Source organism: Zea mays, chromosome 10 (genome assembly GCF_902167145.1).
Source record: "Zea mays cultivar B73 chromosome 10, Zm-B73-REFERENCE-NAM-5.0, whole genome shotgun sequence".
Taxonomy (NCBI): domain Eukaryota; kingdom Viridiplantae; phylum Streptophyta; class Magnoliopsida; order Poales; family Poaceae; genus Zea; species Zea mays.
Window position 1 is genome coordinate 94,732,543 of NC_050105.1, and position 72,089 is coordinate 94,804,631.

Genomic DNA, 72,089 nt, shown 5'->3' on the forward strand with positions numbered 1-72,089 from the left:
GATGGGTCAACATTGAGCGAGTGTTCAATAACATCCCTGTTAACTCCGCAAAGATCATTGGCTGACCATGCAAAAACATCTTTGTTGTTGAACAAAAACCTTATCAAGGTTTTCTCCTGTTCTTCGGATAATTGAGAGCCCAACAGCACCTTCTGCTCTGCTATGTCCTCACATAAGAGCATGGGCTTCGGCTGATCTGCTGAAGCTGCTTTCTCCCTTCTGAATTTGTACTGTTCACAAGCTTCAGCTCCATCTATGTTATGGATTGCTTTTGAGTCAGTCCAGTTTCCCTCGGCCCTTCTGGCAGCTTCCTGACTTCCATGAATAGCAATGGGTCCTTGATCCGAAGGTATCTTCATGCAAAGGTAAGCAGGATGAAGAATTGCTTCGAAAGCATTGAGGGTGCCACGACCAATAATTGCATTGTAAGGGTATTCCATGTCAACAATGTCAAACACAACTTGCTCGGTTCTGGTGTTGTTGATGAAGCCGAAGGTCACTAGCATGGTGATCTTGCCCAGTGCTACAATCTGTCTTCCTCCGAAGCCACAGAGAGGGTGTGTAGCATCATGAATCTTGTCTTCTGGCTCTTGCATTTGTCTGAAGGCCTTAGCAAATATAACATCAGCTGCACTGCCTGTATCAACCAAAACATTGTGGACCAGAAATCCTTTGATAACGCAAGAAATAACCATAGCATCGTTATGAGGAAAATCCTTGAGCTGAAGATCCTCTTGGGAGAAGGTGATTGGAATGTGTGACCATCTTGACTTGATGAAGGGTCCCTGCACTCCAACATGTTGTACCCTTCTCTGCGCCTCTTTCTTCTGCTTTTTGTTGGCTGGTTCTGAGCACGAACCACCTGTTATCGGGAACACCAGCTTCGGGGCCGAAGCAGCTCCATCTTGATCGTTAATCGAAGCCATCAGCTCAAAAAGTGGAAGTGAGTTGACCGGAGGTGGGCGCCAATGTTGGGGACTTGCTCTCAAATGCTATGAATTAAGAACAAGGCAACATAAAATGTTAAATGTTAATGTCCTTCGTCCAACGAAGCATTATTCCTTTGGGGATTAATGGATCTTGGACGAAGGTTGATGACAATACGATTACGAAGGTTAAATCTTCGTAATTGAATTTTAATAGATTGTATAAGATAACATAAAATATAGAATATCAAAGATAAATGAGTCATAAACGAATCATATTATATCTACTCAGTATATTTAATCATTGAATACAGTTATACCTTTGCCTTGGCAAAGATTGGTTCCCGAATCATGCGATTGCAAATACAGGAATGCGTGAACAGTAAAGGAATACTGTTCACTATTTATAGGCACAGGACACAGCCTGTGGGGAATTACAATTATGCCCCTTATAAGGGATTACAACAGCGACCCAAACATTTATGGACTAAAAGGTCATTCTACTTTTAAGTCGGTTTATAATTCCGAAGCTTCATGAATAGGATCCTTCGGTCATCTCATGCGGACAGCTTCAGCCGAAGCTGCTTCTTCCTACAAGACCTTCGGCGACGAAGCGTAGTCCCAACAGCCATCTTGCCCACAGACTTAGAATACGGTTCCCCAAGGACGAGGGCCTACGACGACCGACGCAACCAGACCAACCGAGAAGACTCACTGGACCAGCTGGAAGAGGCTCGAGACGTGGCCTTACTACACTCGGCGCGGTATCAGCAATCCCTGCGATGCTACCACGCCCGAGGGGTTTGGTCCCGAGACCTCCAGGTGGGCGACTTGGTGCTTCGACTATGACAAGACGCCCGAGGGCGGCACAAGCCCACGCCTCCCTGGGAAGGGTCATTCGTCATCGCCAAGGTTTTGAAGCCCGGGACGTACAAGCTGGCCAACAGTCAAGGCGAGGTCTACAACAACGCTTGGAATATCCGACAGCTACGTCGCTTCTACCATTAAGATGTTTTCAAGCCGTTCATATACCTCGTTTACATATGAAGTCTAACCATCAAGGAAGGGTCAGCCTTGCCTCGGCAAAGCCCGACCCTCCCTCGGGGGCTAGAAGGGGGGAACCCCCTCCGCGTCAAAATTTTCCTCGAAAAAAGTCTTTCTGCCAGAATATCTTTCGTGCTTTTCGACTACTTCGGTAGTGGGATCATGAAAACGATAGAGTACACGTAAGCAGGCAAGGCCGACCGAGCCGAGGGACTCCTACGCCTCCGGGATACGGATACCTCACTCATCTCCTTCTGAGAGAAGTAACTCGCGTTCGGATGAGCGATCCTGCTGACCGAACAAGCCTTAACGCTCAAAAGACTTTCTGCCGAAACGGTTTTTCGGGTTTTCTCGGCTACGTCGATAATAGAATCCCGCGGACGAGCAAGAGTACACGTAAGCGGCAAGGCCGACCGAGCCGAGGGATTCCTACGCCTCCGGGATACGGATACCTCACTCATCACTTTCCGTGAGAAGTAACTCTAGCTCGGATAAACGATTCTGCTACCGACGAGCAAGCCCTGATACTCGAAACAAGAGGAAAAGAAACGCAGCTTTACAAAGCGACGACAGTATGTTTGGGCCTCGGTGGCCGCAAAAAACATATGCATACTACAGGCGAACTGATCCTGCAGGCTCATACTACGATGGAGGGGGAGCAGCAGCACCCTCGGCGTCAACTCCACCTTCGGCGAAGTCCGACCAAGCCTCGGACGGCAACACGGGCGAAGGATCTCCGCTCCGAAGGACGACGTCAGCACCACGCCCGGGCCATCGCCGCCAGGGTCTCCTCCAGGAACCCGGCCCGAGCAGACAACTCGGCCGGCCGCCCCGAAGCCTCAGCCAGCTGTCCCCCGAGGACACCAGCCCGGCTCATGGCCTCGGCAACCCGACTCCGGCGCTGGTCCCGCCAGTGGACGACCCGGTCAGGCTCCGGCCGACGAAGTCTTCTTTTTGAGCCAACTCTGCCTCTGTCCATGCTGACATCGCTGCCTCTGGCTCCGGCTCATCGCAGAGCGGCCGAGGGTTCCTTTAACTAAGCAAGAGAAGCCTCGGGCGGCAAGGCCGACCGAGCCGATGGACTCCTACGCCTCCGGGATACGGATACCTCACTCGTCACCTTCGCACGAGGCAACTCACACTTGGTTAAGCTGTTCAGTTAGCCGACAGGCGAGTCCTAGTGCTCGAAATGAGGAAAAAACACGGTATTACACCCAAAAAACCTACATGTTCAGGCCCCGATAGCCACAATGAATAAACACCGGCACTCAAGGTGCCATTACAAACGGAACTCCGGTTCCACCCACGCAGGTACGAACAACCCCCCACATTGGAGGACCTGCGGGGCGACAAAACCCCAGATGGCTCAACGATGCCCGCTCCTGCAGCAGCGACAACGACCTCCGCTCCGGGCGACCAAACAGCAGCAGCGATGAGCTCAGGGCAGACGCTGCTGCGACAAGGCCCTCGCCCACGTCCCCACTCGAGGGGCGAGGACAAGCTACCAAGGCCGTAGAGCTGGAGGTCAGTCCGCGGGTGGCACCGACTATCTCGTCGGCGGAGAAACCTCTTCTGGCTGCCTCGGTGGGAGGTGGCACCGGAGCAGCGCCGAAGCCGCTCAGGCCGGAGAGCCAGACACGCGGCAGCTGCCAGCGCCACGGACGGCGAACGCCCTTCCCCCCGATCACTGAGGGAAGGAGCGGGCCGCTGCCCGCGCGGAGACAGGCCCCAACTCGGCGCACTCCCCTCCCCAGCACTGATGATGAACATCCTTGAAGCTGAGGGAGGGGCAGAGGCCGCAGCCTGGCTCGCTTCTCCCCACCATCGAACTGGTGGTCACCGCCTTGGGTGACCACCGGCGAGGGGATGCAGCCGGGCTGCCTGATGAAAATCCTTGAAGCCGAGCGATGGCTGAAAGGTACCAACTTCCGCGAAGTTGCGTTCCTCCAACGACAGCAAGACGAAAGCGACGCGAGCGCTCCCCATCCGGGGGCTCGGAAGGTGGAAGGACGCGATACATGTGTAGGATCTAGGACACCGGCTAGAGGGGGGGTGAATAGACGATTTTGACTAAAAACAACAATACTAAATAAATTTAATCAATACAACAAGAGGAATAAATCATCTAGTGTCAATAAGTAAACAATGTATGAAAGACAACTACGGAGATTGAATACTTGAAGGACAATAAGCAAAGCACTAATCAATTGCAAGGCAATAAGTAATGCTAGAAGAAATAGACACCGAAATTTATCCCGTGGTATCGGTGATTTGCCGATCACCCCTAATCCACGTTGAGGTGGACTTCAAGCTCTCACTTGCTCCTCTATCAAGACACGACTTGATCTTTGAGCCAAGTGGACAAGAAATCACTCAATACCTCGATTCCACTAATGTCACCTTTGCCGCTCCGGCGAGGTAGGCGCGAACCCCTCACAATCCACACCGCGGCTTCTCCACAACCTTCTTGGAGAGCTCGACGGAGACAATCACCCGAGCCGTCTAGGAGGCGGCAACCTCCAAGAGTAACAAGCCAACGACGCTTGCTCGGTGTACCACCTAGTGCCTCAAGAATCACCAAATGATGCAAATGCACTAGGAACCCTCAATCTCTCACTAGAATGCAATCTCAAGCAAAGAGTGTGAGAGAGTGAGTTGGAGGATCACAAATGAGCTCAATGTGTGCAAGGAATGGCCAAGAGTCACCTCTCACACGAGCTACCCTTCTATTTATAGTCCCCCATCTAAAATCAACCGTTATGTGCAAAAAGGTGGCAGTCTGCGCACACGCGGACCGTCCGCGCCCTAGGGCCGGACGGTCCGCCGTACATATAACGGCTATAAAGACCGTTTGAAAACATGTCAGAGCTGACTCAAAAGGTGGGTCCGGACAGTCCGCCCTTCAAGGCCGGACCGTCCGCGACCTGGCAGAATGAAACACCCGAGTCTCGGATCAAAAGAGGTTAACACACGCGGACCGTCCGGCTATAAATCCCGGACCGTCCGTGACCTGAGACAGTACTGTCCGGACTGGCCCCCCCCCGGACAGTCCGTAGTACAAATCTATAAAAACACACAGTCCCTGTCCAAAAACGAGTTTTACACTTGCGGACCGTCCGCCCCTTACAGGCGGACCGTCCGCCTATAATTCAGGGACAGACCCGAAGCCACCCTTCTCTGGTCATGACTGCGGACGGTCCGGCCCTAAGGCCCGGACGGTCCGCAGTGCAATAGAACAAAGTGTCCACACAAATGGTCAGACTTCGGACCTCTCTAGAGGATCGCGGACGGTCCGCCCCCAAGGGCCAGACAGTCCGCGCGACCAAGACTTTGCAATTTCAAGCATGTTTTTTTTGAATGAACTTTTAACTCACGAAATGAGAAGCGTTGTTAGTCCTCATGCAAATGCAACTACTTGATGCTCTGTGAGGCACTAAGTTTTACAGATCTGAGTCATTGACCCCTCTTAATAGTACGGCTATCTAGCCTACTAATCCGGTCAGATATCTTCTCTAAACTCCTCAAGACCGGCAAAAGTGAAACCTATATTATACCTTTCCCTTCATTTGATCCACAACCAATGCGTATGATTCTTCAACATTTCCTGTTCTATGTGGTCCAACCCTGCATTCTTATTTCTCCAAGAATCGTTAGTCCACAAGCAGTTGTCATTAATTACCAAAACATTACCAAAGGGGCCTAGATGATTCACAATCTCCCCCTTTTTGGTAATTGATGACAACACCGCATAGTATATTAAAGAGAAGTTTAGTTTCTCCAAATCTCTCTCATACCTAAGGTATAAGATAGATCTTGGAGATGAGTTTCATAAGACTTATCTTGATTTGAAGTTCTGTCCAAGAGATAGATAAATCCCAATGAAAACTCAATATGTAAGAAGGGCTCCCCCTAAGTGTGTGCAGGATTATTTGAAGCTGAAGATATAACACACATAATATATTGGAGTTTGATGGAGACTTTCCTACAATCATGGTTATCGAGGCATACAAGAGATAATCCGTAGAGTGAGCGCATCAATTATAATCACACCTCGATTAACCACACACAGAGTAATTTGAACTAAAACATAGTTCATCCCACAGAATATTACAGATAATAGTCCACAGACATACGACATAGAGTTAACAGATCAAACTAGAGCGTAAGACATAAACTAATGCAAGCGTCATGAAAAGGTAAAATGTCACGAAAAGGTAAAATGTCATGAAAAAGTAAAATGCATATGCATGGTCTTAATGTCCACATAAAACCACCAACTCCCCCTGAAGGAGACGCCAGACAACTTCTCTTCCACTTCTCTCCCCCTTTGGCATCAATTGCCACAAAGGAGAAGCCTCACTGATCACCCGGCGGAGGATGCATGTTGTAATAATGAGTGCTGAAGGTGTCAAACAGGGAGGAGAACTGGCTAAAATCCTGCTGGAGCTGCTGCTGCCTCTGACTTATATCATGCATGTTGTCATTTGTAGAAAGATTGTCAAATTGACTGGAGAGAGCACCCATGTTATCTTGAAAACTCTGTTGCATATTATTCAGCCTGGACATGATGGGATCAGTGACATTAGTGTGAATTTGATCGCGAAAATCAGAAAATTCAGAGTTGAGTGCATCCCAGTTACTGTCAAATCGAGACTGCATGTCATCGAGGCGGTGATCCACATGTGTCATTAGGCCCTCAAAGCGAGTATCAATGTGAGTCTCAAGCCCTTGCTGCAGATTGTGAAAATAAGGATCAAAGTATCCTGGAGCAGGCTCCCAATAGTGCTGAGGCTGAGGAGGAGGTGGAGGAGGAGGCATCTGCTGGCCCTCAACATTAGGAGCGGCTCCACCCTCATAGCCAGGGTCTTCCTCATCATCTGGAAAGGGAGTGAGTGGCCTGGTGAGAAACCCTATCTCATCCTTAAAAGGCCTGAATGGTGTGTGAACAATCTCACATGGGCCCTCAAATCTTGTCTTGGATTTGATGAGAGCCATAATGTAAGGAGCATATGCTAAATTTTGATTTTTGTCCATTTTCAAATCATTAAGCTGCCTCATCATGAAAAGAACAATATTCATGACTTCACCATTTATGATGTGCTGGATGATGTTCCAGAACTTATCCCGTATTTTACTCTTATCACCACTCTTGGGAAGAATGGTGACTCTGGCAATCTTGTTGATTACAGCAGGATGATGTCTGAGTCCTGCTGTCTCTCCAAACCTCCTGGGTATACCAAGCCTGGCTGGCTCATAAAACTGCACAAAATCCTCAAAATTATCTTTAGTATAAAGATCCAGCCCAGCAGAAATGGTGCCATAGTTCAGACTGTTTGCAGCGGCAAATTCAGCAAAGGAAGCAGAATAGCGCTTGAAGCCAGTCATCCAGGTGATAGATTCTGCTTCAATATCAATCTCTGAAGTAGCCAAGAATTGCTTAACAGCCATTTCATTGAAATCTGTGCGTTGGCCCATAAACTGATATAATCCACATGTTTCAAACTTAGGGATGAGACCCTCCATGACTGATTGACTGAGCAAGAAGGACCAATCAATCACCTGATGCTTGTGAAAATTGGTATCCACCAGGGTGCCCCAAAAGACATCAAACTGCAGCTGAGTGTGGAAAAACTGGATATTTGTATCAGATGGCAGAGTGTACTGGTTCACAGTCCGCCTAGAGCAGTACTCAGCCATAGAGAACCTGCGCTTTGGAAAGGTCCATCCAGAAATGTCAATGGGATAGTCAGGATGAACATGGGGAAGGTCCTCAGTATCCATAGAATCAGTGCCCCCAGCTGAGGATTGGGCCTCTGAATCAGTGGTCGGTGTATAATCATCATCACCTCCACGAGGACGCTTTGATTTGAAGCGACCTGCAAGTTTCTTGCGGAGACCACCAAAACCACAGCAATAATGTGACAAACATCCATGACTAAATAGTTGATATCAATCACCATTATAAGAGGAATGGAATTGTAATGCTCTGCCAGGGTCCGGACGGTCCGCGCTAGGAGGCCGGACTGTCCGCGTCAGAGGCCCGGACTGTCCGCGCCAACTAGGCGGACGGTCCGCGACCGACCAGTGGCGACCCAAGGAACCCTAGCCGCCACAAATGTTGAAGTGAAGATTGTGCAGAGAATACCCATTCAACTGAGTTCAAAATTTTGCACAGCATTCATAGGGAGTAATACTATCAATTCCATCAATTAGATATGAAAAACCACTGCTTAATTTCAGATCAGAGAAGAAACCCAAATAATCTCAAAACTGAAGAGATTTGATGAAATCCACAAGATTTGAAAATACCGTGATGAAGACATGTTGATGAAATGTTGCCACAAGCTATCGGACTGTCCGCGCGCAACTTTACTTCACCGTCCGCGCACACTCGACACAGGAGAGTATTGGGTGAGTGGAGAGCAAGAGAGAACAAGCGAATGAACGCAACTGACAAGTCTGCTGCCACTGTCCGTTTTTACTGCCCTGTCGCGGACGGTCCGCGCTGGGGCGGCGGACGGTCCACGCCCTGATGATTTCAGACTGTCTGCGAGGCTGATCGGACTGTCTGGTTCCTGATGATGTGGACGGTCCGCGGTCCATGGGCGGACGGTCCGCGGCCTGATACTCATTTTTCCAATTGCTGTCCACTTGCTGATTTTGAATTTCAAATCCGAATTGGTGCTCATATATGGACATTTTGACCAATCCAAGAGTTAGTATGCATGCATATACATATGATGTAATTGAGTAATGCAAAATTTGTGAATTAAACTATCTAGAGCAATTCGGAATGAAAAATGCACCAAAAATACCAAATAAATAGCATAAAGAGCATATTTAGACCCGAGATGCAATACGACTCATGTGTGATCAACTTCAAGCCACATTTGAGAGATCGATCACATTCATTTCACTTCTTAGAGAACAAAATCTTGTTTCATCCAAAGGCTTTGTAAAAATGTCTGCTAATTGATCATCCGTGCCAATGGAATAAATAGAGATATCTCCCTTGCCAACATGATCCCTTAAGAAGTGATGTCGTATATCAATATGTTTGGTTCGTGAGTGTTGGACCGGATTGGTAGCCAATTTTACCGCACTCTCATTATCACACATGAGAGGCACATTCTTGAAAATAATTCCATAATCCAATAAGGTTTGTTTCATCCATAATAGTTGAGCACAACAATTTCCGGTCGATATATATTCCGCCTCGGCGGTAGATAGAGCAACCGAATTTTGTTTCTTAGAAGACCATGAGACAAGAGATATACCAAGAAATTGACAACAACCGGAGGTGCTTTTTCTATCAACTTTGCACCCCGCATAGTCTGAATCCGAATATCCAATTAATTCAAAGTGAGCACCTTTGGGATACCATAGACCAATATTGGGAGTATACTTCAAATATCTTAGAATTCTTTTAGCGGCCTTCAAGTGAATCTCTCTAGGTGAAGCTTGGAATCGAGCACACATGCATACACTAAACATAACATCGGGCCTAGATGCGGTAATATAAAGCAAACTACCAATTATTGAACGATAAAGTTTTTGATCAACCATAGTACCTCCTTCATCTAAGTCTAGATGACCATTTGTTGCCATTGGAGTCTTGATAGGCTTAGCATTTTCTAAACCAAACTTCTTGAGCATGTCCTTCAAATATTTTGATTGACTTATAAAAATTCCACCTTTCAATTGTTTGATTTGAAGGCCAAGAAAGAAGCTCAATTCTCCTATCATAGACATTTCAAATTCTTTTGACATCATTTTTCCGAACTCCTCACAAAATAATTCATTAGTAGATCCAAAAATAATATCATCAATGTAGATTTGACAAACAAATAAGTCTTTGCCAATTCTTTTAGTGAATAGAGTAGTGTCAACCTTCCCAATTTTGAAGTCTTTGGAAAGCAAGAAATCCCTAAGCCTTTCATACCAAGCACGTGGAGCTTGCTTAAGCCCATAGAGAGCTTTAGAAAGCTTGAACACATGGTTAGGTCTTTTGGGGTCCTCAAAACCGGGAGGTTGTTCAACATACACTAGTTCACTAATCTTACCATTTAGGAAGGCACTCTTTACATCCATTTGGTAGAGCTTGATATTATGTGCACAAGCATAAGCAAGTAGAATCCGGATTGCTTCTAATCTTGCTACGGGAGCGAATGTCTCCCCAAAATCCAATCCTTCAATTTGAGTATATCCTTGTGCAACTAATCTTGCCTTGTTTCTTACTACCACACCATCTTCATTGTGCTTGTTGCGAAACACCCATTTTGTACCAATAACGTTGTGGTTCTTTGATCTCTCAACAAGCTCCCAAACTTCATTTCGAGTGAAGTTATTTAATTCTTCATGCATTGCATTCACCCAATCAACATCAAGTAGAGCTTCATCTACACGGTTAGGTTCCATACAAGATACAAAAGAGAAATGTTCACAAAACGAAGCTATGCGAGAGCGAGTTTGAACACCCTTACTAATATCACCCACAATTTGATCAACCGGGTGATCCTTCACAAGGGAATGATGAATTCTTGATACCGTTTGATAATTGCTTGATGAAGCATTAGGAGGAACCGAAGGTCTTGAAGTACCTTGATCATGAGTATCCATGGTTTCATTAAGTTGTTGGCTTTGGTGGTCTTCCTCATTTATAGTTAAGGATGAAGGAATGACAACCACACTATCTTCATCATCATCTTCCTTTGGTTTTATTTCACCAATGGCCATTGTTTTCATTGCATTTATCAATTGAGTCCCCCCAACATCATCGAGATTATCACTCTCATCTTGAGACCCATTTGTTTCATCGAACTCAACATCATATGCTTCCTCAATAATACCATGAGTTTTGTTGAAGACTCTATAAGCCTTACTATTTGATGAATATCCAAGAAGAAAACCCTCATCACATTTCTTCTCAAATTTAGAAAGTCGGCTCCCCTTTCTCAAAATATAACATTTGCAACCGAATACCCTAAAATATGAGATATTTGGCTTTCTACCAATTAGCAATTCATATGGAGTTTTCTTCAAGAGCTTGTGACAATATAGTCTATTTGATGAATGACAAGAGGTATTTATTGCCTCGGCCCAATAAGAATCCGATATATTATATTCCGCTAACATAGACCTTGCCATATCAATAAGAGTTCTATTCTTTCTTTCAACAATACCATTTTGTTTTGGGGTATATTTGGAAGAGAATTCATGTTTGATACCCTTGTCATCACAATATTGATCAATTCTTGCATTTTTGAATTCCGACCCATTATCACTTCTAACCTTTTTGATGTCGAAATCAAATTGATTTTGAGCCAATATAGCAAATGACTTGAATGTTTCAAACACATTGGATTTGTCTCGTAGAAAATAAACCCAAGTAAATCTTGAATAGTCATCCACAATCACAAGACAATAAGAATTACCACCAATACTTACAAAAGATGTGGGCCCAAATAAATCCATGTGAAGTAATTCCAAAGGTCGATGAGTGGACATTTGACTTTTATTTGGATGAGTGTTTGCCACTTGCTTACCGGCTTGACAAGAGCTACACAATTTGTTCTTTTCAAACTTCACATCTTTTAAGCCTCGAACTAAGTCATGCTTGGTTAACCGATTGAGTTGCTTCATCCCAACATGACCAAGTCTTCTATGCCATAACCAACCTAGTGAAGCTTTTGAAAATAGGCAAGTTGTGAGCTTTGCCTCATTAGATGAGAAATCAACAAGATAAAGATTTTCATGTCTAAAACCTTTAAACTTAAGATTGCTACCATCAACACTAGAGATAATAACATCTTCAACCGTGAAATTGCAACAAAATCCTAAATCACATAATTGAGCTACGGAAAGTAGATTAAAATTCAAAGACTCAACCAATAGCACATTTGATATAGAATGATCATTTGAGATAGCAATTTTACCCAAACCTTTAACCTTTCCTTTACGATTATCTCCAAATGTGATACTATCATAATTTGAGCAATCTTCCTCACTCATTTGGGTAAACATTTTCATATCCCCGGTCATGTGTTGAGTACATCCACTATCCAACACCCAATGATTCCCTCCCGCCTTGTAGTTCACCTACAAAAGGAAATCAATCTCTTTTAGGTACCCAAACTTGCTTGGGTCCTTGGATGTTAGTGACCAAGGTCTTTGGTACCCAAATAGCTTTCTTTTTGTTTCCAACAATTGAAGTACCAACAAATTTAGCATGAACACCTTTTGCATTATGAGAAAGAACATAACAATGCTCAAAACAAGTGGAGGATACATGTTTGATCTTGGGACAATTTTTCTTAACATGTCCCTTTTTGTGACACTTGTGACACACTTTGTCACATTCTTTCACAAACAATGTCTTTTGCTTTACAAAAGCATTCTTTCCTTTCTTGGGAACATATCCAAGACCTTCACGGTTAAGAGAGCATCGTTGACTTCCCAATATGAAATCCAATTTAGTCTTACCACCATATGCCTTTTCTAGGTCATGAGTTAGAGTATTTATTCTATCTACTAACACTTCATTCTCAACAATAATTTTTGATTCATCAAGAGCAATGTTATCATTGAGAGAAATTTTGCATTTATCACAAATAGAGTTAGTAGGTAGTGGTTCACTTGTAAGACTATCAAGTAAGTCACAAGTGACTCCAACATCCTTAGTGACCACCTCAACTTCATGCACAATAGATGATTTTTGAGCATCCGCAAGCTTCTCACAATTTTCTTTGAGGTCATTGTGAGAGGTCTTGAGCTCCTCAAAAGACACTTGGAGGTTTTTATACAATTCCTTCAAGGTCTTAAATTTTTCTTTTTCTTTCTGCATGTAGTCATCGGCCTCACCTAACATTCTAACAAGATCATCATATGAATAGCCATCATCATCAACATCATCGATATCATCATCATCTTTTATATCATTTAAATCGGTGATGATTTTTACCTTAGCATCTCCCTTTGCCATGAGACAATGGGGGGATGAGAAGAGTGAGGGAGCTTCCTTGATGGCAATTCCGGCATTAAGCTTGGATGAGGTGTCATCATCATCATCATCCGAGCTATCATCCGAGTCCCATTCAACTAAGTAGGCTTTGCCATCTTTCTTCTTGTTATAGTATTTCTTTTTCTTCTTGTCACTTTCATCTTTGCCCTTCTTCTTCTTGCTTGGGCAATTCATGGCAATGTGACCGGGTTCCCCACACTCAAAACATTTTCTATCATTGAAAGCATTTCTTCTAGATGTTTGACCTCTTCTAGGTTGACCTCTTTTCATCTTCATGAATTTATTGAATTTCCTTACAAATAAAGCCATGTCACCATCACTCTCACTTTCATTTTCTTCATCATTGCTATCTTCTTTTTCAATTGCCTTTGATGCCTTGGCTTTGAGAGCAATAGATTCATTTTTCACCTTCTTTGCCAAACTTAAAGCATCGGCTTGTGACTTCTTAAATATATCTTGAGTGAGAATTTCTCCCAATACTTCGGTTGGAGAAGTTGTAGATAGATCACTCCTTACTAGCATTGTCACAATAGTCTCATATTTCTCCGGAAGTGATCTAAGGAACTTGTGTGTGAAATCCACATCCGGTACATTAAAACCAAGTCCTTTGAGTTCATTTACTATCTCATTCAACCGATTGAACATGTCGGATACACTCTCATCTTCTTTCATAATAAATTGCTCAAACTTCCCTTTGCACACATATAGTTTGGCACTCTTCACAATTGTAGTTCCTTCATGAATTTCCATTAGTTTTATCCAAATCTCATGAGCGGTTGTGAGATTCTTGATACGATTGAACTCATTTATATCAAGAGCATCATAAAAGACATTCATAGCTTGATCATTTGTGAGAATATTCTCATTATCACTAACGGATGGTTCATCTTCCTTCAACACAACAAATCCATCCCTAACAATTGGCCAATTTTTTCCACCCATTGCTCTAAGATGCATTGACATTCTTATTTTCCAATAATCATAATTGTTTCCATCAAAGTGCGGTGGCTTCCCAATGTGCACATTGTTGTTACTAGCCATTTTGTCCCACTCCGGGATGATTAGATCCACAAACAATGGAGTCCTTGGCTCTGATACCACTTGTAGGATCTAGGACACCGGCTACAAGGGGGGTGAATAGACGGTTTTGACTAAAAACAACAATACTAAATAAATTTAATCAATACAACAAGAGGAATAAATCATCTAGTGTCAATAAGTAAACAATGTATGAAAGACAACTACGGAGATTGAATACTTGAAGGACAATAAGCAAAGCACTAATCAATTGCAAGGCAATAAGTAATGCTAGAAGAAATAGACACCGAAATTTATCCCGTGGTATCGGTGATTTGCCGATCACCCCTAATCCACGTTGAGGTGGACTTCAAGCTCTCACTTGCTCCTCTATCAAGACACGACTTGATCTTTGAGCCAAGTGGACAAGAAATCACTCAATACCTCGATTCCACTAATGTCACCTTTGCCGCTCCGGCGAGGTAGGCGCGAACCCCTCACAATCCACACCGCGGCTTCTCCACAACCTTCTTGGAGAGCTCGACGGAGACAATCACCCGAGCCGTCTAGGAGGCGGCAACCTCCAAGAGTAACAAGCCAACGACGCTTGCTCGGTGTACCACCTAGTGCCTCAAGAATCACCAAATGATGCAAATGCACTAGGAACCCTCAATCTCTCACTAGAATGCAATCTCAAGCAAAGAGTGTGAGAGAGTGAGTTGGAGGATCACAAATGAGCTCAATGTGTGCAAGGAATGGCCAAGAGTCACCTCTCACACGAGCTACCCTTCTATTTATAGTCCCCCATCTAAAATCAACCGTTATGTGCAAAAAGGTGGCAGTCTGCGCACACGCGGACCGTCCGCGCCCTAGGGCCGGACGGTCCGCCGTACATATAACGGCTATAAAGACCGTTTGAAAACATGTCAGAGCTGACTCAAAAGGTGGGTCCGGACAGTCCGCCCTTCAAGGCCGGACCGTCCGCGACCTGGCAGAATGAAACACCCGAGTCTCGGATCAAAAGAGGTTAACACACGCGGACCGTCCGGCTATAAATCCCGGACCGTCCGCGACCTGAGACAGTACTGTCCGGACTGGCCCCCCCGGACAGTTCGTAGTACAAATCTATAAAAACACACAGTCTCTGTCCAAAAACGAGTTTTACACTTGCGGACCGTCCGCCCCTTACAGGCGGACCGTCCGCCTATAATTCAGGGACAGACTCGAAGCCACCCTTCTCTGGTCATGACTGCGGACGGTCCGGCCCTAAGGCCCGGACGGTCCGCAGTGCAATAGAACAAAGTGTCCACACAAATGGTCAGACTTCGGACCTCTCTAGAGGATCGCGGACGGTCCGCCCCCAAGGGCCGGACAGTCCGCGCGACCAAGACTTTGCAATTTTCAAGCATGTTTTTTTGAATGAACTTTTAACTCACGAAATGAGAAGCGCTGTTAGTCCTCATGCAAATGCAACTACTTGATGCTCTGTGAGGCACTAAGTTTTACACAGATCTGAGTCATTGACCCCTCTTAATAGTACGGCTATCTAGCCTACTAATCCGGTCAGATATCTTCTCTAAACTCCTCAAGACCGGCAAAAGTGAAACCTATATTATACCTTTCCCTTCATTTGATCCACAACCAATGCGTATGATTCTTCAACATTTCCTGTTCTATGTGGTCCAACCCTGCATTCTTATTTCTCCAAGAATCGTTAGTCCACAAGCAGTTGTCATTAATTACCAAAACATTACCAAAGGGGCCTAGATGATTCACAACATGGAGTGCGAAGACATGGTTGCTATCCAAGGGGTCACCCTCCTTTTAAAGGCGACTCTCCTCACTTGCGTCCTCAGCCGGCGCGGACTGAGTCTTCTCCAACATGCTCCAAGGTCCTCCCCCTATGACACGGGGGCTGGGTCCCACGCGTCATGCAAGCTGGCCCAGGACAGAAGAAGCCGATCCGCCGTGCGCGAAACGCACAATAGCCCAGCGGTTACAAGCATCCCTCCACTATCGCCCGGACCAGCGGGTGAAAGGGCGGACCGCCATGCAGGCGGCATGCAACCGCACCAAGGGGGCGCACCCTTTCGACTTCGACGCGTCCAGCATGGAGGCCTAGGCCCACACGTCATGTAACCGGCGCGCCGGTTACTACGTGCGAGAAACTGCACCGCCACTCGCGCCAGTACCGCGCCTCCTCAACTGCGGAACCGGTGCCGCGACTCGAGGCCACCCTGCGCATGACCCGACATTGCCAACCGAGCACATCGGTCATGGGTCAGTCAGCCGCAGGAGAAGGCGCGACGGTCGATACGGCCAGAAATGGGCCGACAGTAATGGCGGTGGCAGGCGGGCGGAAGTAGCAGTCAAGTCGTTAGCAAGCTCACGCCCCCTCCTGGGACAGCGAGAGAACCCTCTCCCATGGCGTGAAGACGACACGCCCGCGTTCCGTTCCTCGAACGGCTCACGCACGCACAACGGCTGCCCCGCGAACCACTCGTCCCGTCGCATTAACTCTGCGGCAGGACAGGCGGCACCTTTGGCAGGCGAAGCAGGCGACGCTTCACCTCCGCCATAATGATCGTGTCAAAAAAGGTGTGCCACGTCATTCGATTTCGTATCCTTTTCCACTTCCTCTTTCTCTCTCTTGCTACAGGGACCGGGAAAGGGGACACTCCGAAAGGGATCCTTCTCCGCGAAGGAAGCGGGCCCCGAGCCCCCCTACTGATCAGAGGTTCGAAGGCTGGCCCCTCGGAAGGGTTCAACAGCCGCCTCAGAGCACTCGGGCTCCGTGCCCACTACTAGTCAGAGGTTCGAAGGCTGGCCCCTCGGAAGGGTTCAACGGCTGCCTCAGGCCACTCGGGCTCCGCGCCCACTACTGATCAGGGGTTCGTAGGCTGGCCCCCGTGTAGGATTACGGGGAGGCTACGCTAGCGCAAAACAAAATTTTCATCCCCATAATACCAAGAACTACTGCGGTTATAGGTCATGGAATTACCACTAGACGCGCAGAGCAGCGGAAGACGTCTCGATGTAGACGAACGCGTCGAGCAGTGCCGTGCAGTCGCCGGCGTCCTTCACGTCCTCGCACGGTTCGCCCAAGTGCTCCAGATGTAGCACCTCCGAGGTATCCACACGTACAGGGAGGAAGCGCCGCGTACCGAACTGCTAGGTTCGCGACGGCGGCTTGGCGAGGGCGAGAGGTGGGCGGCGGCTGTTAGTTCGCTGGTGGCGAATTAGGGTTATCTTAACCGCGCCCCCGCCCCTCAATATATAGGCATTATGGTGGGCTTCTGACGCCGAGGCCCATCATTAACCCTAAAGCCCAGTCTAATTTCAGATCTAATCCGAATTAGGCTTCCTTCCCCTTAAGTGTGTGACCCTATAGGTTCACGTACAAATAGACATAGCCCGAGTACTCTTACTTGGCCCAATAATTGACAGCGGCCTCTAGCAAGACATGTCAACTCCTATGTGTACGTAAAGATCATATCAGACGAACCATTGCGACATTAAGCACATGCTGTTCCCTTTGTCTCACGATATTTGGTCTGGCTCTAAGCTGACCTCTCTTTCTCGATACTGTGAATTGGAATCCTTTCAATGGTTAACTCTTAACCCTAGCACGGCCATGCATTTCTTGATCCAATCACTCGAGGGGCCCAGAGATATCTCTCTCACAAAGAGAGGGACAAATTCCATCTTGACTGACCATGCCTCATAGCATGCTTCCTGACAAACCCAAAACTACCTTTATAACTACCCAGTTACGGGATAGCGTTTGATAGTCCCTAAGTAAGTCAATTCACATCTTGAGAACATGCGACAATCTCAGGTCTAAGGATACAGTATTCATGTTGCAAGAAGAGAACTTTATTACAATATCTCACGTTGGGTCGGTCCAGCCTCATGTCATACATGCGCCCACATTATTAGTTTAACATCTCCATGTTCATGACTTGTGAAATGTAGTCATCAACTAATACATGTGCTAGTCATCGACTCTGACTAGGGACATCATTTAGAATAACCATATAAGTAAAGAATCTCACAAACAATTCACATAATTGCTAATCAATACAAGGTGCCTTCCATGGATATTCAATTAAGCAATATATATATCATGGATACAAAGAAATATGCTCATCTCTATGATTATCTCTAGGGCATATTTCTAACACCCCGAAGGGTTCGACAGCCGCCTCAGAGCACGCAGAGCGAGGGATGACCCTGGGTATGTTCGATACATAACCAAGGCTCGGGCTACGCCCCTGAGGTACCCTAGGACATTTCCGAGACCGACGGGAACGATTTGTAACGGAATCCCACCAGAGGGAGGCATCGAGCCCTCAGACCCCGTCAAAAGGGGACCGGGTCCGGCGAATCACCCGCAGGTACTTTTGGAGCGCGCCTCCGGGCCACTAGCCGACCCCTAACGAATGGGGCATGGACGTCCACTCGGATTACCCGTTAGCAACTCACTGGAGACACCATGTTCGGCGCCCTCCGAGGGCAACATGGTGCTTTCCCCCCTCCTTGCGGAAAGGCGACGCAGGGGCATATGAAAAAAGCCGAGTCTGTCCTTGACCGTCCTCTCGCTCTGTGCGGAGGCTCGGGGGCTGCTCTCGCAAACCCGGCTCCGGCCAAACCGTTGACAGTGTCAACATACCAGCCCGAGAACTTGGGACTCGACTATGCACCCGGGCTACGGTCAGTTCGCATGAGGGAACAACCAGACCGGCCGAAGCATCACGAAACACGCTAAGACCTCGAAGGAGTCAAAACACTCCTCCGAGGCCTCGGGGGCTACACCCGGCGGGTGCGCTCGCGCGCACCCACCGGAACGAAATGCAACCGAGAAAGGCCGGTCCCCTTGCAAAAAAGTGTGACAAAAGCCTCCAAGCGAGTGCCAACACTCCCTTTGAGGCTCGGGGGCTACTGTCGGGGACCATAATTAGGGGTATCCCCAAGACTCCTAATCTCAGCTGGTAACCCCCATCAGCACAAAGCCGCAAAGGCCTGATGGGCGTGATTAAGGTCAAGGCTCAGTCCACTCAAGGGACACGATCTCGCCTCGCCCGAGCCCAGCCTCGGGCAAAGGCAGCCGACCCCGGAGGATTTACGTCTCGCCCGGGGGCCCCCTCAAGCAACGGACACACCTTCGGCTCGCCCGAGGCCCAGTCTTCGCAGAGAAGCAACCTTGGCCAGATCGCCACGCCAACTGACCGTATTGCAGGAGCATTTAATGCAAGGATCGCCTGACACCTTATCCTGACGCGCGCTCTTCAGTCGACAGAGCCGAAGTGACCGCAGTCACTTCGCCGCTCCACTGACCGACCTGACAAGAAAACAACACCGCCTGTGTCGCTCCGACTGCTGTGCCACTCGACAGAGTGAGGCTGACAACAGCTAAGTCCAGCCTTGGGCGCCATAGGAAGCTCCGCCTCGCCCGACCCCAGGGCTCAGGCTCAACCTCGACGCTGGACGACGGACACCGCCTCGCCCGACCCCAGGGCTCGGACACAGCCTCAGCCTCGGAAGACGGACTCCGCCTCGCCCGACCCAGGGCTCGGACTCAGCCTCGGCCTCGGAAGACGGTCTCCGCCTCGCCCGACCCAGGGCTCGGACTCAACCTCGACCTCGGAAGACGGACTCCGCCTCGCCCGACCCCAGGGCTCGGACTCAGCCTCGACCTCAGAAGACGGACTCGACCTCGACCTCGGAAGACGGACTCGACCTCGACCTCGGAGGAGCCTCCGCCTCGCCCGACCTAGGGCTCGGACCGACCACGTCACAGGGGGGGCCATCATTACCCTACCCATAGCTAGCTCAGGCTACGGGAACAAGACCGGCGTCCCATCTGGCTCGCCCCGGTAAACAAATAATGATGGCGCCCCGCGTGCTCCATGACGACGGCAGCTCTCAGCCCCTTACGAAAGCAAGGAGACGTCAGCAAGGATTCGACAGCTCCGACATCTGTCCTTCCACAGGGCCCAAGCGCTCCTCCGACGGCCACGACATCACATGAACAGGGTGCCAAAACCTCTCCGACTGCCACGACGGCATGTACTTAGGGCTCTAGCTCCTCTCTGCTAGACATGTTAGCACACTGCTACACCCCCCATTGTACACCTGGACCCTCTCCTTACGCCTATAAAAGGAAGGTCCAGGGCTCTCGTACGAGAAGGTTGGCCACGCGGGAGAACGGACCGACGCATAAGGCTCTCGCTCTCTCCCACGCGAACGCTTGTAACCCCCTACTGCAAGCGCATCCATCCGCCCTGGGCGCAGGACAACACGAAGGCCGCGGGTTCCCCTTACTGTTCTCCCCCTTTGTGTCCCGTCTCGCGCCGACCCATCTGGGCTGGGACACGCAACGACAATTTACTCGTCGGTCCAGGGACCCCCCGGGGTCGAAACGCCGACAGGGAGGAATGCCGCGGTCAAAAGCAGAGAGCGAGGGGGATGGGAAATGGAGGAGACGAAAGGGCGGGTCAGGACGCCGGAGAAATGGAGCAGAGCATACCTGCGAAGACGACGACACGGCCTCAGCGAATGATGGCAGCGGAGGGTGGGGTTGAAACCCTAAATGGCAGCGCGAGTGGCCACGGGATGCCGATGACTTCTTCAAGATGAGGGGGCTTCGGCCGCTTCTTTCAAACCGTTGTGGGACAACTTCACCCGAAGCGCGGCCCACGGAAGCGCCCTAAGAAGCTGGACGTTTAGGGATGCTGGACAGCTTTTGACGACAATAACTAGTTACACACAGTTGGCCCGGACCGTCCTGCGAAAACTGATCCAGCGAGAACTAGAAGCAGAGGCCTCGAGTCTGCACATCGCGTATGCCCAAAAAAACGCCAATAGTAAAAAAAGAATAATGAGTATAAAAGCCGTTTGAAAATTAATGTACGTGGATGAGTCTTATAGGACGGAAGATTCAATTTGTGAGCCCAAGAGGATTGGATGTCAATGGTTAAATATTTTTACAATTTTTTTAGGAAAAAAAATTCTGTTTACAATTCTCGAAAAAAAAGAAAAAGAAAACTCAGCGATTTAAACCCGCACATACATCGGTGTGTTGCGGTGAGAGCCGGAATATACCCGGTTGCTCCCCCTTGGATCCTTGTTTGCTTCCTGCTGCCTGGCCTTCTCTCCTCCCCAAAATCAATCGCCCACAAAGGAGAGCCAGGCAGCCAGCCAAATCTTCCACCTCCTCCATTTCCAGCCCCGTCCCCACACCAGCTCGCGTAACCTCCTGCCCATGGCTGGAGGCGGCGGCGCAGGCGCGGGCTCGTCGTCCGGCGGCGGCGGAGGGGGCGGCAGGGAGGGCGACTGGGACTGCGGCAGCTGCGGCAACCGCAACTACGCCTTCCGCTCGCTCTGCAACCGCTGCAAGCAGCCGCGCCTCCTCGTCGACCCCAACACCCCGCGCGACTCCAAGTGGCTACCCCGCGCCGGGGACTGGATCTGCACCGGTAACACCTCTCCTGCCACGCTACCCTTCATTATTACCCAGCCCTGAATCACCCGTCACTTGTTGTAGATGCTGGCTCTCATCCATCCCTATGCAGCGCATTGATAGTCTAGTGAATCTAGCATTTCTCCTTCATCCCTTGTGTTCGCTCTAGGTTTAGTATGTTGGCATAGCCCTGGTTATTATTGTAGACTTCTTAGCTAGACTTTGGGTCTGTTTGGATTCAAGATCTAATTACTAGCTAGCTAAAATTAGCTAAAATTGATTCTAGTGCATCCAAACAAGAGGGCTAATAGACGTGATAATTTTTTAGCCAAGTTTTTAACTAGCTGTTAGCCAACTAGCTAGCCAAACTCAGCTAGATTTTAACCCATCTAGTAGCCCTAACTCATCCAAACATGATCTTTTCTAGTCATGCAGACAACATTTTAATAAGGTAAGTTAGTTGCATTTTAAATGATGAGTGTTTATTTTTTAAAACAGAACAGGTGTAAATAAAGGAACTAGAAACTTCATTCAAACTAAGAAAGGAAACTCTACAAATTATTTGACCACCGCTCCTTAAGCTTTCCATGCAAATCAGTTCATTCACCCTCTTTGATCTATATTTTTTTTTGACCAAACTGTATACCTCTCTTATAAGCACGGTAATCAGGGTATTTAGTACTACTATATGTTCTGAAAGTATCTTGGATGATCTTTGTTTGTGTTTTAATTGTTGCTACTACCTATTAGAAATATTTTCATTATTCCTTCTGTTTATTTTGTTCATTGAATGCTGCTATATGTAGATAATATTAGAAAAAAAACTTTACCAATGAGTGTGCTAAGTAATGACTAGTGTGCGTGTGTCTATTCCTTTCTATGGGTTTGTGCGTGATGGCTGGTCATGGTGGTGGTGGGTGTGGGTGTGCTTCGGTGCGTTTTGCTGCCTACTGTGCTGGTGGGTTTATGCGGCAAATGGATGAATAGGTTGCAGTAACAATAATTATGCATCCAGAAAGAACTGCAAAAAGTGTGGCTTGCCCAAGGAGGAAGCAGCAATGCCAGCATTGCAAATGGCAGGGATGACTATGCCAACTTATGCAACTTATATTGCAAGACTACAAAGCCTTGCTGCTTCTGCTTCTGCCTATAAGATGAACTTTGGGATGGCTGCCAATTCACCTTTGCAGCAGCAACTACTTGCAAATGCAAACTGGCCCTATGGGATGGCTGGTAGATATGGGATGCAATCTTCTGGTTGGCCATTTGGCAACGGCAACCCAAATCAGTTTTTAGGTGTTCCAAAGGATTGGCGTAATGGAGATTGGCTCTGCAGCTGTGGATTTCATAACTATTCATCTCGTACTCAGGTAATTATAAACTACGCTAATCTGGTCCAGTTGAAATCATAGATAGCCTTAACAAATGTTTCTCAATTTGGCTGTGCACTCTGACCTTTAATGTGTTCTTGGTTCAACTTTTTTCTGTAATGCATTAATGCTCTCCTTAATCTCTCTTTTTCAGTGCAAAGAGTGTGGTGCACCTGTACCATCGGGCATTCCCTCCACAACAATGAAAGCTACATCTGATGCCTCTTCCAGTAAGACAATAAGTTCCTCAGTTTTTACAATGTTCTTTTATTTTAACCCATACAAAATACCTACTACTCTTTTGGAATAATCGCTGCATGTTTACCACTCCAATAGTGTGCATGCTGTGATTGCTTTGCCAGGTGTGGTTTAGTCACTCTAATTGTCAAGGTTAATAGCTGACTACTGCTTTCACATCTGTTGGGGTTTTCTGCCAACTTCTACCGAGTTACACTGGTTAGACTGTTGGAGAAACTCTCATCATCAGTCTGTACAAAAACGGGTACGCTATGGACTAGCATATCTACCACGTTCAACCAAGATAACATATAAGTAGAGAATCATTGATCGTTACCATTTGACGTGTAGCGCAGCAGAAGAAGAGCACAACGATGTAGTGTAAGTAGTCGTATGTTCTCGTACTCGTATACCAGGAGTAGCAACACGTTCACTGCTTCTTACGTTCGTTGTCGATCAACATAGCAACAAAAACAACAATATCACCATGCATGCGGGGACGAGAAGTCGCGACGACGGTGTGCTAGGCTGCTAGCACAACACACACAACGAAAAGAAGGGCAGGTGTGGTGACCTCTAGGGACAGAGGCGATGGTGGCTAGGATGTGTCTCCTAGCACTTCAGCCCCTTCTTGTGTGTGTCTATATATATAGGTATATTAGGAGCCCTGGGCTAGGGACAAAGGCGATGGTGGCTAGGATGTGTCTCCTAGCACTTTAGCCCCTTCGTGTGTATATATATATATATATATATATATATATATATATATATATATATATATATATATATATATATATATATATATATATATATATATATATATATATATATATATATATATATATATATATATATATATATATATATATGACCCCAGACCGACCACCCTGCGACCTGGTCCAGCCTGGCGTGCCCACTGCACCCACTCGTCAAACCAGGCTGTCGGGTGCGCCCCCACCCCACGTCTGTGCATGCAAAAAATAGGAAGACATGCATGAGTCAAACACGTTTCCCTGCATGCGCGTAAATTTAGGAAAGAGATATGTGACAATTTCTATTTTTAAATGCTTGATTTCCTCCATAAATATAGGATCGCTGCAACAGACATGCAACTAGACTCGTCAGGACCAATTTATGATATATACCGATACTAATTATGCTACACAATGTTGATATTTATGCAATTTAGTATACTACGTAAAAATCTGTTACATGCTGCATGCACAAAATTAGGATGACAAAAATGTATGATGAAAGGAAATGGATTCACATGTATGGAAATAAAAAATCGTATTTAATGCTTTATTTCCTCTATAAATATAGGATCGCTTCAACAACTATGTAGCTAGGCTCGTCAGGATCAGTTTATGATATATACTGATACTAATTATACTACACGGTGTAGATATTTATGCAATTCGGTACACTGCGTAAAAATCTGTTACCTGCTGCATGTGCACAAAATTAGGATGACAAAAATGTACGATGAAAGGAAATAGATTGGTATGCATGGAAACAAAAAATCATATTTAATGCTTTATTTCCTCTATAAATATAGGATCGCTCCAACAGCCATGCAACTAGACTCGTTAGAACCAGTTTATGATATATACTTATACAAATTATGTTACACGGTGTAGGTATTTATGCAATGCTGTACACTGCATAAAAAATCTGGCAAGTGGTTCACTGGTGGACACATCTCCAGGTTCGAGCGTAAAAATCTTAAATTTTGAGCATAAAACCCCTCAGTTATAAGCGTAAATACCGAGCCAATGTGAGAGGTTCATATCTCTGGTGAGTTGTATTCACGATCCTATTTTTATGGTAGTTCCGAAAATATGGGAGTCGCATCCATGGGGTTTCTATTTTTATGCAAATCCAAAAATTATGGTAGATTGTTGGAGTTTCCATTGCATGCGCGAAAATTTTGGATGATATTTTCGTTTCCACAACACACATGCAAAAAAATAGGATGACATGGTTCACGCAGAGCATAAATTCATATACAAAGTCGCATAAATACATACACTGTGTAGCATAATTGATAAAAAACCTAATATCGATTCAACTAACAGCCCCCGCGGGAATTAGGGACAGTTTTATGGCAACATAAAATTGTATTTATCGTCGTAAAAATCATCACTAGAGTGCATATAGTGTAAGTAGCAGGCATAAAACATAATCATTGATGACATAAACATGGATCGGATAGTTCGTCGCCGGAGGACGATCCCGAGGCCGCTAGATCAAAGGACGCCGCCGAAGCCGCTAGATTGGAGGAGTTGGTCGTCGAAGGACGCTAGAGCCACCCACGCCTCGCGTGGCCGCCATCGCCAGAGACAACCGCGTCTCGCGCGACCGCCAGAGCGACCCGCGTACCTCGTGGCCACTGTCGACGCCTACCGCGCCTTGCACAACCGCCGTTGCCATCGGGCCTAGGGTGCGCCGCCGCCGCCTGTCCGCTTCGGGAGCGCCGTCACCGCTTGCCCGCCTGCCTCGGGAGCGTCGCCGTCGGTCGCCCGCTTCGGGGTGGCACCACCTCTGGCCCCCAGGATCGCCGCCGTTCGCACGCCCGAGGGAACCGCCGCCGCTGCTAAAACCTAATCCCTGGCGGCGTGGGGGTGTTTCTATAGCAGTCCGGACTTGGTCCGGCTCGACCGGATTGCACCGTCTGACCTAGGCTTCCTGTAGTTATTGGAAGCCCAGGGCTCGTAATATACAATCTATATATCTATATATATATATATATATAGAAAAAATGAGAAAAGAAATAAAATCAGGGTTCAAACTGTGACTGGCTAGTTCAAAACACAACACTTAGACCACTAAGCTAACTGCTCTTTTGTGTTCTTATTGTGTGCCGTGACACATATGGATTATGGACTACCCACTGGGTCCACCCCTGTGTAGATCATGATTGTGTCTGGGCATATAAACAACACAAGTCAATGTTTCAAGAATGACACAAACTGCTTAAGAACAGAATAAGGGGTCTGCCATCCCTTGGTTGAGGTTTATGTGGCTATGGGTATTTTGGTGGTGGTGGTGCCGGCAAGTCTGTGTGTGTGTGTGGGGGGGGTTGCTGTCGTGTGGGGCCACACCTACACCGCAGGGCGATCGAGCAGGCAGGCCAGGTGCCAACAGCCAGGGGCTGATTAGCCGGCTGGGATAAGGCTAGAGAATAAGATTGAGATGAGAGATTTGTGGAGAGTTGGTTAGCAGCAGATAAGTCCAAGAAAGTAGGATTAGTTGAGAGTTTGTAGGAGAAGTTGGTTAGCCCTAGGGCTATTTATAAGCCGCATGGTAGCAGGGAATAAATCAAGCAATTTGTTATCTATCCAATCTCCTCTCTCCAATTCCAGCAAGCCTGGTGCAGGGTGCTTCCCTTGCCGGAGAAGACAGACCGAGACTACTATCTTCATAGTCGAGGGCCAGCTACCCTAGGGGCCGACGCCCTTGACAACTTGGTATCGCGATCCTGGTGATCCTACTCCGCTAGCTCTTCCTCTCCATCACCAACCGCTGCTACACCGCCTCCGGCCGCCGCCCTCTCTCCACCGTCCGCCACTTTGGCGACATCACCGGCCACCACTAGTACCACAGGGGACGACATCAAGTCCACTTTGGAGGCACTCATGGCCAATATGCAGACCCTACAATCCGCCGTCCAGGCCAACGCCGCAGCGATCCAGGCTCTGACCGATCGCTCGTCGTCGTCCTCCAACGGACCTCGCCCGAGCACGAGCAAACACCATAACGATCGTCCGTCGAGATTTCAGAAGATGGATTTTCCCCGTTACGACGGCAAGTCCGACCCTCTCATCTTCATCAACCGCTGCGAGTTGTACTTCCACCAGCATCGCATCATGGAGGAAGAAAATGTTTGGATGGCCTCATACAACCTGGAAGACGACGCCCAGTTGTGGTACATCCAAATCCAGGAGGACGAGGGCGGCATTCCCACATGGCGCCGTTTCAAGGACCTCCTCAACCTTCGCTACGGGCCACCGCTTCGCTCCGCCCCGCTGTTCGAGCTCGCCGACTGCCGGCGCACAGGCACGGTCACCGAGTACCAGGACCGTTTCCAGGCGCTCCTGCCTCGCGCCGGTCAGCTGCAGTTGATCCAGCGGGTGCAGCTGTTCACGGGCGGGCTGGGGCCTCCGCTCAGTCACGCCGTGCGCATCCACAATCCACAGTTGCTCGCAGCCGCCATGAGTCTGGCGCGACAGATCGAGCAGATGGAGCTGTCTACGCCGGCGGCTACCAAACCGACACATTGCGGCCTCCTGCCGACTCCAGCACCGCGTCTCGCCCTCCCTGTGGGCCCAGGAGACCGGGCGGCTACACTGCGGGCCACGGAGGGCTAGCCAGTGAAGCGCCTATCGCGCCTGGAGCAGGAGGAGCGTCGTTGGTTAGGCCTGTGCTTCAACTGCGACGAGAAATATACGCGGGGGCACAACCGCACCTGCAAGCGACTCTTCTACGTCCATGGAGTGGACATCGACGACGGTGACGACACCACGGAGGCGGAGACTCCCGTCTTCTCCCTGCACGCCCTCGCAGGCGTCCGCTTCAGCAACACGATGCAGGTTGTCGTCACGTTGGGAGCCTCCCCTCTTCTGGCGCTACTCGACTTCGGGTCGACACATGACTTCATATCCGAGTCCGCGGCCAGACGCACCGGGCTGCCTCTCCAAAGCCGTTTGCGGCTTACGGCGGCAGTGGCGAACGACGAACGCGTCACCTGCGTGGGCGTCCTCCGGTAGGCCGCATTCACTATCCACGACGCCACCTTTCACGCCGACCTGTTTGTAATGCCACTTGCAGGTTTCGACATGGTGTTGGCCACTCGCTGGCTGGCCACGTTGGGGCCGGTCCTCTGGGATTTCGGCGCTTGGAAACTAACATTCTATCGGTAGGGCCAACCAATCTGCTGGCATGGCGTCCAGGGGCCTATGGCGCCCACCCTCCACACCACCTCGGCGTCACCATCCCTACTAGACGAGCTACTCGCGTCTTTCGCCGGCGTCTTCTCCGAACCACGGGGGCTCCCACCGCCACGCTCCCGCGATCACGGCTCGGAGCCTGTCGCAGTGCGCCCCTACCGCTATCCAGCGTCCCACAAGGACGAGCTGGAGCGACAGTGCGCCACCATGCTCGAGCAAGGGCTCGTCCGCCGGAGTTCCTCGGCGTTCTCCTCGCCCATCCTCCTCGTCAAGAAACCTGATGGCTCGTGGCGGTTCTGCGTCGACTACCGCGCCTTGAACGCCATCACCATCAAGGATGCCTTCCCCATCCCCGTAGTGGACGAGCTGATCGACGAGCTCCACGGCGCCAAGTTCTTCACCAAACTCGACCTACGCTCGGGCTATCATCAAGTCCGCATGCGTTCAGCCGACATCGACAAAACGACGTTCCGTACCCACGACGGCTTCTACGAATTCCTGGTGATGCCGTTTGGCTTATGCAATGCACTGGCGACATTCCAGTCACTGATGAATGATGTGCTACGGCCGTTCCTACGCCGTTTCGTGCTGGTATTTTTTGACGACATTTTGATCTACAGTGCGTCATGGGTGGACCATCTTTGGCATCTTCGGCCCGTCCTCACGGTGCTGCAGCAGCACTGTCTCTTCGCCAAACGCTCCAAATGCGCGTTTGGCGAGCGCTCCATCGCTTACCTGGGGCATGTCATCTCCGACGCTGGAGTTGCCATGGATCCCGCCAAGGTGCAGGCGGTGGCTGATTGGCCCAAACCCCGGTCCGCGCGAGCCGTACGTGGGTTCTTGGGTCTTGCGGGCTACTACCGCAAATTCGTCAACGACTACGGCGCTATTGCGGCCCCTCTGACCGCGCTATTGAAGAAGGACGGCTTCACGTGGAACGACGATGCTGCCGCGACCTTCCAAGCCCTCAAAACCGTGGTGACCTCAGCTCCGATCTTGGCGCTCTCGAACTTCACGCGCCCGTTCGTGGTGGAGTGCGACACATCGACCTACGACTTTGGGGCGGTGTTGCTCCAGGATAAACACCCCATTGCATACTTCAGCCGGCTGATAGCTCCCCGACACCGCTCCCTAGCTGCATATGAGCGAGAACTCATCGGCCTTGTGCAGACCATTCGACATTGGAGGTCGTACCTTTGGGGCCGACGTTTCACAGTACGGACAGACCACTACAACCTTAAATTTCTACTGGATCAACGTCTCGCCACAATCCCGAAGCATCATTGGGTCGGCAAGCTCCTCGGCTTTGACTTCGCCGTCGAATATAAGCCGGGCGCCCTCAACACGGTGGCGGATGCCCTCTCCCGCCGCGACACAGAGGAGACTAACGGCAGCGCGGTTCTAGCTGTCTCCGCGTCGCGCTTCGACTTCATCACACGTCTCCATGACGTTCAGGCCACCGACCCGGCGCTGGTAGCTCTCCGCGAGGAGTTGGCTGCTGGATCTCGAGCGGCTCCATGGGCCCTCACCGACGATTTGGTGACCTACGACGGGCGGCTGTACGTGCCACCAGCATCTCCGCTCCTGCAGGAGCTGGTGGCGGCGGTACATGAGGATGGCCACGAAGGGGTGCAGCGCACCTTGCACCGGCTTCGCCGGGACTTTCACTTTCCCGACATGCGTCGCATCGTTCAGGATTTGGTGCGCGCCTGCGCCACATGCCAAAGATACAAATAAGAACACCTACATCCGGCGGGCTTTCTTCATCCATTACTTGTCCCGACAGCTGTCTGGGCGGACATTGGCCTGGACTCCGTGGAGGCGCTGCCACGGGTTCGCGACAAGTCAGTAATCCTCACGGTGGTGGATCGCTTCAGCAAGTACTGCCACTTCATTCCGCTCGCCCATCCTTATTCGGCGGAATCTGTGGCCCAGGCGTTCTTTACCGAAATTGTCCGCCTACACGGGGTGCCGCAGTCCATGGTGTCCGACCGGGACCCCGTGTTCACCTCTACATTTTGGAAGGAGTTGATGCGGCTCATGAATGTCAAGCTGCACATGACGCCGGCATTCCATCCACAATCCGACGGGCAGACGAAGGCTGCTAACCGTGTTATTATCATGTAACTCCGCTGTTTTACAGGTGATCGCCCCCGCCAATGGCTTCGATGGTTACCATGGGCAAAGTACACCTACAACACTGCCTATTAGTCGTCCCTACGCGACACGCCATTTTGAGTGGTCTATGGCCGGGATCCTCCGTCCATCCGGTCATATGAGCCTGGGGATACGCGCGTAGCCGCTGTGGCCAAGACAATGGAAGAACGGGAAGAGTTCTTGGCGGATGTGTGGTATAGATTTGAGCAAGCACAAGCTGTTCAGAAGCTCCACTATAACAAACACCACCGCCAGGTCTCCTACGAAGTGGGTGACTGGGTCCTGCTCCGCCTTCGACACTGCCTAGTTGCATCCCTGTCCCCGGCGGTCCAAGGCAAGCTGCAGCCACGGTACTTCGGGCCCTACCGCATCTCCGAGCTCGTCAACAATGTCGCTGTTAGCCTGGAGCTTCCCCCTCGCGCCAAGCTCCATGACGTCTTTCATGTGGGCCTCTTGAAGAAGTGGGTGGGCACCCCCCAGCAGCTCCGCCACTGCCGCCCAACATTCATCATGGCGCGGTGGAGCCGGAACCAGACCAGGTCGTACGCGCCCGCATGGCTCGCGGCATCCGTCAAGTGCTTGTCCATTGGAAGGGCCAATCTGCTGCATCCGCAACGTGGGAGGACTTGGACTCATTCCGCGGCAAGTACCCCGACTTTCAGCTCGAGGACGAGCTGGGTCTCGAGGGGGGGAGAGATGTCATGTGGGGCCGCACCTACAGCAGGCGCAGGCGCGCCCGCGACGTGCGCAGGGTGACCGAGCAGGCAGGCTAGGCGCCAACAGCCAGGGGCTGATTAGCCGGCTAGGATAAGGCTAGAGAATAAGATTTAGATGAGAGAATTGTGGAGAGTTGGTTAGCAGTAGATAAGTCCAAGAAAGTAGGATTAGTTGAGAGTTTGTAGGAGAAGTTGGTTAGCCCTAGGGCTATTTATAAGCCGCATGGCAGCAGGAAATCAAGCAATTTGTTATCTATCCAATCTCCTCTCTCCAATTCCAGCAAGCCTGCGGCAGGGTGCTCCCCTTGCCGGAGAAGATGGACCGAGACTACAATCTCCGTAGTCGAGGGCCAGCTACCCTAGGGGCCAACGCCCTTGACAGTTGCATAGAACTTATCTTCCCGTGAAGGTGATAGTAAATCTAGATCCATGCTTCATTCAGGGGCTGCAGATATTCTCTGTTGTTATTCTTTGTTATGCTTAATGTAACATTACAGTTACTGTTCCTGTTAATTTTAGGTTTGATGTCAACAGATTATTTCTTCTTCATTCTCAATCTTGCTTGTTTCAGCATTAGGAACTAAGCGGTTGGCTTCAGAGGACCTGGCCAATGACTGGGATAATAAAAGGCTAAATCCAGGAAATGACAATTATCCACTTTCAGTATGTATTTGTAGCCCTCTTTAACTGATGTGACTAATTGAATAAATGCTTTCTGGTATTGATTTTCTTGTTTAATTTGATTGCAGACAGGAGCTGCAAATAATTTATTTTTGGGTATTGAGCAAGGAGCTGGAAGCAGCAATGGCCAGTCTGCCTTTCCCAAGTTTGACAACGGGAGCTCAATGGCATTACCATCTGGGCAGGGAATGTCTGGTCTTATGGGAAAAGGGTACAGCTTCAACCTAAATCGAAGATACTTTAGTTGCAAATTAAATATAGTTATGAATTCTAATCTTGTGTCAACTTCATCAAATTGTTGAGAATGTTATGATTTAAGGGCCAACAGTCAAGTGATACCAAGCACTTGTGTTTGATGTTCATCATCACATTAGATGTTCTTATAAATTTTATTATTTTCAAAGATAGGGATCAGGGTAGAAAAAGACTGAGAATAAACGTAACATTATACGTCATAGACTCTGTATGGGCGGTGCAGGGGTCTGGGGGTTTTCTTGACCTGCATGAGATCTTAGCAAAATGCCTGGGTGCTGTCTTAGTCCTCACATGTCTAGTTTTTTTAATACTCCCTCCGTCCCAAAATAGTAGGTGTTCTAGCACTTGGTTTTTATGTCTATATTCAAATGAATGTTGATGAATCTAGACACATACAAAACACATGCTTCAAGAATTGTATGAACCCACTAATCCCGTAAAACGACTACTATTTTGAGACGGAGGGAGTACATTATAGGAAATAGCTAAGTGGAGTTGGCTTAAAAGTTTTGAACTGCAAATAGTTTTGAGTAGGTATAGTTGCAGTAGAGAAAGGAAACTGAAAACAAAGTTAATGAGCCCATGACTGATCAACATTTAAGGAAACTGTACAAAATGCATGTGCAGTCCTTGAATTTGGCATGATGTGTCACTTGGTTCCTGAACTCCTAAAATCAGGAAAACAAGTACTGGAACTTAGCCGACCCATTTAAAATCGAGTTTGAGCATTCACGTCAGTGGTATTTGGATGGGCCAAACCTGGATTCGGATGGGCCGGTCAAGTTTAAGTACCCGTTTTCATGGTTTTGAGAGTTCGGGGACGCAAGTGACATAGCATGCCAAGTTTGAGAACCACGGATGCATTTTACTCTCTAAATAAATCTGTTGGAGCATTTTGAGAAAAGTAGGGGCAGTGAGGGAATGACTTATAGATGTGATTATGTTAGTACATTATTTGAAATGGGCATTTTTACTATATATACCCCATTTTAGGAAACATCGCAATAAGTTATAAATTTTAAGTTCCATAACTCACGATCAAGATTCTACCATAGTTCAATGGGCACTTCATGAAAATTTCTGGGTTTTACAAATATGTTTCACCAGCATAGCACATGATTTGCATAATTAGTTTACTACCATCTGACAGAATATGGGTTAGCTAATTGTATCACGTATGCTCTTGCATCCTGCTAGGGCAAAATGGCGTGACGGGGACTGGTTGTGCAACAACTGCAACAATCACAACTATGCATCTCGTGCGTTTTGCAACAGGTATACATTAAGGCATCTTTTTGTTTAACCTCACTGCAGTGCATTGTGTCAGTAACTCAGCGTTTAATAACTGAATATACAAGTCTCCCTGGATTGTCGTTTTCTTAGTCAAGTGCAGTGTTTAGGTCTAGGATTTTTGCATGGGGTATGCCAGATAAAGATTTTCATATCTAAACTGGTAAAAACTATTTAGCAATTCAACAAAGTACCATAACAATTGCTCCATAATTTGGTATACAGATACTAAATATCATAATGATAAATCTTAAATTAGTAAATAGAGTAATCAACCAGTACGTCCTGACTAATTTCTACAAATCCTACATCCCGGCTAATTTCTATCCTACAATCAAAACACATGCATAAGTAATCAACCAATACATCTACAATTCTACTACGCACATGTGGTTGCATCTATATCAAATTAGATCAGAGAAAACTGGGTTAGAGCTGTCTCACTGAGAAAGTTAGGGCAGATCTGGTGCATTGGGTCATTAGATTGCGGGTTCGAAGTCTCTCCGCATTTACTGGGAGAAGGCTTGCCTTGTTTATTCCTTCCCTAGACCCCACTCATGTGCGAGTCTCTAGCACTGGGTCTGCACTTTTTAAAGTTTGGGTTCGAGATTTTGAGACCCTGCAACAAAGAAGAGAATGGAGAGGAGGGGACTTCCTAGTTCTCACCAGAATGCCAGATGTCTTGTCGAACCTCAATTTCTCACTCCGTTGGATAGTGGCTCGCGGTACCAGAGCAGAGTTGGAGACGGTGGCACGGGACTGGGACGACTGCTGGCTGAGCTGGTGGTGGCATGCCAATACCGCAGGGGCTGGCTCCTGTGGTTCCGCGAGCGCTGACTGTGCGGTGGTGGCGAGTTGCGGTGATCTGGAGTTTTGAGACAACGACACATGGACTGAGGGTGGTCGTGGGCCTGGCTGGGGGCAGCCCACTGGCACCAAACTGCCACAGATCTGACTTGCCCTGTTGGGAGGTTCCTCGAGTACCCTTAGCGCAGTCGCGTGGAAGAAGACAGGTGGATACTGGCTACTGTTATTCTTTTTACAGATTATTACTATTGTTGGGATTTCGATGCAGCCTCTCCAAAATTGCATGGGGGAAGGCTTGCCTCGGTTTATACTTCCCAATATCCCACTCATGTGGGAGCCGTCAGCACTAGGTCTTTTTTGAATTAGTATTGTTGTGCTGGACCTAGGGTATCCCATCCCATACCATACCTGTGTAGCCCACTGGATCTGCCACTAGTCAGGTGTACCAGTTAGTACCATACTATCCATAGTCACGCTATATCTTATTATCTTGTGCGAGGGGCATCCTTGTGACTTTTGAGGTCCATAGTAATGCATAGTGAAGCTACCATAATGGAGAAAATTAAGTGACACATGATTTGTTCAATATTTTTTGCCATTATGCTCATGTAAATGTTGAGGTGTTCCTATTAGTTAAATAGTCTTCGATATTGTAGCAAAACCATAATATTTCTACCAAAAGGTGTATCATCTGAATAGCTCTATTCTTAATCTTAATGAACTTTGGCAAGACAATCAATACAATAGTGCAAAACTATTTTCTTGAATATGCAGGAGAGCTGTGTATCATTTCATTAAAAGGAGAAGAGAAACAAGTACAACAAAACATGAACACACCCCCAAAATAGAAATTGAGATTACATTCATGCCAGTTTATAAGACAAAGGACGACCACCCATGCATCTGTGTGCATGTATGTGTCGTGTGTTTTTAGGGGTGTTGTACTTTAAGTTCTCTTAATGCAATGATATACAACTCTCCTGTGTATCTGAGAGAAGAAAAAAAGGTACCCCAAAACCAAAATAGGAAATATAATTTGTCTCTGTTTATGACTTAAGATTTGCATTTCGTTTTCTGTTCTTTTCACAAAATTTGCAATTTGTTTCTTGGTTTCTCATACTATTTGAAGAAGCCCTAATCAAATATATGGTCTTGTATTGCTTACTGTTGAAATTCTTAAATTCTTGTTTAGATTGAGGAAAACAAATTCCTTGTATATAGCATTGGTTTTGATCAATTATTTTTGGTCAGCTAGGTCCATACCTTGTAGAGCCACATCTAGGTTGGATTAATATGAATTGTAGATGGGATCTTGTCCCGACTAGTAATTCACGATGTCCCTGGTCATATTTGGGAATGAAATTTATTCTTCCTGCAAAAGAAATCTGTCTCACTGCAATTATTCACTAATAGGATATTGTCGTGTGGCAATGACTAACATTGTTTCTCTATTTACACTGCTTACTGTTTGCTACCTATTTTCCAAATGAATCAAATTGTTCACTGGTGCTGACTGCAATTACCTGTGTTTCAGGTGCAAAACTCAGAAAGAATCTGCAGTTCACCCTGGTGTGTTATAGCTTGCTGTTGGATTATTTTGTTCCAGGATATGTTGCTGCCTGTTCTAGCTCCTTCCTCAAGACTGCGGTTTGAGTTTTTTCGATTCTGCAGTGTTTTTGCTGCTCTCAAATGTTTGTCTCGATATTTCATTAGTGCTTGTTGAAGTTCCCCCATTTGTTTATGGTATAAGCGCTTGAATAAAATGTTTCTGGAAAGTACCGGCCTACAATCTGGATTTTGGCAAAATAATTGAATTAGTTGTTGTACAATGAAGCAAATTGTCTTACGTTGTACTTTATGAACTCTGGAGTATTATCACTCGTCGGGTTGAAAAGGGGAACTATACAATGTAATTTCAGTACAGATTATTATTTTTTCCTGAGACTCCAGTTGTGCTGTTATGCGAGTTTTGCCCATTCAGAATACTTTTGATGCATTCATCAGAATTCGGCTGTTACCTTTTCATCTTTTATGCCCCTTTGCATCTACTAAATTGCCCTTAGGCTATCTCCACCATATCCATATTCAAACTCTACTCTGCGAACAATACAATCTATAGTGTAGAACGGTATAAAACAGTATTTTTAGATAAACTTTGGGTAGATTGCTGCTGACGGCCTTAGAGTAGTAGAGATAAAAGATGTATTGAAAAAAATGTACAAAACTGCACGGTTTTAACTCGTAAGTTCAGGCCAGGAAAGACGTGATGATATTTTAGAAACTGAAAAAAGACATGGTAGAATCATTTTACCTTGGTGTTTGAGTATAGATAAGGCCTTGCTCTGAGTAAAAATGGAACAACTAAAATCAGACGTGATGGTATTTTAGAAACTGAAAAAAAGACATGGTAGAATCATTTTACCTTGGTGTTTGAGTATAGATAAGGCCTTGCTCTGAGTAAAAATGGAACACCTAAAATCTGTGCAATTCGTCGAAACTAATTTCCAGGCCTCCCGAATTTGCTCTGAGGTAATATAGTTTTTGTTCGTCAACAGAAGGGGATGGTTTAGATACAGGGTGTTTCGTTTGAAGAATCAATCCATACTAGAGTTTGGTTTGAAGAATCAATCCATTTGGTTTAAAGAATCAATCCATACTGGTAGATGTGGTGTTGCATCATGAGTCCATATAAATTTTGTGGAATAAGTTTATTTCTCATATTATTACTAATTATTAACTTATGATAAATGAAAAGAAGTGAGGAGTGAGAAGATGAAATATTTTAATTTACAACCAAACACCATAATAATGTTTTATGATAAAAGTAAAGTTTTTTATTTGCTTATTTAAAGGCTAGTTTGGGACCATATTTTCTCAAGAGATTTCAATTTTTCCAAAGAAAATTAGTTTTTTTAATTGAAATCTCTTGAAAAAATAGAGTTCTCAAACTAGGCCTAAGTTTTTTTTCCAGTGGCTTGGTGAACTTGTAGTTACACATGTTACGTTGTAGCATATGAATTTTGTAAAGTTGCTTGACTGTAAGCCATCATAGTATAGCTAGCAAGAACATATATAGCGGTAAGTGCAGCCATGTAATACATAGACATTGTTTATTTTTCTTTTCAATATATTTATAGTAAACACATAGGATAGATTTAACTTTGTGTATGTTATCTCCACATAGCAGGTTCCAAGTCTTGGTAAAGGAGAGCTATCATAGGCTTTGAAAGCATATAGATCTTTAGTTGGCTTTCATAATTAATGATAATATAAGATTATTGTGACTAACATATATTTTGCAGTGTTGGACAGATGTCTTAGCTGAAGGTCCTCAGACTAACAAGTTTTAACATGCTTCATAATTCACTTTCCGAGAGCACCCGTAGGGGGGGATAGGTGATCCTGCAAAAATATAACTCGAAACACAAACTTGGTTTAAAATTAGGAGTTAGCGCATAACTAAACCAAGTTTGAAGTGAGAAGAAGAGAGAAAGTCCTCTTTACTAGATTGCTCTTTTACGATATAAATTACACTAAGAAAAATATCACAAGTGAAATAGGAGAACTTAGGAAGGGGAAGAAAAATCACAACCTAAAATAAGGACGCAAGACACGGTGATTTTTCGGTGTTTCCGTCAAGCCTAAAATGCTTGCCTACTCCACGTTGTCGTGTCCCAACGGATAAGGGTTGTACTCAACCATTCTCAAGTGATCAAAGATCCAACTTGAGTGCCACAGTCTTCCTTATATCACTTATATCCTCATTCGCAAGGGATATTTACAATTTGGAGTCTCTTATAGTCGTACACAAGAATCAAAGTTACAATGTGAATCAAAACACAAGAGAGGGGAGAGTATACACATAAGAGCCAAAACCAGCAATACAACATGAGAACAAGATCGCAAGAGCGCAAAACACACAAAGTTACAAGAACAGCTCAAACATACATTTAGATCTCTCTAGAATTGCAGAAACGTGTTGTGGCAGAGTGTTGGAGTGTAGAGAGGTTTTTGGTATGCTTGTGTACTAAAGAGATGCATCATGGGGGTCCTTTTATAGCCCCAAGGCTCCATGTCGTTGTCCCTTCCATAAAAACTTGCTGAAAAATCTGCTGTTCCTATAGGCACCAGACCGGTCCGGTGCACCACCGGACTGGGTCCTTGTGCACTTACTTCGAGATCTAACAAATGCCTTCCTTCTGGGGGAGCATCAGACCGGGTCCGTGCACCTCTAGACCACCACGTGTCACTTTCCCGTGATGTAGTCGTTGGCGCCAGGAGCTAGCCGCTATTGGGCGGTCTGGTGCGTCACTAGACCGTGTACAGTACCGGTCCGATGAATTTTATAATTAAAATTCTGGAGATCTCACTGTTCAGTTGTACAAGTGGTCTAGTACACACGGACCCTGTCCAGTGCTGTCTAGACCAGAGCAGCTAAATCCCTTACTTGCAAACTTAGTTGGTTCGACTTGGACTTTCTTATGAGCCTTTCCAACACTAAGATAAACATAATTAATACATAATCCAATTGAATATAACTGTAGATAACTCATCATTTCACCATAAGTTGACCAGGATTTGCATTATCACTCAATCTAAGTCCTATAAGCACTTTTCTCACATAATTGAGTTAGAGATAAAACAAAAGTGCTAGAAACATATTATTAGGCATATGCAACTTATCTAAGTATTCAAACCTCATGGTTTTACCATTTTACCCAAAGTTGCACTTTCTGTCCTCCACTTTAGCTCTTTAGGACTTGGTACCTTCAAATTGCCTTCAAGTGGATCCGTGCTCATACTTATATCAAACTAGTTAGTCCATGTTGGTGTGTTGAACACTTAATATTTTGGTAGAAATGGCTATCTATCACATTTTCCTTTCAATATCTCCCTTTTTGGTGATTTATGCCAACACACCTAAAGAAACTCAAATATGACTTAACTTAAACAATATGAGTCAAAATATGCAATTTGAAGTTCAGACTCAAACAAATTAAGTATCCAATGGATTTGGCATATTTGGATCATTTAGCCACCACTTGTTTTTTTTATTTTGCAATCAAAGCCATTTTCAACCTTTTCTTACTACTAAGTCAAAAACACTTGGGTTTTGCCAATCAAACCAGTTTTCAAGACTTGTTTTGATCAAACACCAATTCCCCCCCCCCCTTCACATAAAATAAAATTCCCCCCATAATAGAACAATTCTGGCAATAAGAGGGCTCCTCTTTGCTATCAAGAGGGTTTAGATCAAAAGAAAAGTTCAAAGCTTAAACCACTTCTAAAACTCAAGTAGTTGTTGATCCATTTGCTTTGACCTCTAATTTCTCCCCCTTTGACATTAAGCACCAAAAATGAGAAACTAAGTGCCCTAACCCCATTGCCTCACCAAAAATAGCAAATGAAAATTCCAATGGCAATGAAGAACCAAAGAAATTGAAACAAGGAACCTTGATAACATTATGTAGTGGAAGCACTCTTCCTTATCCAGTTTCTCCATTTCCCTTTCAAGCCCCTTTGAGACTACACATTATCAACTCGTGATGCTTATCCCTGGGTGGTGGTGGTGGTGGTGGATGCTGCTGATTATGGTGGAGTTGAGCTTGCATATCTGTCATGGAGTTGGACATCTCTTGCCGCAGCTGAATTTGGGCAGCGAAAAAGGCTTCTTCTCCAGCAGACGAAGGGTTTGGGGATAAACCTCCGGTTCTGGATTAGCTACTACCCTCCTTCGGCGAATGCGTGCAGGTAGATCGACACCGCGTCCCTTCCTGGTATTGACCATCTGAGTTAGAGATATATAGTAAGATAGATTTGTAGATAAGAAAACGACCAAATAGGTTACGATCTTTTGGGTCACAATAGCTCAGTAAATTAGAGTGTCTCCTACCTAACATTATTACACTACATCTATGGTGGTACATGCTAGAATGTAACAACTATACTAGGTATTATGGTGTATATAGTCCCACAAATATTTCAATCAATCAAAGAAGCGAATGAAGCAGTTATTATCACACCCGGATTTAAGGGATAAAGCCGGGTGCGTCTCATATGTGCGCCAAAGAAGAACATCACATATAATGACAATGTGTATAGAGATAAATGTCACAAATATCATTATTACATAGCAGAAGTCTTACCAAAAATAAATGAGAACAATAAAGCAAACTAAAGATTAATCCTTAGCGCCCTAAAGCTGACTAGGAGACGCCACCTAGATGAGCTCGTACTCTTCGTTGTAGAGCTCCTCCTGGACCACCTGTTCTTCTACTGTGGGGGGTTATATATCACAAGGGTGAGCTCACAAAAGATCATAGCTCAACAAGTTGTGGGGAATAATATGCATGAACTCACCAAAGGTGGGAACTCATGTGAAGTGTAAGGCTAAGGCTGATCAACAAATAAGGGTTAAAGCTGAGCATTGCTTTTAATAAGTTGATCAAGTTTTATTAACATTTACTAAATGTAAGTAGATACCAAACCAGAGTAATAATAGATCAAAATTAAGAATAAACCACAATGCGATGCAAAATGACAAATTAATTTAATTCCATAAGTTAATCATGCGAGAGTCCTGACCTGCTCATGATCGCGAGCACGACTAGTATACCAATTTTACACTCTACAGAGGTTATACCTGTCGGCGTTTCGACCCCGGGGGGTCCCTGGACCGACGAGTAAATTTGTCGCTGCGCGTCCCAGCCCAGATGGGTTGGCGCGAGATGGAACATAAGGGGGAAAACGCGACTCGTGTTATCCCGCGCCAGGGGGGTGTGCTCGTAGTAGGGGTTACAAGCGTACGCGAGGGAGAGAGAGTGAGCCTGTTCGTCAGCTCGTTCCCCGCGCGACCTTCCCGCATGAAGGCCCTGGACCTCCCTTTTATAGATGCAAGGAGAGGGTCCAGATGTACAGTGGGGGTGTAGCTAGGCGCTAACGTGTCTGGCAGGGAAGTGCCTCAGCCCTGTGTACATGTCAACGTGGCTGTCGGAGAAGTGCTTGAGCCCTGCGTAGGCGATAACGTGGCCGTCGGAGAAGTGCTTGAGCCCTGTAGAAGCACAGCTGTCGGTGCTGCTGGGATCTTGCTGACGTCTCCTTGCTTCCGTAGGGGGCTGAGAACCACCGTCGTCATGGACGCACGCGGGGAGCCATCATTACTTGTTACCGGGGCGAGCCAGATGGGACGCCGGTCTTGTTCCCCCGTATCCTGAGCTAGCTAGGGGTAGGTTAATGATGTATCCCCGTGGCGCGGTCGGTCCGAGCCCAAGGTCGGGCGAGGCGGAGACTCCTCCTGAGGCCGAGGCCGGGGTCGGGCGAGGACGCGATTGCTCCCGAGGCCGAGGTTGAGGCCGAGCCCTGGGGTCGGGCGAGGCGGAGACCTCCTCCCGAGGCTGAGGCCCAAGGTCGGGCGAGGCGGAGCTTCCTGTTGCGCCTGAGGCTGAACTTGGTTGTTGTCAGCCTCACCCTGGTGGGTGGCACAACAGTCGGAGTGGGGCGAGCGACGCTGTTTTCCTGTCAGGTCGGTCAGTGAAAGGGCGAAGTGACTGCGGTCACTTCGACCTTGTCGACTGAGGCACGTGTGTCAGGATAAGGTGTCAGGCGATCCTCGCATTGAATGCGCCTGCGATATGGTCGGTTGGAGAGGCGATTTGGCCAAGGTTGTTTCTCGATGAAGCCTGCCCGAGTTGGGCCTCGGGCGTGCCGAGGGTGCGCCCACTGCCTGAAGAGGTCCTCGGGCGAGACGTAACTTCGTCCGGGACTACAGTTCCCGCCCGAGGCTGGGCTCGGGCGAGGCGAGATCGCGTCCCTTGGGTAGACGAAGCCTTGACTTGAATCGTGCCCATCAGTCTCTGCAGCTTGTGCTGATGGTGGTTACCAGCCGTGTTTAGGAGTGTTGGGGGTACCCCTAATTACGGTACCCGACAGTAGCCCCCAAGCCTCAAAGGGAGTGTTGGTACTCGCTTGGAGGCTTTTGCCGCACTTTTTTGCGAGGGGACCGACCTTTCTCGGTTACACTTTGTTCCGGTGGGTGCGCGCGAGCGCACCCGCTGGGTGTAGCCCCCGAGGCCTCGGAGGAGTGGTTTGACTCCTCTGAGGTCTTAACGCCTTTCGTGATGCCTTGGCTGGCCTGGTTGCTCCCTCATGCGACCTGATTGTAGCCCAGGTGCATGGTCAGGTTCCAAGTTTTTAGGCTGGTTTGTTGACGCTGTCAACGGTTTGGCCGTAGCCGGGTTGCGAGAGCAGCCCCTGAGCCTCTGCACGGAGCGAGAGGACGATCAAGGACTGTCTTGACTTTTATTATACGCCCCTTCGTCGCCTTTTCGCAAGGAGGAAAGGGGGGGGGGGAAGCGCCATGTTGCCCTCGGAGGGCGCCGAACATGGTGTCTCCAGTGAGTTGGTAACGGGTGATCCGAGTGGACGCCCGTGCCCCATTCGATAAGGGTCGGCTAGTGGCCCAGAGGCGCGCTCCAAAAGTACCTGCAGGTGATTTGCCGGACCCGGACCCGTTCGATAGGGTCCGAGGGCTCGATGCCTCCCTCTGATGGGATTCCGTTACAAAATCGCTCCTGCTGGTCTCGGAAATGTCCTAAGGTACCTCGGGAGCGTAGCCCGAGCCTCAGCCATGTAACGGACGTACCCAGAGTCATCCCTCACTCTGCATGCTCTGGGGCGGCTGTCGAACCCTTCTGAGGGGCCAGCCTTCGAACCCCTGATCAGTAGTGGGCGCGGAGCCCGAGTGCTCTGGGGCAGTTGTCGAACCCTTCCGAGGGGCCAGCCTTCGAACCCCTGATCAGTAATAAGCTTGAAGCCCGAGTGCTCTGGGACGGCTGTCGAACCCTTCCGAGGGGCCAGCCTTCGAACCCCTGATCAGTAGGAGGGCTCGGGGCCCGCTTCCTTTGCGGAGAAGGATCCCTTTAGAAATATCCCCTTTCTCGGTCCCTGTAGCAAGAGAGAGAAAGGGGAAGAGGAAAAGGATATGAATTTAAATGGTGTGGCGCACCTTTTTTGACGCGGTCATCATGGCAGAGGTGAAACGACGCCCGCTTCGCCTGCCAAAGGTGTCGCTTGCCCTGGTGAGGAGTTAATGCGACAGGACGGGCGATTCGTGGGGCGACCGTTGCGCGTGCGCGAGTCGTTCGAGGAACGGAACACGGGCGTGTCATCTTCACGCCGTGGAAGAGGGCTCCCCTGCCGCTTCAGGAGGGGACGCGAGCCTGCAGACGATTTGACCGCGGCTTCCGCTCGTCTGCTGCCGCCATTACTGCCGGTCCACTTTCGGCCATATCAACCGTCACGCCTCCTCCCGCGGCTGACTGACCCGTGATCATTGTGCTCGATTGGCACTGTTGGGCCATGCGCAGGGTTACCTCGAGTCGCGGCACCGGTTCCGCAGTCAAGAAGGCACGGCATTGGCGCAAGTGGCGGTGCGGTTTCTTGCACGTAGTAACTGGCGTGCCGGTTACATGACGTGTGGGCCTGGGCCTCCATGCTGGATGCAATGAAGCCGAAGGGGTGCGCCCCCACGGTGCGGTTGCACGCCACCTGCATGGCGGTCCGCCCTTTCGACCGCAGGTTTCGGCGAGGATGGAGGAGTGCTTGTAACCGCGGGGCGGTTACACGCTCCGCGTGCGGCGGTTTGGCTTCTTCCGTTTCGGGCCAGCTTGCATGACGTGTGGGACCCATCCCCCGTGTTGTAGGAAGAGGACCCTGGAGCACGTCGGTGAAGACTTTGCCCGTGACGCTCGAGGATGCGAGTGGGGAGAGTCGCCTTTAAAAATGGATCGATCCCCCGGGCGGTAGCCATGCCTTCGCACTCCCCTCATGCATCGCGCCCTTCCACCTTCTGAGCCCTCGGATGGGGAGCGCCCGCGTTGCCTTCGTCTTGCTGCTGTTGGAGGAGCACGACCTTGCGGGGGTTGGCGCCCTTCAGCCATCGCTCGGCTTCAAGGATTTTCATCATGCAGCCCGGCTGCATTCCCTCACCAATGGTCATCCAGGATGATGACCACCAGTTTGGTGGTGGGGAGAAGCAAGCCGGGCTGTGGCCTCCGCCCCGCCCTCAGCTTCAAGAATCTTCATCACCCGTGCTGGGGAGGAGGGCGGGGCGAGTCGGGGCCCTACCTCCGCGTGGGCTAGCAACCTGCTTCTTCCTCCGGCATTCAGGGGAGAAGGGCATACTCCAGCTCTGCGGAGGAGGCGTCCTCCAGCCATGCGGGGGAAGGCGAACTGCTGCTTCCTGGACAGGGTGCAACTGTCCGTCCTCCACCCGGGTGACGGCCGTGCCGCGTGCGAGCCGGCTGCGTCCAGGTCCTCCCTGTGCCGTCGGCTGCACAACACGTCGTACGCCGCGAGGGCGGTACTCGTGTTCTGGGATGGTCCCGTTCTCGTTCTCGTGGCGAGGATGGGAGTGAGGACCTGCCGGTGCGCTTTAGGGCGGTCGCCGCTCGCTGGTGCGGTGTTGGTGGGCAGGTGACCGCTGTCGTCGGTGCTGAGGTGGTGGCAGCCAGAGAAGGTTTCTCCACTGACGAGACCGTCAGCACCTCCTGCGGTCGGACCTCCGGCTCTTCGACTTTGACGGCTTGTCCTCGCCCCTTGTGTGGGGACGTGGGCGAGGGCCTTTCCACAGCAGCGTCTGCCCTGAGGTCATCGCTGCTGCTGTTTAGCCGCCCGAAGCGAAGGTCGTTGTCGCTGCTGGTGCAGTGGTCGCCGGCGAGCCACCTGGAGTTTGTTGTCCCGCAGGCCCTCTAGTGTGGAGGTAGTTCATACCCGCGGGAGTGGAACCGGAGTTCCGTTTGTAATGGCACCCTGAGTATGGGTGTTTGTTCATTGTGGCTGTCGAGGCCTGAACATCTGGGTATTTGGGCGTGAAGCCGTGTTTCTTCCTCATTTCGAGCACTAGGACTCGTCTGTCGGCTAGCTGAACCGCTTAACCGAGTGTGAGTTGCCTCGCGCGGAAGGTGACGAGTGAGGTATCCGTATCTCGGAGGCGTAGGAGTCCCTCGGCTCGGTCGACCTTGCCGCTTACGTGCACTCTTACTCGTTCGTAGGATTCTGTTATCGATATAGTCGAGAAGGCACGAAAATCGTTCTGGCAGAAAAGTTCTCGAGCGTTAGGACTTGTTCGGTAGCAGAATCGCTTATCCGAGCATGAGTTACTTATCGCGGAAGGTGATGAGTGAGGTATCCGTATCCCGGAGGCGTAGGAGTCCCTCGGCTCGGTCGGCCTTGCCGCTTACGTGTACTCTCGTCGTTTTCAGGATCCCGCTATCGAAGTAGTCGAAAAGCGCGAAAGACGTTCTGGCAAAAAGACTTTTTCCGAGGAAAATTTTGACGCAGAGGGGGTTCCCCCCTTATAGCCCCCGAGGGAGGGTCGGGCTTTGCCGAGGCAAGGCTGACCCTTCCTTGACAATTAGACTTTATTTATGTATGTAAAGAGAAAACAAGGTATATGAACGACTTGAAACATCTTAAGGGTAGAAGCAACGTAGCTGTTGGATGTTCCAAGCGTTGCTGTAGACCTCGCCTTGATCGTTGGCCAGCTTGTATGTCCCGGGCTTCAAAATCTTGGCGATGATGAACGACCCTTCCCAGGGAGGAGTAAGCTTGTGGCACCCTCGGGCGTCTTGCCGCAGCCGAAGTACCAAGTCTCCCACCTAGAAGCCTCGGGCCGAACCCCTCGGGCGTGGTAGCGTCGCAGAGACAGCTGATACCGCGCCGAGTGTAGTAAGGCCACGTCCCGAGCCTCTTCGGGCTGGTCCAGTGAGTCTTCTCGGCTGGCCTGGTTGCTTCGGTCGTCGTACGCCTTTGTCCTCGGGGAACCGTATTCTAAGTCTGTGGGTAAGATAGCCTCGGCCCCATAGACTAGAAAGAATGACGAGAAACCCGTGGCTCGGCTTGGCGTCGTCCTTAGACTCCAGACCACCGAGGGTAGCTCTTTCATCCATCGCTTGCCAAACTTGTTGAGGTCGTTGTAGATCCTCGGTTTAAGTCCCTGCAAAATCATACCGTTGGCACGCTCCACCTACCCATTCGTCATGGGGTGAGCTACGGCGGCCCAGTCCACACGAATGTGGTGGTCCTCGCAGAAGTCCAGGAACTTCTTCCCAGTGAACTGCGTGCCATTGTCGGTGATGATGGACTTCGGGACCCCAAAGCGATGGATGATGTTGGTGTAGAACGCCACCGCCTGCTCGGTCCTGATGCTGGTTAGGGGTCGGACCTCGATCCACTTGGAGAATTTGTCGATGGCGACCAGCAGGTGTGAGAAGCCCCCGGGTGCCTTCTGCAAGGGACCGACGAGGTCCAGACCCCACACAGCAAACGACCAGGTGATGGGCATTGTCTGTAGGGCCTGAGCGGGCAGGTGCGTCTGTCTTGCGTAGAATTGACACCCTTGGCAAGAGCGTACAATCCTAGTGGCGTCGGCCACCGCGGTCGTCCAGTAGAAGCCTTGTCGGAAGGCGTTCCCCACGAGGGCTCGAGGTGCTGCATGGTGACCGCAAGCCCCCGAGTGTATTTCTTGCAATAGCTCCTGTCCTTCGGCGACGGATATGCATCATTGGAGAATGCCTAAGGGGTTGCGGTGGTAGAGCTCCTTTTCATCACCCAGTAAGATGAACGACTTGGCGCGCCGCGCCAGTCGCCGAGCTTCGGCCTTGTCGAGGGGTAGCTCTCCTCGGAGGAGATATTCCAGGTACGGGGCCTGCCAGTTTGGGTTAGGCGTGACCCCATTCCGCTCTCCCTCGACACGCAGTGCCTCACCCTCGGTGGCCGAGGCCTCCTCGGGCTGGGCCGAGGCCTCCTCGGGCTCGGGCGTGTCGTCGGTCTTGACGGAGGGTCGATGTATGTCTTTGGAGAAGACGTCCGGGGGAACCGTTGTCCGCCCCGAGGCTATTTTAGCTAGCTCATCCGCAGTCTCATTGTACCGTCGAGCGATATGGTTGAGTTCAAGCCCATAGAACTTGTCTTCCAGGCGCCGAACTTCGTCGCAGTAGGCCTCCATCTTCCGGTCGCGGCAGTGGGAGTTCTTCATGACTTGGTCAATGACAAGCTGCGAGTCGTCACGAGCATCGAGGCGCCGAACCCTTAGCTCGATGGCGATGCGCAACTCGTTAACCAGAGCCTCGTACTTGGCCACGTTGTTTGACGCCGGGAAATGGAGGCGCAGCACGTAGCGGAGATGTTTCCCAAGGGGTGAGATGAAGAGCAGGCCAACACCTGCTCCTGTTTTCATCAGCGACCCATCGAAGTACATGGTCCAGAGTTCCGGTTGGGTCGGAGTTGTTGGCAATTGGGTGTCGACCCATTCCGCCAGGAAATCCGCCAAGACTTGGGATTTTATGGCCTTCCAAGGGACGAATGAGAGTGTTTCGCCCATGAGCTCCACTGCCCACTTTGCTATCCTACCCGAGGCCTCTCGGCACTGGATGATCTCCCCCAGGGGGAAGGATGACACCACAGTCACCGGATGAGACTCGAAGTAGTGTCGCAACTTTCGTCGCGTCAGAATTACTGCGTATAGTAGCTTCTGAATTTGCGGGTAGCGGATCTTGGTCCCAGATATCACTTCACTGATGAAGTAGACCGGCCTCTAGACGAACAATGTATGCCCTTCTTCTCGTCTCTCGACTACGATCGCGGCGCTGACCACCTGAGTGGTTGCGGCTATGTAGATCAAGAGGGCTTCTCCTGCAGCGGGGGGCACCAAGATGGGCGCATTTGTAAGGAGCGCCTTTGAGTTCCCGAGGGCTTCCTCGGCCTCGGGGGTCCAAGTGAAGCGCTCAGTCTTCCTTAAGAGGCGGTACAAGGGTAGGCCTTTTTCGCCGAGGCGCGAGATGAAGCGGCTTAGAGCCGCAAGGCATCCCATGACCCTCTGTACTCCTTTTAAATCTTTGATAGGCCCCATGTTGGTGATGGCCGCAATTTTCTCCGGGTTGGCCTCGATGCCCCGCTCGGAGACGATGAACCCTAGGAGCATGCCTCGGGGGACTCCGAAGACACACTTCTCGGGATTGAGCTTCACGCCCTTTGCTCTCAGACACTTGAATGTCGTTTCAAGGTCAGGGAGGAGGTCGAAGGCTTTCCTCGTCTTGACAACAATGTCATCGACGTAAGCCTCGTCCGTTCGGCCGATGTGCTCTCCAAACACGTGGTTCATGCACCTTTGGTATGTCGCACCTGCATTCCTCAAGCCAAATGGCATAGTAGTATAGCAGTACATGCCAAAAGGTGTGATGAAAGAAGTCGCGAGCTGGTCGGACTCTTTCATCTTGATTTGGTGATAACCTGAATAGGCGTCGAGGAATGACAGGGTTTTGCACCCAGCAGTGGAGTCCACGATTTGATCGATGCAAGGCAGAGGGTAGGGAAACTTCGGACATGCCTTGTTTAGACCAGTGTAGTCTATGCACATCCTCCACTTCCCACCTTTCTTCTTTACAAGCACAGGGTTAGCTAGCCATTCGGGATGGAATACCTCTTTGATGAACCCTACGACCATCAGCTTGTGCACCTCCTCGCCTATGGCCCTGCGCTTCTCTTTGTCAAAGCGGCGCAGGTGCTGCTTCACGGGTCAGGCTCCAGCTTAGATATCCAGCGAGTGCTCGGCGACATCCCTCGGTGGTGGATGGCTCCGACATCACTTGGAGTAGTATTGCTGCAGCAGCCAGATTCTGGCCGACCCCGCTGGAGGCCGGGGGCAGCCTTGCCCTGGCATCGTCAACGATACGGCGCTGGACGTCCCGGGCCTGATGACGCGCTTCCCCGGCGAGTGCTCGGCCTGCCCACTCCTGCTCGATGTTTTGCCGGAGCTGCACAAGTTGCCCTGCTTCCTCGTCGAGCTTGGCCTGCATCTCGCGGATTTGCTCGAGCTATGTGTCCTGACCCCCCGCAGGGACTGGGACCACAGCTAGCTCCCGCGGGATGTCAACGCGAGAAGCAGGCCCAGGGGGATCGTCATCCTCCAGCATACCAAGGTGGTTGCCTTCGTCGTGACCCCCCTGATCGACATGGAAACATTCGCGACTTGGGTCACAACCTTCGTCGTCAAGGCTGTGACCGTCATTGGAGCAATCGGAGAGGCAGTAGTCACATGCGGTCATGAAGTCCCGCACGGCACTAGGATCGCGGAGCCCGGAGAAATCCCAACCGGAGTCGGGACCGTCCTCTTCCTCGGAACCCGGGGGCCCGTAGGTCGAGACGGCTGCCAGTCGGTCCCAAGATGACCACATATGGTACCCCGGAAGGTTAGGATATGCCTTTATGAAAGCGCTCACCGAAGCGGGGTCGCTTGGTGGATCAGAGCTGAATCTAAAAGGCACAGGGTGGAAAACAGACGGTACCTCTTGATCGATGGACGGTGACGAAGTCGCGTCGGGGACGGACTGCACCGTTATCTCAGGTACGAGGATAACGCCCAGCAAGTCTTCCGCGAGAGTGCTGGCGTCATCTGTCCGCTTGGGGTTGGCATGTTGCGGGGAAACGACACTCGTCATTGTCTCAGGCGTGAGGACAACGCCCGACATGTCCCCCGCTGGGGTGCCGGCGTCGTCGACTCGCTCGACAGCCGACGAGGTGCCGCCTCCTGCCTGACCACGGTTGCCCCATCTCCTCCTCCTGCGGCGAGGAGGGTGGCGGGACAAACCCGGATGCTGCTCTTCCGCCACGGGGGAAAGACGTTGTCGAGTTCGCCACCGACGAGCGAGCTGACAGCCGTCGTTGTCGCTATCGCGCTGCGGGGGGAGGAGTACCATGTCGTAGCTGCCATCGAGGGACATGAACTCGAGGCTCCCGAAGCGGAGCAGCGTCCCGGGCTGAAGAGGTTGCTGGAGACTACCCATCTGGAACTCAACGGGAAGTTGTTCGTTAACACGCAGCAGGCCCCTACCTGGCGCGCCAACTGTCGGCGTTTCAACCCCGGGGGGTCCCTGGACCGACGAGTAAATTTGTCGCTGCGCGTCCCAGCCCAGATGGGTTGGCGCGAGATGGAACATAAGGGGGAAAACGCGACTCATGTTATCCCGCGCCAGGGGGGTGTGCTCGTAGTAGGGGTTACAAGCGTACGCGAGGGAGAGAGAGAGTGAGCCTGTTCGTCAGCTCGTTCCCCGCGCGACCTTCCCGCATGAAGGCCCTGGACCTCCCTTTTATAGATGCAAGGAGAGGGTCCAGATGTACAGTGGGGGGTGTAGCTAGGCGCTAACGTGTCTGGCAGGGAAGTGCCTCAACCCTGTGTACATGCCAACGTGGCTGTCGGAGAAGTGCTTGAGCCCTGCGTAGGCGATAACGTGGCCGTCGGAGAAGTGCTTGAGCCATGTAGAAGCACAGCTGTCGGTGCTGCTGGGATCTTGCTGACGTCTCCTTGCTTTCGTAGGGGGCTGAGAACCACCGTCGTCATGGACGCACGCGGGGAGCCTTCATTACTTGTTACCGGGGTGAGCCAGATGGGACGCCGGTCTTGTTCCCCCGTAGCCTGAGCTAGCTATGGGTAGGGTAATGATGTATCCCCCGTGGCGCGGTCGGTCCGAGCCCAAGGTCGGGCGAGGCGGAGACTCCTCCTGAGGCCGAGGCCGGGGTCGGACGAGGACGCGATTCCTCCCGAGGCCGAGGTTGAGGCCGAGCCCAGGGGTCGGGCGAGGCAGAGACCACCTTCTGAGGCCGAGGTTGAGGCCGAGCCCTGGGGTCGGGCGAGGCAGAGACCTCCTCCCGAGGCAGAGGCCCAAGGTCGAGCGAGACGGAGCTTCCTGTTGCGCCTGAGGCTGAACTTGGCTGTTGTCAGCCTCACCCTGGTGGGTGGCACAGCAGTCGGAGCGGGGCGAGCGACGTTGTTTTCCTGTCAGGTTGGTCAGTGAAAGGGCGAAGTGACTGTGGTCACTTCGACCTTGCCGACTGAGGCACGTGTGTCAGGATAAGGTGTCAGGCGATCCTCGCATTGAATGCGCCTGCGATACGGTCGGTTGGAGAGGCGATTTGGCCATGGTTGCTTCTCGACGAAGCTTGCCCGAGTTGGGCCTCGGGCGTGCCGAGGGTGCGCCCACTGCCTGAGGAGGTCCTCGGGCGAGACGTAACTTCGTCCGGGACTACAGTTCCCGCCCGAGGCTGGGCTCGGGCGAGGCGAGATCGCGTCCCTTGGGTAGATGAAGCCTTGACCTGAATCATGCCCATCAGTCTCTGCAGCTTGTGCTGATGGTGGTTACCAGCCGTGTTTAGGAGTGTTGGGGGTACCCCTAATTACGGTACCCGACAATACCCTTTATCCACAAGTCATGTTACCCATCTGCCACGGGGTTGTACGGGCCCCATACACCTCTACCAAGGTAGCGAGGCAGGATAACACTACGAGGCCTTTACAAAGTTCCACTAGTTTCAGAAAACCCGCTACAGTTTCTAGGGATCGCAATGCGGGAATCCCCCGTCTTACCGCCATCGCAGCAAAATCAACATGAGAACCCCCCTACATGCCAACTCCCCTACTGCCCTTGCCCCTTTCGGGTAAGGTAGACCTCCACTAGCTTTCCTAATTAGTTAGCCAAGGGCGTCCCATTCCACCCTTATGGTGGCACATGCTTCTCAAGTTAAGCTCCATGTTCTAATTAACATAATATTCTTATCATGAACAGAAATAGAACAATAATAATAAAGAATGGCCATGTGTAATAGTTATCTCAACACCCAAAACCATATATAGCAATAGCAAAGACTACGCAAAAGTTCAGGGGCAAACAAGGTGTAAAGATGACCAAACTAGGGTGACCTATTGGGCCCCATCAAAATTAAGCCTATGCATGCCAAGCCTATGCATGCCAAAATGATTATAGAGAACATTATTGGGTAAATAAAAGTTGTCAAGGGAACAACGTGCCTTGAATGAGCTCCTGCTCAACAACTTCTACCTGCTGAACACCTGGATCCTCGGTGACTGGCTCGTCTACTCGAAGCAATACAAACAAACATGGTATAAGAGAAATTAACATCAAACCAAACATGAATATATAATACATAATAAAAATCTAAGCATCGAAACGAGATCATAGGAACAAGAATCACTAAATTCAGAGTTACAGATAATAAGTTATGATTTTCCGAAGGTTTGATATGTACGGTACAAAAATAACTAAGTGATAAATTGTAATATAGATTTCATGCTAAAACAGAGGTACTAAGTGATAAATAATATTAATACAAAAATATAGAAACTGGAATGGGTTTAAAAGGAGTTAAAATAAATTTTCTAGGGATAAACAAGTTCCTGCAATTATTTTGACACTAAAAATCATTTTCCAAATGAATTTCTATGATTTGCTCGATGTCTGGACAGCGCGCAATATTACTGAGAAGTGCAGGGTGTATTTTGTAAGAATTCTGGGTCTATGCTTAATTACTTTATACAGGACTAGGATCGCGGGTTGGTTTTAGGAAACCATAGGGAACCATAGGGGTTCTTTTGCAAAGCGGACTCGGTCGAAGGGGTATGGAGCAACCCCGACCGTACGATCAAACACTAGCGGCCCAGATTAGATCTACTACGTGGATAATTGATGCGTGCCCCGGGACGTTCATATCCCGATCCTACGGTCCAAATGGACCCAACACCTATCCGAGCTCCAACCCTTCGATCCAAGATCTACAACTAACACCAGCCTCGGCCGAAACGTTACGATCGACTTAATCTCCGTCGTTCCTGATCGATCTAACGGTGCACATGCGTCGCCCCTTTCCTCTGCGGTCACAAACAGCGGTGGGGCATCGCCGGCGAAGTCAGAGACGACTCTTTCCTGGGCTAAAATGGACGTTGAGAAGTGCTATACCTAGCCTAGGAGGTACCAGACACAAAGGTGGGTGGCACCCTGGGATCCAAGCAATGAGAACCCCCAATTCCAGTGCGCGGTGGCCGACACAAAGTGTATGACCGCGGTGAGATCCAATTCCCAGACCCGACGCAACAATACTCTCCCCCTTAATCTACACGTGGCATATGGAATTTAGCGGATCAAGGGCGGAGCACCGTACCTACGATGCGGACGGTGATGGCGCCGATGGCTTCCCTCGCGCGTCTTCTACAGCGGCATGCAATTGCTGCCGAACACGACCTCCCCTGCGCACGCCTAGTCATCGCGGAGCGCCCCTCGCGAGATCCGCACCTTCCCCTCGTGGTCGACCGAGAGCCACCGTGATGATACGCAGCAGCGACTCCCCGGATATGCTCGTCGGCGGTAGTGACTATAGGCGGTGGCTAGGCTCCAACTCGAGACAAAGGCCTCGCAAGTGCCCCCTGGGGCTAGCTATATACCCCAGGTAAACGGGTGGGCGGTTACGACCGTTACGCCAGCGTGACGATGGCCCGGCACCGCAGATTCGCCACGGACTAAGCGCACGACGCGCCGTGGAGTTCTGATGGTGGGGGGGGGGAAGAAAACTGATCAACAGCTACTGCACTTCCCTCTCCCTCACAGTGGCAGGGCGATGGTGCACATGCCACCATGGCGGAGCTCCCGCCAGCGACAGCCGTCCCAGCCCGCCGATGCCCTATTCTCCAAACCCGATAGACCTATGATAGAAGGAGACAAAGCGCACGAGATGGGAGGCTTACCGGAGATAGGGACGATGTCCACATAGACGCCCACGGTACGCAGCGGCCCATGGTGGATCCGCGAGGTCCAGCGAGAAATTGCATTCGACCGGCGGTTCTTCACGCCCGATAGATCATCCGTGCACCTTCCTTGGTTGCAGGAGACCCCTCCTAACCTTCTGCGGAGCTCCAAGTGAGGTCGTGACACGAGCTCGAGGTTGACGGTCTAACCCTCTCTCTCGCACCCTTCTCTCGCATTCTTCTCTCCGGTGAGCTCGCATGGTCTCTCTTCAACGGATGTCACAGATGAGGCGAACACAGCCCAGGGTTTATAGTCTAAGCCACGTAGACGACAGTTTCATCGGGTGGTTGCGCCAGCTGGAGCCAGGCGGTCGGCGTGCGGCACACGATTTCTATTTGTGTGAGATGGCGTTGGATAGGGATGACACGCGGGTCCCGCTGGCAGAGCAACTTCGTCGTGCGTGAGACAGCGGAGGCCGACCTGGCGGGCCTACCTGTCGACGCGCCCAACATCGAGATGGGCTGGCGCTGAGTGGCTAGCAATGGGGACCACCAGTCGGTGTCCAGCGTGGCCATGGAGGCGCGCAGGGAGATGGGCCAGATGAGGGGGGAAATGGCCCAATTTCAGGTTTGGTTTGCTTTCCTTTTCTTTTTTGTTTCTATTCCTTTCTTAAATATTCACTTCCTATTTCTTTTATCCAATGTTAAATTCGAATTTACATTTGGTCTCAAGCATGACACTAGGATTTAAATGCACAATCAAAACTTCAGCATGAATGCAAATTCTTTTTTTCTTATTTTTTAAATAAATTTATTTAATATTATTAAGAATAACATGTCTCAATATTAGAACACTCCAAACAAATTCTAATAATTTAAACACTAACTAATTTTCTAATATCATACTCATGGTTTACACGATCCCCAGCCCAAGGGTGGAGGCGTCGCACATCTTGATCTCTACGGCGGTGGCCTACGACACTCACCCATGACGACACCCTCTTTCTCTCAATCTCTCTGCTCGGTAATAGGGCTCGAGGGTTTGGATGCCAGCACAAAGGAACGGCGAGGTGTGGGAGGTTTGTGGCTGGTACTTATACGCAGAGGAATTCGGGCGGGTGCGGGGATCTCGGCCTGTGAGGAGATAAAGAGGAGTTGGGGTCCCATATGGCAGTGGTGAAGCGAAGTTCCCATGCTTCAGGTGAGGGTTGGCGGGTTGGCCCCACATGGCAGCGACACAACCCGATCACTTGGTCATGAGGCGCTAGACGCAGGTCCCATCTATCAGTGAGGAAGACACCACCACTAGCGTGCGCGTGAGTGAAGATGTTGCCCGACTTGTGGGAACCACATGGCAACCACCGTTCTTGGTTCACTTTGTGTGTGTACATGGGCCGCTGTGTGAGGCTGATAGGTGGAGGCCACCTATCGGCGCTATGAAATGGGAGTTGGGCCAGTGGGGAGAGTGGAGATTGGGCCGACAGGTGTAGATCGGGCTCAAGCGTAGATCTCTCTCTTTTTCTCTTTTTTGTTTTCTTTTATCCTATTTCTCTCATATTACTAAATTCCAATTTTCATATCCAGATTTAAATGCCCTAAATTCAAAACAAATTCATGTTTTCAAATCCAATTTAGGTACACAGTTCAAATACCCAACATGATGCACATGTTTCTTACTTATTTAATTAGTACTTGGTTTAATCAAACTCACAATTTTTGTATGCATAAAATGAACTCATATCACATAATTATAGGGTACTAGAAACATACATTATAAAGAAAGAAAACCATTATTAAAAGACCTCTTAACTTAAATATCTTTGGAGAGTTTTCCTAATTCCCAAAATAAGATTTTGAGGTGTTACATCACTAAAGGGCCCCAGAGATATCTCTCAAAAAGAGAGGGACAAATTCCATCTTAATTAACCATGCCTCACAGCATGCTTCCTAACAAACCCAATACTACCTTTATAACTACCTAGTTACTGAGTAGCGTTTGATAGTTCCTAAGTGGGCCAATTCAAATCTTGAGAACATGCGACAATCTTAGGTCTAAGGACACAGTGTACATGTTGCAAAAAGAGAACTATATTACAATATCTCATGTTGGGTCGGTCTAGCCTCATGTCATACATGCGCCCACATTATTATCTTTGACATCTCCATGTCTATAACTTGTGAAATGTAGTCATCAACTAATACATGTGCTAGTCATCGACTCTAACCAGGAACACCATTTAGAATAACCATACAAGTAAAGAATTTCACAAACAATTAGAAATCGAGTAAATAGTTCATAGATATAGCATAAAAAACTCATGTCTAGCACGTCCCCCACCAGACACGCATGCAATTTTCGATTTTTATGGCAGGTGCGGTTTTAGATCCAAAAATTATGGTAGATCTGAAAATTGGTGTGCATATAGAAAATTTGCATGCGGGAAGTTGTGTGGGCTTGCAGGTTTGAGCATAAAATCCTCAAGTTTTAGTGTAAATTATATACCAGATATAACGTAAATATTGTTACGATGGCCAATGAGATGATTTTTATGATAGTTACGGTCACCATAAATCACGCGCATGATTGAGATAGTTGTCGTGTATCTCGCTTCACAGAAGGTTGCATAGGAACCAACACAAAAAATGTAAAAACACGCATGAATTGGAGTAGTTGTCATGTATCACGCTTCACACAAGGTTGCCGTTAAACACACCAAAAAATGTCATAAATTTAGGCACATGTGTCCAAGGACTAGCCTTGGCTTTCTATTAGTAGCATAAAACGTAATAAGAAATATCATAAATGTAGAATATAAGCATGAAGGCCAAGTAAGGCATAGAGTTGAATACACCATTGCCATCTAAAACAGCCTCAACCACGAATATAAAACTGGGTACATACCTGAGGTGAAAGAAGATTACTAGACCGGGCAGCAATTGTTCCAAGACCGATCTGGAACTCTGGCAGCTAATGCAATAACATAACAGAATGAAGTTAGGGTTAGCTTAGAGAAGAAGAAAAAAGAAAATCGTTATAGTGACAAGCGAGTAGATTATTGGTATTAAAAAAATCACTTACAGGTAGGATATGCACGACCCTTCAAGCACTTTCAAAAGATTCATTAACAGCACCACTCCTTTAAAATCACATGAAATAGAAAAAAAATATCTTGAGTAACTGATTTTTTAGAGCACGGCATAGAAACCTTTTCCATGAAACATGGGACGAGGGGTGACCAAATTTATGATAATTCTCCGCCGACATTCCAACCCATGGCAAGGCCAACGAAGGATCAATGCTTCGGCTCGATCAAACACTACATTTCAATGCTTGTTTTTCCCAATTGCTTATCACCAGACTGCATGTAAATCTGAAGGCCAAACTATCAGATACCCCCTACTAGTACCAGACTGCATGTAAACCTACATTACACAAACCATACGCTAAGTCTAGAATTACGTTCCCGAAAGTTCCATATGCCCGGGAACAAGATTTGGATGTCGCCTAGAGGGAGGTGAATAGACGAATAAAAATTATCACTGTAAAACTTAAAACCTTACTCTACCCGAAGAATGGATCACAGCGAAATGAATATTGTTTCGAGTAGGTGGCAGCGGAAATGAAGTTTCTGTCTCAAAGAGTCCCGCACTTCACAAGTAACTCATACCACAGATAAGAGTATATGAAGTGCACACAGTAATCAAGCAAGAGACAAAGAACAAAAATAGAGACAAGACAAGAGACATAGCACATAACACACATGACACAAGATATTATACCGAGGTTCGGCCAAGCCTGAAATGCTTGCCTAGTCCTCGTTGGAGTTAGCCACACCTTGGCTTGGAGTATCTTACTCCGTCCTCCGATGTGCTCAAATATGTCAATGTGACAAATGGAGCCTTCAATATGTTGATGGTTGTTACAACGTTACCGCGGCTGCTTAGAACCTTCTTGACAGCACTCTGACATAGTAACAGTGCTCAAGATCTTGATCTTGCTCTCGGCAGCACTTCCCCTCTCTCTAAAGACTTATAATTGTGTCTCTACACAACTTAGAGAGAAATACACAAAAGAGGGAGAGCAAAATGATTTGCAATGAGTCTACAAAGTGTTGCTGCACTTGGGAGTCCTCCACAATACGCCTTGGTATGTTTCTTGGGCTCCCACACCTCCAAATGGTCGGTGGGGGGTATTTATAGCCTCCCCACACTACTAGCAGTTGGACAGAAAGCAGCAACTTTCTATCGACGGGTGCACCAGAAAGGCACTGTTTACTGTCCGGTGCCTACCACGTCAGTCGACCGTTACCACCCTTCGGCCACTTGGCACACTGGACTGTCCGGTGCGACTTGATGACCGTTGTCTTGGCTAACATGGCCGGCGCTGATTGCATGGCCGACCGTTGGTCAGGCGTGCGACTGGCGCATCGGACAGTCCGGTGCACACCGGACAGTCCGGTGATTTACAACCGCAGTGCCCCCAACTGCTTCCCAAGAGCGGTCTGTTCACCAAGGGCCAGCCTGGGCACCGAACACTGTCCGGTGCACAACAAACAGTCTGGTGCTCCCAGACTGGTGCAACTTCTTTACTCCAATTTGTCTTCTTTTGGGATGATCCCTAGCACTTATACACACACAGTTAACCACTAAATCAATTGACTAAGTCTTGGGATCATACCTGTTTACTCTAGGATTTATGATCTACTTTAGACAGAGCTTCCAAATCATCAAGTCAACTTGACTTGATCTAGATTAATACACATAAGATCCAACACCTTACAAAGGTCACATAGAACATATCCAAACATAGGAACAACACAAACTAAAGGTCAAAGTAAACTTAGCTCTTTTGGACTGCTTCTAGTTCTGGTTTTGACACTGCTCCTCCTTCTAGTGACCTTGTTCACTTCTCGAGCTTGATCTTGAGCCTTATGACTTACACCACATACTGTAGATGTTACCTCATTGGTTGTAAGTCATGTCCTTATGTAGTGATTCTCGATGCACCATAACTCTTAACTCGATCAACCTTGACTTTGCAAGTCTTCTTCTTCAACCCTAGCTTTGGGTTCCTCGGCCTCTTTGACCTTCTCCCGTGCACTCAGTACCTCGAAGCTCTTCTAGCCTCCATCCTTGGCTTGATTAGTTGTCTCTGAGTTACGCACACCGAGTCTCACTTAAGCAATGCCCATTTTACTTGTGATGTCCATTATCTATAGATATTCCCATCTTTGGACCATCACACTTGTTCACTTGTGTTGAACCCTGTAAGCTTTGCATTAAGCACCTATTCAACATTTAGCACACTTGTTAGTCCTTTAATTGGGTTGTCATCCAAACCACCAAAACCCACAAGAGAGCTTTCAGTTTCGCGTCACACCAGCAGAGACCAAAGATTAAATGGACAAAATAAGATAGAGGATATTAAAACGAAAAGGACCATGGACACAATACCTCTCGTGGAGCGGCATGACAGGACTCCCTTGTTGGCATTGATCTCGTCGCGTCTGATGATGTCGATGACGAGCTCGTCCCCGAGCCCATTAGCCAGAGCGCCAGGACTAGAGCATGGAGGGATGCGTACTAGTGCGTGCAACCGTCAGCCGTGGTCCATGGAGGAGCACTGGTGGTCGGCCAGTGCTCCACTGGACGGTAGAGGTTGGAGTCGACAAGGCGTCACGGCGCCGCTGTGGACCGTGTCCCATCGAGGAGTAGAGCTGCCAGATCAACCATGGAAGTGGAGGCGTCAGGTATGGCCACGTCCCTCGTGGAGCCGTCGGTGCCCACGAGTCAGTGAAGCAGGGGCAGGGGCGGACGGCGAGGAGAACAGGACTCGCGACGACCAATTACGGTTTGTTTTGGGGCTAAATAAATTATATCCAATAGATCCTAGGTAAGATAAATAAGGTAAATAGATTGGTTCGATTGGATTGTGTTCAGGGATCTCTCAATTGGCCGTACCCTTTTATATTTTATCATGCATTATTACTCTCACATACTTCCGAGTGCTTAGGCCCAAGTGTCAGGTCCCAATACCTAAACAGAAGATCGATCAGCCTGCCAGCATGTTCTATTGGCTCATGTTGCCCGAACAGAAGATCGATCTCTATCGATTAATGCTCTGGTTACCATGGCAACAAGTAAGCCTGCGCATTTTGAGAGGTACATGTCGCCGCCGCCACAAACGCACTAGCGCCTCTTCGCTCCTCCTCACCTGCTGCCTCGTCATTCTGTTCGTCGTGCCACCACCACGGACACGATCGAGCAAGGACACGCTAGCACCCATCCTATGTCTCGATGCTCCCTTGCCCCTTTCCCTTGCTCCATCGCCCTCCCATTTGCCTCCGCTACAGATGCAAGGAATGCCGATGTGCCAACGCCTGTCCGTAGGTATAAAAAAGCAGAGTCAAGGACCTTGCGGAGCTGCTTCGACCATCTGAAGTGGGTGAAATCGACTCCAACCAGAGCCTTCTTGGTGGAGTAGAATGCCTTCACGAGGACACACGACAGTAGAGAGAGGATGGCACGGTCAACAACGAAGACGTCGTGGGAGGCAGTGAGGCGGTGTCGCTACAGAGGTTTTTTGTTCAAACAATATTTACCGAAAATTCCGATATATCATATCTATCAATGGGGTCAAATTCTTTTAATGTAGACCAAATATTTCGGCGTTCTCCCGCGTATGTAATAAGTCCAAATTTTGGATGCATGAGCCCGTATAGCCGCATCGATCTAGCAAAAACCCTAGCGAAACGCGGCGTCTGGATCATTTCATTTTAGATGAATTGAAATTCACTCAATAAAGTGATTTATTTAATTTAGAATTTGACATTCCAAAGTTCAGATATAAGTCTATCTTAAATTCATGGGCCGGAGGATGAAAAATGATTTTATGTATTAATAGAATTTGTTTCTACTCTATAACTTACATGACACTATTCGTTTTCACTCCTCTATAGTAAAAATATAACATATAAATATTTCCGACATCTTGTTGATAATAATATACAAATATATTTTGCACAAAACCTAATTAGCTTAATTAATATATGACTAAATTATTATTATTAGAATGAAATTCAATTCTAATGATTCAAACTGGGCGTTAGCTTTCTCCTATCGGAGGTCGATCACAGGGGCAGGGTAGGAACCATCCAGGTGCTCCGCTGCGGCTGGGCGAGGGCGGCCAGGATCGATGTGAGTGACAGGTAGGAAGAGTGTGGTAATTAATGGTGTGTTTGGTTTATGGAATCACTCTATGCTTTATGAGGTGATGCATCATAAGTTCATTCCATCAATTTTGGTGGAATCAACCAATTCCTCATGTATATACTAACTATTAGCTTATGAGGAATGAGGTGGTGATGGATGAACCCATTCTATTCCACAAACTAAATAAAAAAGTGAGGAGTGAGAAAAAGATAGATCACTTCATTCCTCAAACCAAACACACTATAAGTGTGACTGTTGTACTGCTGCTGCTGAAGTCGTTGGCCACCAAGACTGAGAAGAGAAGGTGCATCTTTGTCTCTAGTCTTGTTTCCTGTCGCCAACTTGCCATTCATGTTAGGCATTAGGTTCTTAATAGCTCGTAGAAACCATCATATACTTGACAATGATTCTAAGCTATTACGTCTTCCTCCTCTTCAGTGGAATGCATTCTTATTACTTGCAAGCTAAATTAGTGCTAAATGCCTACACCATTTTAGATGCTTGAGTACAAACTAACTCCCTTTAGTTGTTTCGATTTGTTGGATACTAGTACACATTTATTATTTATTTGTTTTTTATGAACATGTTATTCACATATTGCAAGTTACTTTTAAAACTAATTGCAATAAAGTTGTGGGGTTCATATTGGGGCAATGCCCTGCATTACAAAGGATTGCAAGACACATTGTCTCTTAATGCATATCATCTAGTGGATGCGAAAGAAGTTGGAGCACCTTTGCTCTAGTTTCACACAAAATTAAGAAATAAGATAGGCTTTGAGAAGCTGCACAAGTTAGTGAAAGTGCATTATAACCTAAAGTTACAGATCAAACAATTTGAAGTTGATTTTCAAAGCCTTCAAGAAAAGGATTATGATCCATGCAGTATGCTGATGAATGTTGCTCTTTATGATGACCAAAATCCAACCATGGATTGGCTAAACAATTCTATGAGTGATTTTGTACGAACTCTCGATGATATGATGATAGTGATCTTGATTGGAGCACTCCTAGCATGTTTGTCATTGAAAGTTTACAAATAGACATAGAAGAGGTGGCTGCATTATTTAAGAGGAAGCTTTATATGGGAAAAATAGTTGTAAAAAGAAACAAAGAATGAAATGGGATGGAGAAGATGTTGAAGATACCACATAAGACTATGAAACTGATTCTTCACAAGAACAAGGCAGCCCAATTTATTCTAAATCGGGTGATAATAGTTCCAATAACGAAGGTAATGGTAAGTTTCAATCAAAATTTCCAATTTAAGGCTTGTTCGGTTTGAGGTGGATTGAGACGGATTAGAGGGGGATTAAATCTCCTCCTATTCAAATTTGTATAGGAGGGGGTTTAATCTCCTCCAATCAACCTTTCCACCCCTAACCGAACAAGCCCTTGCATTAATCTGTCATGTGGAATTGGCTATAATTATAGGAGTCATGGATGATCGGGCACCATAATTGTGGGTTAGGAACAATAGGAAAGAAACTTACTAGTGGTAGACATGTAATATTTGTAAAATTCTTCCATCCGAAAGGCAATAAAAACAGGTTCAAAGGTGCTTTCACTTTTCCACGGAGAAAAACGACTTTTAGGGCTAGTTTGGGAACTCCATTTTCCCAAGAGATTTTTATTTTCCCAAGGGAAAATAAACTAATTTCCCTTGGAAAAATGGAAATCCCTTGGAAAATAGGGTTTCCAAACTAGCCCTTAGGGAAAAAAATGTTGACTGGAATGGACCATTTAGTTTAGATTTCAGCTTTTAGAGAATAAAAGCTACAACCAAAAACTAAACCTAACACATCGTTGCTCCAGGTGTCCTCTGAATCACGAACCACGGCTCCAACTCTTTTCCAACCATTAGGGCTAGTTTGGAAACTCAAATCCCCTTCGGGATTGAAGGGGATTGACGATGAAATTAGTTTATTTCCAACCTAACCCCCTCCAATCCCGAAGGGGATTTGAGGTTCCCAAAGTAGCCCTTAAACATAGCCAAAGCTTGTCATGTGATCCAAATGGGCGCTGCCCTGACCGGACCAGAATCCCACAAACGGCGTGGATTCGTATTTCCACAACGTTTTGTCTCCTGTTACAACACTAGAATCGGTTGAGCTAAGTTTGTTCCGAGTACCCAACCCTTTAGGGATTTGTTTGGGTACTCTAGTATTGACCCCAACCCGCCTCAACACATGTGGATTGGGGTCAATACTAGAGTACCCAAACTAGGGCTAGAGCTTGTTCAGTTTGAGGTGGATTAAGAGGGATTAGAGAGGATTAAATTCCATCCTATTCAAATTTATATAGGAGGGGGTTTAATCTCCTCCAATCCCCTTAATCCACACCTAACCGAACAAGCCCTTACATTAATATGTTAGGTGGAATTGGGTATAATTATAGGAGTCATGACTCATGAACGATCAGGCACCATAAATGTCGGTTCGGAACAATAGGAAAGAAACTTACCTATGGTAGACAGGTAATATTTGTAAAATTCTTCCATTCTAAAGGCAATAAAAACAGGTCCAAAAATATTTTGCTTTTCCACGGAGAAAAAACGACTTTTAGAGTTAGTTTAGGAGCTACAAAACCGGAGGGGATTGGAGGGACTAGAATCCCCTTATGAGAGCTACAAAACCGGAGGGGATTAGAGGGGCTACAATTCCCTTTTTATTCAAATTTGAATAAGGGGATTCTAGCCCCTCCAATCCCCTTCGGTTTTGTGGCTCCCAAACTAACCCTGAGGGGGAAAATGTTGACAGGAATGGACCATTTGGTTTAGATTTCAGATTTTAGAGAATAAAAGCCACAACCAAAAACTAAACCTAACACACCCTTACTCTAGGTGTCCTCCGAATCACGAACTACGGCTCCAACTCTTTTCCAACCATTAAACATGGCCAAAGCTAGAGATGGCAATTTAATCCGTGGATTCGGATATCCGATCCGACGGATCCGAATATGGATATGTTTTTTGACCCGCGGGTTAGACCCGTATCCGACCCTAAGTAAAGTGAGCATGGATTTGAATATTAAACCTCACCCGTGGGTTACCCGTTGGATATCCGAAAATAACCAATACTTCAATTTTTTTGCCCAGACAAGTAGAGAGCGCAGCTAGGAGCCGGCCCAGCCCACACATGGACACACCGGCATCATTGCATCAGCAAACCCTAATCCCTAACACTGTCAATTTATCTATTTTGTTGTTTGCCATGATGAATATGATTCTGCTATCATTGACTAAAAAAATTCAACCTCAGCTACTATAGTGGTGGTTGTTCTTTGATTAGCATGTCTTCTGCTATTACGCATTAGCATATTGTCTTTGTCACATGTACAAGGCTTAGACGCTCAGCTAGTATAGTAGTATTCTTGTATGCATGTACAAGGCTGCATCTTGACTTTGATTAATTATGTTATTGAATTGTTGAAAATAGTTCTTTGTCATATCTGATGGATATCGGATTGATATCCGAAACTTGATGGGCATGGATATGAATTTCTACCGTGGATATGACTGCGGGTGGATATTTACAGTATCCTATCCGAATCGCACCCATTGCCATCCCTAGCCAAAGCTTGTCCATTTGATCCAAATGGGCCCTGACCGGACCAGAATCCCACAAACGTCGTGGATTCATATTTCCACGACGTTTTGTCTCCTGTTACAACACTGGAATCGGTTGAGCTGAGTTTGTACCGAGTACCCAACCCCTTGGGGATTTGTTTGAGTACTCTAGTATTGACTTCAATTCACCTCAACACATGTGGATTGTGGTCAATACTAAGTACCCAAACTAGGCCTAGGGCTTATTCAATTTGAGGTGGATTAAGAGGGATTAAAGAGAATTAAATCCCCTCCTATTCAAATTTATATAGGAGGAGGTTTAATCCTCTCTAATCCGGTTTAATCCATCCCTAACCAAACATGCCCTTATTAGACTTCTTAGACTTCTTGGAGTGCACCCATGGACAGAACTCACTCCTCTTGTACAATGCTCTACACTTTACAATGGAACATTCCAAAAGAATGGTATTTGTCATTTAGCTCTACACCCAACAACAGGTCCAGTACCGGTATAATATCGATGTCATTGTCTCGAATCCATGGACGAGTTAAATTTCAAAAAGGCTTGTCCGAGCATGTCACCCAGCCGGAGTTGGGCTTCTGTGGAGAGGTGTAGTTGGTCGTCGCGGAGGGGCAATCCTATCGCGTCTACAAGAACTACGTTAGGAAGCTTGATGTTTCTCTGAGCCTCCCTGACGATATCAGTGTAATTCCCCTCTCCTGATGCAAGACCAACCTGAAATTAACAACTGCCATATGAGTTTCAGGGGGGAGGGGGAGGCATTATATATACTGTCCACGATTTTTTTGACTAAAGACATTTGGGAGCTGAAATTAAATGCAAGAGAGCAAAGATTTGCTTAAATGTGGGAAACAAGGACATAACACGTTTTTCCAAGATTTTTAAAGCTTTACTAAAATATAGATTGTTTCCCAGTCATTGTGCACAGAAATAATAATAGAGAATATTCTTTTCCATGACATCACATGTACTGAACCTTCATAAGGTCAAAGTACTGTTACTGGACTCCATTCCATATCTCAACTGAAGCGGTGCAGGCGTGGAACCCAGCATCACAGCTGTCATGTGCATTATTATAATAAAGGGAGTAAACTGAAGAGTGACAAGCAACAACCTTCTTGCTCCTAGTGGTAAAGTGCCCTCCTTAGACATTCAGATCAGCTTGTTCAAGGGAGGGAAAAAAAGGAAAAAGAACATTCGGATCACTAAACCTGATAAAAAGGATTTATCATACTTCTTTCAAACAATGTTGAATTGGTCATCAGTCCCATGCTCTAATCATAACTATAAAAAATATAACCACTTTGAGTCGAAGGCAAGAAATATGATAGTGATGTAGAAGTCATACCTTTTTATTAGGTAGGGTGTATTGTAATGTATTGCTTGGAGAAAGACAATCTTTTTTTTCAAAATGAAGTTCAACAGGAGCCACCGAATTTCTCAAATTTCTAGGCAAATGGCAGCTTTGGAGGTATTGTTCTGATGAGTTTGGTGTCTCTGGTATGCTGCCATTTTCTGTGACATCTACCTTTGGTTGGACATATCGTTTCATGGAAGACTTGGTAGCTAAACGTACGAATGGTTTCCTTTCTATAATAAAATTGCTCACAGAAGGGTGGCTCTATCAACCAAGTTAGCACATTCACAACTAGAGTATTTCAGTGAGTCATAAGCAGCATTTCGTTACTTACATTGAAACCTTACTAGCACATATGTTTCAGTCACTCACTCATTTTTTGTGTGGAGGTTTTTATGTTGCATATTCTTCGAATCTACAAATCGAGTCAACTAAACCTATGACAATAGCACTCTGCATATCAATCAATAGCGCCTTCAATCAAGATCTTAACATTTTAAAATACATTCATGTAGGTTGAGTTCTACGAACTCAGAGGGACATATGTTTTTGCCTTCAATCATGTATCTCTTGACATTTTGAAATGCTTTCATGTGAGTTGAGTACAATGAACTCAAAGGGGCATACATTTCCATCTGATTATGTCTTAGACATGATCCTTTTGAATCTGGCTTCATTTTCAAATGAATGCAAAAGAGCAGTAAGGTGAAAGTGTGATATGAGTATGACTGCCATGTACAGCACTCTTTCCCCATATACTAGGCCAATTGGCAAGCTATTTATTTTTAATAATTAGCGAAGTCAATCACAAATGAACACTTTGAGGTTGTGGTAAGCAAGATGTCCCTCACTTTAAGCTGATTTTCAACAGAGTTCCTGTTGAAATAATCCTTGTGCATGGGTCTTAGTTAGTTTACTTAAGGCTGTTGTTTTTTATTCCCAGGTTAGGCGTATAGTCATCTATTGGCTGTACGTGTAGTCGTGGCCGGCATGCCTATGTGTGGGATGGCACACAAAGTGGAGGGACGTGCCGTGCTTCTCGGGTGGTCGTTGGCCACGTTCTGTTGAATCCTTTTTATTCAGTAAACAGAGTCAGAAAAGTTGCGCAGTTTTACGCAGCACCAAAAATCAGAGTGTGCCCAATTCTATTCGTGTGAGTTCTGTGTGTTTGTGAAAGGCTGCAGGGGGAGCTCGCCGGCAACAGGAGGTGAGTCTTCGGCGAGGTCTGACACGTGGCATCAGAGCCGAGGTTGGAGGAAGGTGATAATGTCCCTGCCGCCGGAGCGCTCTAGGACGCCGCAGTACCGGCGAGGGCGTTCACCGCCGCGACGGCCGCGGACTCGCGAGGTCGTCGTCGAGCGCGTTGTGGAGCGCGTCGTGGCGCCTGGAACGACCACTTATCCGACTCTCACGAAGACGAACTACAATGATTGGGCGTTACTGATGAAGGTGAAGATGCAAGCGCGCGGACTATGGGAAGCTGTGGAGATCGGCGACGTCGACGACCATCACGATCGGATGGCGCTCGACGTCATCTGCAGCGCCGCGCCGCCGGAGATGGTCTCCACTTTGGCCGTCAAACAGACGGCAAAGGAGGCCTGGGAAGCTCTGAAGACGATGCGAATCGGCGACGAACGCGTGAGGAAGTCGACGGCACAGAGGCTACGTCGCGAGTACGAGATGCTCTCGTTCCGGGACAGCGAGTCGGTGGAGGCATTCGCCCTTCGGCTCACCGACGTCGTCGCGCAGCTCGCCATGCTGGGTGACCCGGAGTCGCCAGAGAAGGTGGTGGAGAAGTATCTTCGGATCGCGCGTCCAAGGTACAAGCAGCTAGTAGTTTCCATCGAGACTCTACTGGATGTGTCGACCCTCACGGTAGAGGACATCACCGGCCGGCTGAAAGCGGCCGAGGATGCTGACGATGCACCTCCACCGTCGATCGGGGGTAAACTGTACCTAACGGAGGAGCAGTGGGAGGCGCGGTGGAAGGAGAAGAAGGGAGTGGACGCTGGCACGTCAAAATCCGGTGACCGGCGGCGGCGTCCACGCCGCGGCGCGCCTGCGTCGAGCGGTGGAACTAGCACGGGACCTGGCCACAAGCTGGGCCGCGACCAGTGTAGGAAGTGCGGTAAGACAGGCCACTGGGCCCGCAAGACAAGACCCAAGCAGGAGGCGGCTCATATGGCCCAGGAGGAGGAGGCACTCATGCTGCTGAGATCCGGACCCCTAACTCGGTCGGCGCCGCCAGAGAAATCGACGCCGCCGCCGCCGTCCTCTTCTCCGCCTCCACCGACATCCTCCTCAGGCGCGGCCACGGCTACACCACGCGTCCCATCCGGAGCCACCACGCTGGACATGGCCACACCCGACGCAGCCATGGTGGCCCCACGAGCGCCCACTCCTGCGGCCATGGCCACACCCCGCATCGCATCCTGGGCGCGACCAGGGACCGCCGGCACGGCGGTGGCGGTGGTGGGGCCATGGGCTCACACAGCGACGTGGGCTGGAGACGAAGTGGAGGCGCCGACGGGATTCGGCGAACTGGTGCATCTACGGCAGGAGAAGGTCTTCGTCCAGCTCGGTTCGAAGGAGGAGCGGGACCCCAGGTCCTGGATCTGCGACACTGGAGCCACGAACCACATGACGGGGTCTCGGTCGGCATTTGCGGATCTGGACACGGCGGTGTCTGGTTCTGTGCGGTTCGGCGACGACTCTGTGGCGGAGATTGAAGGGCGCGGGACCGTGCTGTTCAAGTGCAAGAATGGCGAGCATCGCTCCTTCAATGGCGTTTACTACATCCCACGACTCACGGCGAATATCGTGAGCCTCGGCCAGTTGGAGGAGGCCGACTACGACGTCCACCTCCGGCGCGGTGGCATGGAGATTCGGGAGCCTGAGGGGCGACTGCTGGCGAGGATCCCACGCGCAGGCAACCGGCTGTATGTGCTCAACGTCGACGTGGCACAGCCGGTGTGCCTGGCAGCGCGCGGCGAAGAAAGTGCCTGGCGGTGGCATGCCAGGCTCGGCCACATCAACATGCCCGCGCTGAGGAAGATGGCGCGGGAGGAGCTCGTCCGTGGACTGCCGTCCATCGAGCAGGTGGACCAACTCTGTGAGGCGTGTCTCGCCGGCAAGCAGCGACGGACGGCGTTCCCTGACCAGACACAGTGGCGGGCGGAGCGCGCACTGGAGCTGGTCCACGGGGACTTATGTGGACCCGTGACGCCGGCGACACCGAGCGGGAACACCTACTTCCTGCTTCTTGTCGATGATCGGAGCCGCTACATGTGGCTGACGCTGCTGCGGTCGAAGGATCGAGCGGCGGCTGCCATCAAGGAGTTCCAGGCACGTGCAGAAGCTGAGTCCGGCTGCAAGCTGCTGGCGCTCCGGACTGATCGTGGTGGCGAGTTCACATCCAAGGAGTTCATGGAGTACTGCGCGGCGGACGGCGTGCACCGGCAGCTGACAGCGCCGTATTCCCCACAACAGAACGGCGTTGTCAAGCGCCGGAACGCCATGGTGGCCGGCACAGCACGCTGTCTGCTCAAGGCAAAGGGGCTGCCGGCTTGGTTCTGGGGAGAGGCAATGAACACTGCCGTGTATCTCCTGAACCGGGTACCGACGAAGGCAGTAGAAGGCAAGACTCCGTTCGAGGCGTGGTACGGGAAGAAGCCGGCGGTACACCACCTGAAGACCTTCGGGTGCATTGTCTATGTCAAGAATACGACACCGCACCTGAAGAAGATGGAGGATCGTGGCCGCAAGATGATTTTCGTCGGGTACGAGCGCGGATCTAAGGCATATCGAGCCTACAATCCAGCCACGAAGCGCGTGCACGTGACGCGCGACGTGGTCTTTGATGAGTCCGCCCAGTGGGACTGGTCGGAGGGAGCTAAGACCGGCACTGGCACGGATCATGGCGACGACGACACCTTCACCATCCAATCTGGGGTGGTGGCGGGGCAAGGAGGTGTCCAGGCGGGGGCACCGGTGGCTGCTATGCAGCATATGACGCCACCAGGAACGCCAGGGGAGGCCGGAGTAGCTTCTCCGGGTGTGCAGTTCGCCACACCACCTGCTGCGTTAGACGACCATGACGATGACGCACCACTACGGTTTCGAAAGGTGGAGGACGTCACCGGCGCTGCATCGACACCGGGGTACGCCGCGCGCGCTCTGTGGAGCGAGCAACTTTTTGCAGTGAGTGCGGAGGAGCCTAGCTCGCTGGCGCATGCTGAGCAAGACCCATGCTGGCGTAAGGCGATGGAGGAGGAGCTGCGCGCCATCGAGGAGAACCGAACCTGGACGCTCACTGAGCTGCCTCCTGGCCGGCGCGCCATCGGGCTCAAGTGGGTGTTCAAGGTCAAGAAGGACGAGCATGGAGTCGTGGTGCGACATAAGGCGCGGCTCGTCGTAAAGGGCTATGCTCAACGCCAAGGGATTGACTATGATGAGGTGTTTGCACCGGTGGCTCGCTTGGAAGCTGTGCGGCTGCTGCTGGCGTTGGCGGCGCAGGAAGGATGGCAAGTCCATCATATGGACGTGAAGACGGCGTTCTTGAATGGCGATCTCCAGGAGGAGGTATATGTGAAGCAAGCACCTGGGTTCTCTCAGCCTGGACAGGAACACAAGGTATATCTGCTGCACAAAGCTTTATATGGTTTGCATCAAGCACCTAGAGCATGGAATCAGAAATTGGATGAGAAATTAGGTGTTCTGGGTTTTATTAAGTGCCCTTCTGAGCATGCTATCTATTGCCGTGGAGATGGAGCTGAAAAACTGGTGGTGGGAGTTTATGTTGATGATCTAATAATCACTGGTTGTAGCAGCAACATCATTCAAAATTTCAAGTCACAAATGTCCGATGTGTTTAAAATGAGTGACCTTGGAGTATTGTCTTACTATCTGGGCATAGAGGTGAAACAGGATGAGCTGGGAATTACAATTTCTCAAGAGAGGTATGCAAACAAGATTCTAGACCAGAGTGGCTTTGCTGACTGCAACACTTGTGAAGTTCCAATGCAGACAAAGCTGAAGCTGAATAGGAAGAGTGACAGCGGCTGTGTTGATACAACAGAATACAGAAGCTTAGTGGGAAAATTGAGATACTTGGTTAATACTCGACCTGATTTAGCTTTCTCAGTTGGATATGTGAGCAGATTCATGGAAGAACCACATGAGGAGCATCTCACAGCTGTGAAACATATTCTGAGATTCATAGCTGGAACAAGGGATTGGGGACTCTTCTATCCCAAGAGAAATGGAGGCAAAGCAAAATTGATGGGTTTCAGTGACAGTGATCTTGCTGGTGATCAAGATGATAGGAAAAGCACAAGTGGAGTTCTTTTCTTCTTGGGGGACAGTCCAATTAGCTGGCAATCAACAAAGCAAAAGGTAGTGGCATTGTCTAGTTGTGAGGCTGAATATATAGCAGCTGCAACTGCTGCTTGTCAGGCTGTTTGGCTAGCTCGGCTGCTGGCTGAAATCAGTGGTTCAGCTGTAAGCAAGCCGGTGTTAAGGGTAGACAATAAGTCTGCCATTTCATTGATTAAAAACCCAGTGCATCACGACCGGTCAAAGCATATAGATACAAGATTTCATTTGATCCGGGAGTATGCAAATTCAGGCCAAATTGAAGTGAAGTTCATCAGGACAGAGGAGCAGCTTGGGGACATTCTCACGAAGCCTCTCGGCAAACTGAAGTTCAGAGAACTCTGCATGAAGATTGGCCTTCGATCAGCACAGTAGTATATGCACAAGTATTAGGAGGAGAATTGTTGAAATAATCCTTGTGCATGGGTCTTAGTTAGTTTACTTAAGGCTGTTGTTTTTTATTCCCAGGTTAGGCGTATAGTCATCTATTGGCTGTACGTGTAGTCGTGGCCGGCATGCCTATGTGTGGGATGGCACACAAAGTGGAGGGACGTGCCGTGCTTCTCGGGTGGTCGTTGGCCACATTCTGTTGAATCCTTTTTATTCAGTAAACAGAGTCAGAAAAGCTGCGCAGTTTTACGCAGCACCAAAAATCAGAGTGTGCCCAATTCTATTCGTGTGAGTTCTGTGTGTTTGTGAAAGGCTGCAGGGGGAGCTCGCCGGCAACAGGAGGTGAGTCTTCGGCGAGGTCTGACAGTTCCTTAATTGTCAGTTGATTTAAGTAAAAGCAGGATTATTTATCATCTGAAGTGGCGCTGATGTTTGCTAGTAAGAAAGGAGCTAGCTTTTAGGCTTGGCTGATGTAATAATTGTCTTGTGTTGGCTGTACGCATTACCATGTTAAAGCCGGAACTCATGTTTCCATTATAAAAAAAAAAAGCTTTTAGGCTTGGCATAGCAATGTGGAATTCGACCATGTCCATGAATGAAGAAATAAAATCGGTCGAGCTGACGCCATGACGAAACGCATGGAGAGTGG

The 72,089-nt window shown here is 48.7% G+C and overlaps 2 protein-coding genes across 4 annotated transcripts in view; one reads left to right on the plus strand and one right to left on the minus strand.

Moving 5' to 3' along the window:
• Window positions 1–21,088: 21,088 nt before the first annotated feature.
• On the plus strand, window positions 21,089–35,897 carry LOC100285397 (uncharacterized). 3 transcript variants are annotated; one of them, XM_035963088.1, is made up of 7 exons: window positions 21,093–21,485; window positions 22,485–22,839; window positions 22,994–23,069; window positions 31,470–31,561; window positions 31,648–31,790; window positions 33,032–33,109; window positions 35,466–35,897. In XM_035963088.1, the coding sequence occupies exons 2-7, from the start codon at window positions 22,528–22,530 to the stop codon at window positions 35,509–35,511; spliced, it is 747 nt and encodes a 248-aa protein (XP_035818981.1). In that variant the 5' UTR covers window positions 21,093–21,485; window positions 22,485–22,527; the 3' UTR covers window positions 35,512–35,897. The 3 variants fall into 3 exon arrangements, with proteins under 3 accessions (XP_008662051.1, XP_035818981.1, NP_001348296.1); NM_001361367.1 differs by having other exon boundaries at window positions 21,160–21,485; window positions 22,457–22,839; window positions 35,466–35,890; XM_008663829.4 differs by lacking the exon at window positions 33,032–33,109 and having other exon boundaries at window positions 21,089–21,485; window positions 22,457–22,839.
• A 28,802-nt stretch (window positions 35,898–64,699) lies between these two features.
• Window positions 64,700–72,089, minus strand: part of LOC111590294 (probable carbohydrate esterase At4g34215) — an 8,226-nt gene continuing 836 nt past the window's right edge. The window contains exon 2 of the mRNA XM_023301219.2: window positions 64,700–65,034. Within this exon, the coding sequence (XP_023156987.1) occupies window positions 64,822–65,034 (213 nt within the window). The 3' untranslated portion in view covers window positions 64,700–64,821. The remainder of the gene's footprint in view (window positions 65,035–72,089) is intronic.

Bases quoted from the DNA above. Each gene is read 5' to 3' on its own strand.
- LOC100285397 (NM_001361367.1), top strand. From the start codon at position 21,272: ATGGCTGGAGGCGGCGGCGCAGGCGCGGGCTCGTCGTCCGGCGGCGGC. The intron at 22,840-22,993 runs GTAATTATAAAC...TCTCTTTTTCAG, and splicing joins ACTATTCATCTCGTACTCAG to TGCAAAGAGTGTGGTGCACC. The intron at 23,070-31,469 runs GTAAGACAATAA...TGCTTGTTTCAG, and splicing joins TACATCTGATGCCTCTTCCA to CATTAGGAACTAAGCGGTTG.